The sequence below is a fragment of the Ambystoma mexicanum genome, chromosome 3p, assembly GCF_040938575.1.
Source record: "Ambystoma mexicanum isolate Mex_15411 chromosome 3p, UKY_AmexF1_1, whole genome shotgun sequence".
In the NCBI taxonomy this organism is placed as follows: Eukaryota; Metazoa; Chordata; class Amphibia; order Caudata; family Ambystomatidae; genus Ambystoma; species Ambystoma mexicanum.
The window spans coordinates 555,580,583-555,652,671 of NC_090925.1; positions in this window are offsets into that span (position 1 = coordinate 555,580,583).

The following is a 72,089-nucleotide window of genomic DNA, read 5'->3' on the forward strand; positions in this document are numbered from 1 at the left end:
CGCGTGTGGAACTTCTCACGCACCCCTGAAATACACGCACACGCTCCCCCAGGGCCGATCGCGTGTGGAACTTCCCGCGCACCCCTGAAATACACGCGCACAGGCCAATCGCGTGTGGAACTTCCCGCGCACCCCTGAAATACACGCGCCCAGGCCAATCGCGTGTGGAACTTCCCACGCACCCCTGAAATACACGCGCCCGGGCCAATCGTGTGTGGAACTTCCCGCGCACCCCTGAAATACACGTGCCCAGGCCAATCGCGTGTGGAACTTCTCACGCACCCCTGAAATACACGCACACGCTCCCCCAGGGCCGATCGCGTGTGGAACTTCCCGCGCACCCCTGAAATACACGCGCACCGGCCAATCGCGTGTGGAACTTTCCGCGCACCCCTGAAATACACGCGCCCAGGCCAATCGCGTGTGGAACTTCCCACGCACCCCTGAAATACACGCGCCCAGGCCAATCGCGTGTGGAACTTCCCGCGCACCCCTGAAATACACGCGCCCAGGCCAATCGCGTGTGGAACTTCTCACGCACCCCTGAAATACACGCACACGCTCCCCCAGGGCCAATCGCGTGTGAAACCACCCGCGAGCCCCTGAAATACACGCGCCCAGGCCAATCGCGTGTGGAACTTCCCGCGCACCCCTGAAATACACGCGCCCAGGCCAATCACGTGTGGAACTTCTCACGCACCCCTGAAATACACGCACACGCTCCCCCAGGGCCGATCGCGTGTGAAACCACCCGCGAGCCCCTGAAATACACGCGCCCAGGCCAATCGCGTGTGGAACTTCCCGCGCACCCCTGAAATACACGCGCCCATGCCAATCGCGTGTGGAACTTCTCACGCACCCCTGAAATACACGCACACGCTCCCCCAGGGCCGATCGCGTGTGAAACCACCCGCGAGCCCCTGAAATACACGCGCCCATGCCAATCGCGTGTGGAACTTCCCGCGCACCCCTGGAATACACGCGCACAGGCCAATCGCGTGTGGAACTTCCCGCGCACCCCTGTAATACGCGTACCCTGCTCGCACGGGGCCAATCGCGTGAGGTACTTCCCGCGCACCCCAGTGATACACGTAGCCCGCTTGCTGTGCTGGTACAGGGTTAGCGCAGCCCTTTGCGCTGGATTGGGGATTTTGATGGCTTTTCCCTGCGCGGAATGCGTTCTCGGGGGCGTAACTGGCGCTGCTGCAAGGTCGCTGCGCCACTGTGCGCCACGGCTGGTTTTGGTGGCTGGAATCCATGAATACGCTGTGCGCAGAAATGGGTTTTGGCGCACGCGGCTGGCGCAGGGATTCGCACGCGCACACTGTGCGCCAGCCGCGTGCGCCACTTGTGCGCTGAATTCTATGAATTACCCCCTAAATATGTTCAAAAATGCTTAAATTATTATACCTTTCTATGGGAGCCGCTTTGAACAGATGCAAGCAAGCAAAGGCGATGATTTAATCAAAAGAAAACAATTGGAATCTCAATGGCAAATTGGGAAATAATTTATAGGCAAAGTGTAAAACTTTAGCAAAATTGAAATTCGTGGCAAACTTTTACTATGCGAAAAATGGGTCAACTACACTGTTTCGCAACACGGTTTTGGCTTGTGGAAATAACTAAGGATGTTAGGTATCAGTGGGAATTGAAATTTCATTTCTACCTTTAAAACTGAGGGGGTTATGGAGGTTTTAGTGAGATGTGTTTTTCGGAAATATAGACACGAATTTGGACAAGAACTTCAGTTTAAAATCAGAAAGTATGGCTATGCTTTTACTAAAGACTAGAGCATGCAGGCTAGACAACCAGGTTGGGACGAAGTAAGCTCTGAGACTGATTCATGACTTCAGTAACAGATCCCCAGCGCCTTCCGTGGTGGAACCAGTCCAAACACTCGAAGTGGGATTTTTGGATCAGAGTTACACAAATAAAAATGACTATGGAATTGACGCTTTAGCAAATAGACAGAATAAGATAGCACTAAGATTTGTACACTGTTACTGCTTATGGAATTAAGGATAGTTCAGAGATTTAAGGTGGGACAAGATAAGGCAAACTATACAATAGTTCTCTACCGTCCTGTTAATACTCACAATACACTGGGATTTAAGATTTTCGGCCCTTCAAGATTCTGGTCAATGGATCGGGTCTATCAGGGAAGGACAGCACATCAGGAGTGGATCAGCTAGGCCGGTCGCCGGAACTGCACAGGATCTGCCCTTCTTGTTTCTGGATATTTCAGATCAGCGGGATGGCGAGTTCATCAGGCAAGCATTATGGTAGCAAGCCAGATAGTTTCAGGATGCTTCCCCACACCACAGCGTTCCACTGGGTTGTAAGGATTAGTTGAGGATTCATTGAGGATTGAGGCCTAGCTGAAATTGGTTCAGCTACTGCTTGGCCTGGTGATTGGCATCTGAACGGATGTTAAAGCTGGATGTTGAATGCTGGATCTGAGTGCTTCGCTGGAATCAGAAGAAAGAGTGTGTCCTATGTGTTGTCAGATGCCTCTATTTATCCTTTCAAATGACATCACAAAATGGGTATATGGGCCAGCTTAACTAAACTGCCCCTGTGAACTGGGATTGGATTAGAGCCTCATCTCCGCCTTGCATCCAAGTGATTGGATCAAAGACAGATGATGTCAAGTTTATGGTTTGGTTTTTACAATCCTTAGAAACCTCCCCTAGCCACTAGTATCAAAATCGAATTTTGTCCTAAATACATATTTATACAATTGTAGCCTCTATGAACATCACATACAAGGATCACATATTTCATGGAGTATCTGTTCATCAAAATCCCACAGCTGTGAGACCCTTTTTCACCTTTCTGTCAATTTCGCCATGAACACATTTTCCAAACTTTCTCCAAATGTCCACAAATATGCGTGTTCACCATAGAAATGTTTGTGCAAAGTTTAACAATTGTAGCATAAATGCAGTTCCCATAAAACCACATATATTGCTATTCCTGTTCAGAATATGCTACACAGTTCCACCACCTTTTTGAAATCTAGGGCCAAAAATTAGATCAACAAATCTGCCCTTTTTATATTTTTGCACCCCTTTTGATAGCAAGTTATAAGTCTCTAAACATTGTCATTACATATTCTTTGCAGCAAATGATCAGCCTTTTGTCTGTCTCTGGAGGCAAGGAGCAGCCCCCACTTTTGGGATTTCCTTCCGCAAGCCTAGTTTACAACCTTTTCACACGTCCATTTCCTGGCCTGGAGAATCTGCCATTGTTCAGTCCCTGGCTGCAGACAAAAGTCTGGCCTACCCCACAATTATCTTGTGTCAGTGAGCATCTGCTGAGAGGAATGCCCTCCCCTTGGGTGGAAACCTGTTTTTCAACCTCTTGCATGCCCGGCCAGCCTAAATTAATTCTTAATTTCTTGACTTGAATCCAGCATAAAACAAACTTGTTGCATCAGATGACATAGATTCATTACATTCTTAGATTTAAACCTGTGGGATCAAACCAAATGAGATCCATCTTCCTTTCAGCAACAATCCTTTTATATTTGCTAATCTGGCAGATCTTTAGTTTTAGACAACTTTAAAGTTTAATCAGGAGAGCCCATTGGACAGGGCTGTCATTCACAGGTAGCCCAGTGTGGCTGCACACAGATTTTTGACAGGAATTGTCATTCACAGGCAATCCAGTTTTGCTGAGAACAGGTTTTGCTCTTAACATTTCAGGACCTTGTAAATTCACAGTGCTTCATTAGTTTAAATGAATTTTAGTGCCAAGCAAGATTTTGAGTGTTGGAAAGTGGTATGTAAAGGCATTTTGAAGTTTCAGCAGCAAAGTAAATGTCATTTACAGGCAAATTTTGGAGTTTCATTTGCAAAGTGCTGCTGCTCCCTCTGCACTCTATGTTTACTTGTCATGGAGCCCACTGGCACTTTTTCTGCAGCGTGTGCTCTGTTCCACCACACATGCACCATGGGTGGCAGGTTGTGCAGCCATCTTTTTGTGTGTTGAAAAACGCGATTTTGGGGGTTTTGGCACGCACCAGGGTTTAGCCACCATTTTGCTGTTTCTCGCACCATAGATAGCAGAGTGAGGCAACATAGTATAGCAGAGTGGGTCAATACATCCCACAGGTTGTGGTTCTACATCTGTAGACAACTCTGAGATCACTGACTCGGGTGCCAGACGTAAGGCATCTAATTGGCCACCAAGCCAACAAGCCACCAAGCCTTCTCTGGCAGTAGCAGGCACCTCTTAGGGCAATGGATCTAGACTGGGCAGCACTGGTGGTGCCAGTCTCTCATCACCTCCAGCTGGAAGAGCTCCTGAGCCCATGGTCTCTCTTTCTATGCCGCTTCCTTGTCCCTAGATCTAGTGCATGAGGAAATGATTTCTTCATTGGGGAAAGTCACTCACTAGCAGACAGTACACCAGCATTGCGTCCTTCACAGCACCGGGGTGGTCAGAGGTTTCCCCGCTCCAACTTAACTCCATGATAGACAGTGCATCAGGTAAGGCCATCAAACCCTCTGACTAGTTTTTCTGGACCAGCAATGATCTGAACCTTGTGCACCTGTCATCGTCAGACAACAGAGGTACTTGCTACAGTATCACAGAGTGCTGGGGCTTTGTTCCCATTTATAAGCCATGCTAAAATAAAATCTCAGTATTAGCTTGAACTGGGGTCACAGTTCTATACCCAGTACTTTTCCAACAGCAATATAAGGGAACATTCCCCAAGCCCCTGGCCTAGTGGGAATTCATCATCTATGATGCCCACAATTACTACGGCTTTCATAATAAGTTTCCCATGAGTTATCCTGCTGGTAATTCTGGATACCGGGAAACAGACCTACCGTTTCCAGCGCCTGACATCCCAGTATTTCTGGGATATTCCTGGTGGCGGCAATGGCATTCATTCTCCACTCCATGGGGGGAATTGCATGTAATCCTGGCTCCAGTAATACCTGCTGTTTTTTGCCGGCGGGAGATTGATTTCCCTCCAGCTCTTGGATGGAGGTAAGTCAGTAAACCCCCACCGGCAAACTTGTAATTTTGCACTGCAGGGAAAGTGGCAGTTATGGAATTACTGATACTTTTACCATCACTTTTACCACACTGCAAAACCTATAATGAGGGCTTTGTCTTCCTCCTCCATTAGGGCAGCACTAACTACACCCAGATTTGTTCTACCCATGCAGGACGAATCTCCCTTTCTATTTGTTTTGTCTTCACATACAAAGCAGCCTTTGGCGGTTGAGAATGTGGGTGCCCCAGTGCTAGGAGTACACTCATTTCTTCTTTCTGTCGGAGCAAATTAATTAATTTAATTCATTTTAATGAGTTTAGTTCTTATGAATTATTCACATATTAACCAACTCATACATTACAATTGATCATACACAAATACATAATAAATAACATATTTCAATTTTCATAATTATTAAACACAGTTTAGTACAAATACATTTAAATTAATACATCAACCATGTCCAAATCAATTTTCCCTAAGAACTATAACCAAGTTCAAATTAAACATGTTGCTTGGATTTTTCCACTCATTTTTGGGGGTCTTTCTTAGCGGAAGGGTACAGACCTTTGCCCTTACCCTTCTTTGGTTTATTTTTTATCAGTAACGTTGTCATCTAGTTTACATGTTGCCTGAGCCTCTTTCTGGACTTGAGTGCTCACATACCTCTGAACCCCTCTGCAAGCTCCCTGCGGTCTGTCATGCCCTTGTCCACTAGATGCTGGTTTAAATCCATCTCACAATGTTTAAGGATATTTTTACATTCAACAAATTTATACATGACCTCAAAAGTATCCACTTTGTTACCTGTAACCTATCCACTCACATACTTCAAGGACTGATGTGCAAATATCTCAAAGGATTGATTCCCATTCATGCTGAGCTCTGTAAAGCTTCTGAGGTACGTTGTACTGTTGTGGGGTTTTTCAGAACTTCCTGAAGACAGGGACCTTCATGTTGGTATACATGGGCATCTCCTCAACTGAATAATAACATTAGTACTAGCTGTCAGTGGCCAGCTCATAAGGGATGCTTTCCAAAACCCCTCTTCCACCTCCTGGAGGCGGAAAGCTAGATCTAGTATTTTGAACCAGAAATGTCATTCCCCACCTCATACGGTTGGATGAAGTCCTTGGGGATGGTGCACTCAAGCTTTCCTTGGAGCCATCACTCAACATACTTCCCTCGACATTGGACGTTTTTCTGACCTTCCTCTGGGCCCCATGTTCCATCTTGTGCATCATCACAAAATCCCTCTGCTTCTGCCTTGCTAGAGATTTTGCAGCCTTGTGCTTCTGCTGCGTTAGTGGACATCTTTCCTCTGCTTTCTCTCATCTAGGGCCACCCGTCTTTCCTCTAGTAAGTACTTTTTCTCAGCTAGGTCATCCCCAGTAAGAACTCAACCAGGTCTTAATTGAGGTTTGAGGACTGACTGAAGTGCAGAATGTAACAGATGCTTCTGATTTGCGGGTTGCTTGCGACATTTGGGCCAGCACACTGACCTCCGTCTGGAAGGAATGTTGGGAAAGGCTATCGCTGTTGCTCTATCCATTTAGTTCCATGCCCCCTCATGCCCCCCAGAGAAATGGGCAGCTGGAATGGGATGGGGGCTCCAGCTTGCTGCTGATGCCTGGGTGTGAAGGTGTTCCAGTGGCCACTCAAACAGCAAAGTAGAACAGTATAAAATAAAAGGAATGTCCAATCAAGGTTCTATAAAATACATACACTTTAATTAAACATGCCAATGTACAAACACAAGCAAAAATACAACACCATAAAAACCCACACTTGTAAAGAAAAGACAGGAACATGCAGAGTTTAATGGTGCAGCAGTCTGGGTTTTCTGGAAAAATAGGCAAGAAATGGAACACAGAATTAAAAAAAGATATGTTCATCCTGGAAAATGGTGCAAACGTGAATTAGCTGGTTTCTACAGCCTCAAAAGGTACACTAGTCAGATAGGGATACCTTAATCCTTAATCCAATGTTCGGAAGTTTGAACTATGCTTCAAGCTGTGCTGCAGTGTATCTCAAACCATGTTCAGGTACGTGATGACATGCTGGGTCAAGCAACTTGGTGGCATATTGTCAGTTTAAGTGGAAGCTTGATGCAGTTGGGTGTGTCTGTCGGTTGGTAGTGCAGGTCGGATGGCTTACAAGGATCAGTTCAAAGGTCAAGCCAGTTAGAATTGTTAGTGTTGTTCTGTGTGCAAGGGAAGGGGAGGACTCTTAAAAGGACGTCACCATAACAGAGCTTTTGACACCCTCAGCAGAGGGGTCTGCAGCTATGATGCTGGGGGGGCAGTTGTGGGCCTGGCTAACTGACCAGAAGAGGATGTAGAGGAGCTAGTAACCAATGGTATAACGACAGAGGTGGAATTTAGGGATTCATCCAGTATTACACATTCTATCAGACACATTGTGAATATGAAAAGAAGTCACACATCAGCTCTAAAGATAGTCCTCTAGAATACCTGGTCACTGTTAAAACATGCACTAGAAGTAGCTATTTACATCACTGTGATATTGACATATGTGCTCTTACTGAAACCTGGTGCTACGAAGCAGCAGGTCCTACATTGTGGCTAGCCATTCCAGCTGGGTATAATATGTTGCGGCAGGACAGACAAGAAGGGAGAGTAGGTGGGATTGCCTTGATCTTCAAATCAAGTTTGGAAATATGGGAAATATGCATCGTTGTCGCAGATACAGCCAGTATAGGGATAATACACAGAGACTGTCCATGGCTTGATCATGTTATAATGTTGACACACGTACGATACACATTCAGGTGTGGCTATAATAAATATTATTTAAACATTCCATCTACCAAACCCCAAATTCAGGTATGGCTTATTAAAGATTAAACTGTCACCAGGATAGTCATTCCTTACATTAATGTGGTTTTCGAACAGATGTGCAGACTTTAAATGCAGCCTCTGTGCTGAAGTGACTTGGCTGTCACTGCAGCTGTCAAAAGGGCACCTGTGACCTTGGAACCTGCTCTTTGTCACTGAAGAGTAGGGCCTGCAGTTCAGGAAACTGATACAGCAGGTCAAAAGTGTGTACTATGGCTTTGGCATGGAGTTTTATGAAAGTGGTTTCTGGTTAGCAGACCACCCTTTCTGAGATGGAATTAATAAAAATGTAAAGACCAGGCATTCCATAGCCTAGCCAGATGGCAATTTTACACAGTGGGACTTTGAGTAAAGTGGGGGTTGATATCTGGGTTGGGAACCACTGTAGTATTGGGGTGGTTCTGGAGTAAAAGGCGCAATTTCATTTTTTTGTGTGCAGCACTTTTTTTGTCTTTGATGTCTAAGAGTTACTAGCTGTTAAGGTCAATCTGTGGTCAATCCCTGCTTAATCTGGGTGCTTTTAAGGTCATGCTGTATACATCTTTTATTATTCCGTATGCCCTATTTCAATCACATCGTCTAAATTCTAAAGTCAATCAAGGCGTTGATATATTTTGTCTCCAGCAGACATGCTTGTAGTACATAAGCCATACATTATTGCAGGGACCGAGCATGCAGTACAGTTTTGAAACCTCTCAAACATAAGTGTTGCATGAGGATGCAATATTGAAGCAACAATCCTAGAGGTGGCAGGCATTACTGCTATGTAAAGGGCCCAAGTTACAAGCCAAAGCGCATCAAAGGCCTCAATGCAAGCCCCAGCATCATTCGCAAGTTGTAATGCGACCCCACCAAGGGAGTTAAATCTAATAGCACCCCAGCTTGATTTCATGAGTGGTAGTAACTTTTCATTTAAATTTGTGGAATGGTACAGTGTCTGTTGCACAAGTTCTAAAGAAATACAAATGCGACTGGGCGACTGCTGACCCCCCTGGGCCTTTGTTTTTCACCATTTTGGTCCTTGGTTTGGGCCCCCTGGCCCTGCCTGCAGCCCCATTCCCCACTGCCTCTCTACTTGCCTTCCTCCCTCCTCCCGCCTCCCAGCCCGCCCCCGCCCTGATAAGCTGCAAAGATCTGCCTTTGCCATGCTACCATTGAGGCAGCTCCCCGCTCGCTGCACTTAATCAGACGGCGCAGGTGAGTTTGAGCCTACTGCTGACCCCCCTGGGCCATTGTTTTTCACCAATTTGGTCCGTGGTTTGGAACCCCTGGCCCTGCCTGCAGCCCCATTCCCCATTGCCTCTCTGCTTGCCTTCCTCCCTCCTCACACCTCCCAGCCCGCCCCCCTACCCCAATAGGCTGCAAAGATCTGCCTTTACCATGCTACCATTGAGGCAGCTCCCAGCTCGCTGCACTTAATCAGGGGGTGCAGGTGAGTTTGGGCCTACTGCTGACCCTCCTGGGCCTTTGCTTTGTTTTTCACGAATTTGGTCTGTGGTTTGTCCCCCCTGTCCCTGCCTGCAGCCCCGTTCCCCACTGCCTCTCTGCTTGCCTTCCTCCCTCCTCCCAGCCCGCCCCCGCATTGTGATTGGTCTGACCACTTCTCTTAGCTGGACTTCCCAGGGCAGCTCTCTACCCAGCAAAGGTTCCCAAGGCAAAGGGCGGCTCCAACAGAGGCGGCTCCAGAGAGTGTCTGCGGGTGTCTGCAGGGGAAGCCAATGAAGCCATCAGCCAACAGACACCAACAAAAACTGTAAGTGTGGCATGGGTGGGGAGTAGAGCAATTACTCTACTCCAGAAAGCCCCCGCCACTCTACCTTACCTTTCCATAACGTAGCCTGCCATAGACTTACACCATGCACACTTAGAGAGATTTATGACCACCATCCTATATCTATTCATGGCTGAATTGTAAATGTTGCCTTGCATTACATATAATATACTTATCAATGTTACCAAGTGCCACACCTAGAGAGAACTGTGAAGATTAGCATGCGCCAAATTTAGGCAGATGTACCAATGTTCGCTTCTGCCTCACTTAGACAGAATTCTTAACTTTGGCCTGCGTTGCATCTAGATAGGATTATGAATGTTAGCATGCGCCACACTTAGAAGGAATTCTTTATCATGTGTCACATCTAGATAGGATTATGAAAGTTAGCATGTGCCACACTTAGAAGGAATTCTTTATCATGTGTCACATCTAGATAGGATTATGAATGTTAGCATGTGCCACACTTAGACAGAATTCTTTAGCCTGTGTCATTTCTAGATAGGATTATGAATGTTAGCATTTGCTACACAGACGGAATTCTTTAGCCTGCATCGCATCTAGATTGGATTATGAATGTTAGCATGTGCCACACTTCGACAGAATTCTTAACTTTGGCCTGCATCGCATCTAGATAGGATTATGAATGTTAGCATGTGCCACACTTAGACAGAATTCTTTAGCCTGTGTCACTTCTAGATAGGATTATGAATGTTAGCATGTGCCACACTTACACGGAATTCTTTAGCCTGTATCACATCTAGATAGAATTATGAAGGTTAGCATATGCCACACTTAGACGGAATTCTTCTTGCCTGCGTCACATCTAGATAGGATTATGAATGTTAGCATGTGCCACACTTAGACGGAATTCTTTAGCCTGCATCGCATCTAGATAGGATTATGAATGTTAGCATGTGCCACACTTCGACTGAATTCTTAACTTTGGCCTGTGTCGCATCTATATAGATAGAAATGTGAATGTTAGCATGTACCACACTTAAATAAAATTGTGCATATTAGTATGTGCCAGACATAGATAGAATTATTCAGCCTTCATCACATCTAAATAGGATTATGAATGTGAGCATGTTCCAAACTTAGACAGAATTCTTTAGCCTGCGTCACATCTAGATAGGATTATGAATGTTAGCATGTGCAACACTTAGACGGAATTGTGTAGCGTGCGTCACATCTAGATAGCCTGCATCACATCTAGATAGGATTATGAATGTTAGCATGTGCCACACTTAGACAGAATTCTTTAGCCTGTGTCACATCTAGATAGGAGTATGAATGTTAGCATGTGCCACACTTAGACGGAATTCTGTATCATGCGTCACATCTAGATTGGATTATGAATGCTAGCATGTGCCACACTTAGACAGAATTCTTAACTTTAGCCTGCATCGCATCTAGATAGGATTATGAATGTTAGCATGTGCCACACTTAGACGGAATTCTTTAGCCTGCGTCACACTAGATAGGATTATGAATGTTAGCATTTGCCACAATTAGACGGAATTCTTTAGCCTGCGTCACATCTAGATAGGATTATGAATGTTAGCATGTGCCACATTTAGACAGAATTCTTTAGCCTGCATAACATCTAGATAGGATTATGAATGTTAGGATGCGCCACACTTATACGGGATTCTTAACTTTGGCATGTGTCGTATCTAGATAGAAATGTGAATGTTAGCATGCACCACACTAAAATTAAATTGTGAATATTAGCATGTGCCACACTTAGATGGTACTCTGAACTTTAGCCTGCGTCGCATCTAGATAGGATTATGAATGTTAGCATGTGCCACATTTATACGGTATTCTTAACTTTGGCCTGTGTCACATCTAGATAGAAATGTGAATCTTAGCATGCACCAAACTTAAATAAAATTGTGAATATTTGCATGTGCCACACTTAGATGGAATTCTTAAGTTTACCCTATGTCGAATCTGGATAGGATTATGAATGTTAGCATGCACCACACTTAGACAGAATTCTTAACTTTAGCCTGCTTCGCATCTAGATGGAAATGTGAATGTTAGCATGCGCCACACTTAAATGAAACTGTGAATGTTAGCATGCACCACACTTAGATGAAACTGTGAATGTTACCAAGTGCCACACTTAGGTGGAAAGGTGATCACTAGCCTACCTCGCATCTAGATAGGATATTGAAGATTAGAAAGTGCCACACTCAGATGGAATAGTGAATAATTGCAACAACAGCAATGCCAATTAACCAATCCACTAACAATTTCAAGCCTCTGCATACACCTCTCAAACTCTAACCAAACACAACCACAAGCCTACAACACAACAATCCGCACAAACTTCACTACACTGCAACAACAAAACAAACCACACATAGACTCGCACAACAGCACACAACGACTACCGACCATAAAACACCCCAAGCCCAGCCAATGGACCCACCGGGCTGAGGCTGCCAACCGCACATCACTGCTCTCTTGCACATTTCCAGTTTATTCCCATTAACTCACCCCTCTTCCCTTTTTCAGAGCCGGCAGAGTGCGAGGGGACTACTCCGGTGGTGCTAGTGCACGGTCCAAATATCCTTTAACATTAACATAACAAAGGAAGATCGCTGGGTTGGGAAAAGGAAGAAGGGAACTGCTCTGAGTCTGTTGTTCCTTTCCATGTCAGCCAATCATGGAGGGGATGGACGTAGAGATATTGGAGGCTAAGGTGGCATCTGAAGAGGTAAAGAAGGAAGGGAGAGGGTGTGTGGCACTGGTCCGTGCAAGGTAAACGGAGAAGGAGGGGCGCAGGGGTGAGGATAGAGCGAACAGAGATTTGGGGCACGAGGGAGTGGTGAGCGTGGGTAGGAAAATGGAATCTACATGGTTAGGATGATTGGGGATCTTGAAAAGCGGCCTATACCATGATGTATGGCTTGCCTTTACAGACCCCTGATTGGTTGCGACCCCAAGTGACATCAGAGTCCAGATGATAGTTAATCCACCTATTGAGGTGGAAAGTACAAAGGTTAGTCATGCAAGAGAGGATGGTAATCCGCTAGCGTTTGATTAATACATATACATTCATGCTTACCTCTATATATTCTCTTAATGTTGATGATTCTGCAGTGATGTAGTCTCTCGGTCAGGAGTTGTATGCATGGTGTATCCATACCATTTGTTGTAGAGATTTTAACATCACATGCAATAATGTTCATTATCATGATACATTTGCCAGTACTTGGACTGCAGAGATAAAAGCCACTCAGTGAGTGCTCTTAATTTTGACTCATGTACAACAACAACAACTACCAAACCATTAATCCTTACTACACCTGGATAGGCAAGAACATTCATTCATCTTCAATCCATTCCACCATTACTCGAGGATGCATCTAGCTCTTGTTTAAAAGGAATGGATGAACAGTGGTGAGGTTGGGTACCTAGGTATGTTCCGTTATGGACCATTCTCCTTTGTGACTCTCATAACATTTGCAGCCTGTAGTTGAATGGCTGCAAACGCTTATCAGATTAAACATTTTCAATTGAGATGGAAAAAACCTTTATATGTTAATGCACCTAAATGTTTGCCAAGTTTGTGGGGCAGGGTATGGGCTGGTGGCAATTCCATGCTGAATTATACCGGTGCTCTGAGTATCCTCCATTTTGGGATACCCAGGCCCTGCCATTGGAATCAGTTATTTCCTGATAGAAGACAAGATGGCCCCTGTTGCCTCTTGCTTTCTATTGACTGTTACCTTGTTTTTCCCAAAGTCCTGGGAAGCCCTGACTCTGTTCCTTCCCCCTGACTGGCTGTTGGGTGGAAGTTCCATATATGGTATTGTGGGGCAGTCCAGGCCAGACTGCTGGAGCTTTCCCAGTGACTGTATGTTGTGGGTACACCCTTGGGGTGGGACCTGGGTGAATGGAGTGTGTGACCAATATGCACTTCTTGTTATGGGTGTCTCGTTTCTGGTATGTGACACAATGACTGAGACAGCTCTGCCCGAAACTGGTATGATTGCAGTGTGGAGTGCTGAATGGCTGGGTACTTGTCCCAATACACATTCATTTTTGTGAGTATCTGGAGGAAGGAGAATGGCCTGAATGCACTGTGAGCCCGATTGGCTGCCTGCTTGAATGAATGCCCTTCTGAATGATTGGTTGCCTGAGTGTGACCCAGCAGAGTGAATGAGAGACCAAACAGTACATCTGGGGACCTCTCACTGATTGAATTCATTCAGAAGCTGAAGTCGAAACTTGATGCTTACTCTTGATGCCGAGCCGGAAGAAGAAGGTGAACCGGTGTTCCCTTCGACACAATCTGAAAGCTTCTCTGCCTTCAAGAACTTATCCAAGAGAGGACCTGGCTAGGAGACCTATTCCCGAGTTACGAGGGACCATTGTGCACCACTAACCTTAGCCGAAGCACCCTGGAAGTCAGCCTTCAAAAGACTGTCAACTGGAGACGGGGACCGCTAAGGAGAATGAAGAGAAGCACTGAACAGCCGTCCAACGTGGTCAGGCAGGGTTCGCAGATTTGCTATAACCGCTGGAGGCCCGTCAAAGCTGTGTTGCCCAGAAGCGGGAACCACTTCACACAGAGCTGCTAATGACCGGAGCAGCAATGCTCAAGTGATTAAGACACTTTAAATTCAAGAAGGCTCTCGCCAGCACTGCCGACCGCTTTGTCCCGCCAGAGAAAGTCAAGGCTGCTGATGTGCTGAGTAGCATCTGCTGGTGGGTTTCCCACCACCCGAAGACCAAAGAGACGCTGACGACTCAACACCCTTGCTGGGCCAAATTTCTTCATAAACTCTTTGCTCTTTGCGGCAACAAACTATCGTTGGTGCCCTGCATGCCTCATCTTCACAGGATGTCCACGACTAATCGACGATGAGCACCACTACCGAAGCTGCTGCCTTGATGTCTTTGTTCATCATTTCTTTGAGGGATCTCGACAATCCGTGGCTCCTGCCTTAAAGGGAGCCGCTCAAGAAGGATCTGTCGACGACCCAACGTCGAGCTATGCTTAACCAGGTACATTGGGGTGGTAGAACCTTTTTAGACGGAAATAAGACCCATATAACCAATATATGGACTATTACTATTTACAGGTTACCCAGGTGGAGGGATCCTCACACAGGACTGTGTCTCGGTAACAGGGCCAGTATTCTGCCTATTGTTTAAACAATTGCGATTCCTCCTAACTCTATTGTTGGTTCACATTATTTACTGATTTGTATCAAATTTGAACTGAGTACCGTGATTGCATTTTAACGGAATCAAAGAGTACTTTTTGTACCACATAGAAACTGTATATATTTACCATTTTAGATTATCTTGAGCACAAAGTGCATTATTGTGATTGTGTCATAACTTGAACCTAGTTATATAAAGAACTGTGTTTTCACTAACATAGTGTGTGGACATTCCTTTGTGGTTGCTTGGGGACTACACTGTACTTAATAACCAGTCCACATCACCTCCTGAGAGCGTCAGCCTTGATTGCTTGTCCATAGCTACCCTATAGGGAATCTTGGCTGGGGTGCTCTGTGCTGCCACCCAGTCATATAGAAAGCAGGCTTTACATCTATGACCTATGTTGAATCATGTCCAACAGCCCCAGTCTTTATTTTTCAACTTGCCTCTTCTTGCTTTCTTTGATGTGAGTGCTGGCCTCGTTTTAGCGCCAGTGTTTATTCAGTGGTTACAGAGGCAATTGTTACATTTAATCAGTGCAGTTTGCAACCATATAGTAGTCTGCTATCACCCTCATTGGCCCTGTGGTTACCCACGACCCCCAACCTCTTGACCCTTCCGACACACCTGACACTCCTATTGTCCTTCACTATTTGTTTAACAATGATACGCAGAGTCTTATCAGATCTGTCTTTTCAGTCCCGTACAGTCTAATGTTCAGAGGTAAAGCCAAGATGCACTTGGGCGTGGGGAAGAGCGGGGTAGAAGGGTTCAAAATATGGGGGCATGGGAGGGCACAGGATTCTAGAGCAGTTTGGACTAAATTGTTTTCAATTTTCAAGGGTGTTGCACCCTACTTTACACATATGGCTTATATACCTGTTTGCTCTTGCATTCACAACTCTACCAATGTTAGCCCTTCTGCACATGTACAATTTTATTGTATTTATATTGCACTTATATCCTTCTTTATTTCCACTTCAAAACTCTTGCTGTTACCAAAGATATTCTCCTTGTAAAAACTAAGAATGAAAAGAAAGGGCTAACAATGCAAAAAAAAGGCCACTTCAAATATCCGTTCACAACGCAGAAGATTACATGGAGGAAGATTTCATAGCTTTATAACAATGAATTTCTCTGCAAATATATGGGGGTTTTGTGTTAGGGTAATGATGAATGTACATGGATATAAGAGAGCCTGTAGGGGCTCTGCCCCGGCATATATTTGCAGTGAAATGTAGCTAAAATAAAAAAAGTGATGTAAACAACTATGTGAAATCAAATAAATTCCAAATATCATGTATGAAGGTAACATCAATCTACAAAAAGAAACATGGAAGAAACGGTCCCGGATTGGTGATCGGTCCCTCCTGAGTTTTATACTGATGAGAAGTGTGTCACATCCTAATCAGTTCACAGGAAGCAACGATGCAAAGGGGGTGGAAGTTTCCTCAAACTCAGATAACCTCTCAGATTCAGTGGCTGTAACACCTGAAGCTGAAGATTAATTAGTAGATGGCTGATCAATATTCGATCTGAAAGACCATTCAGAAAATGGCAGGCTGAGAACTGAGCCACATTTCTTTGGGAAGGAACTGGTCCTGACTCTTGAGAGAAATATGCTAAATCTGATTGCAAATCTCCAAAAAACATTTACCTTAATGAGACCCACCACAATACCAGATTATACATTGGTGGATGGTTCAGTGATAATCAATCATTCAAAAGTGGAATCTACTTGTAAAGATCTGGATGATGCAAATGTTTGATAGCAGAATTGATTAAAAAGAAGGCAAAACCCTGACCACGTGTGTCATAAATTGCTGACCTAGAATTCAGCTTGAGGACAATTTTTTGGTTCCAATCAGTAAATCCGTTATTTAAGTAAGACTCTTAGGACAGGTTCAGAGTGAGAAAAAATAACAAGGGGAGTTTCCAATTCCAATGATTTCCAATTGAACAAAACATAAAACACTTGAATATGGGCCAAAGCAGGAAGAACCAGAAAATAGAAAATCAGTCCTTCCTGACCAAGGACTAATCCCAGTGGACAAACAGACCACAACTCACAGGACTGCACTATTGCTAAAATATGTTAGCACATATGGGGGGTACCCACACCATGCTTTAAATAATAAAATATAATTACAATAAAAAATGCTACTGAACTTGATTGGAGGTTGTGCTAATTAAATTGAGATGTCATATATCTTGGGGAAACAAGATAGAAGGTTAAATCCTGTTGGAAAAAATATTTGAATCAATGACAGGTGTGTTGCTTGAGAGGGGAAGAAAAGTGAATAGGTTTGGTGCTAGAGAAGACCCAGATATGAATGGAAAAGACAATTCTGACCCTCATTACAAGTTTCCCAGTCTGGGAACATTTCCAGTAAAATTGACTGTGATTCTGTGACCAGCAATTTTTCAATCCAGCAAACTACAAGTTTGCTTGTGGGGGTTCACTGATTTACCTCCAGCCAAGAGCTGGAGTTAAATCAGGCCCCCAGTTGCAAAAAACAGCCAGTATTTTCGGCACTGGTATTACCAGTTGCCGGTACCTGGAATATCCTAGTAATATTGGGAAATCAGGTGCCGGTAACAGTAGGGTCAGTTTCCTGGTATCCCAACACAATTACGGGTGGGATACTGGGAAATTCGTAATGACCCCCAATGGCTACAGATATAAATGAAAAATGTCACTTGCACACTTTTTGCTGAAGGATGCCACCTCCCAAAAACAGTTAAATGTCTCAAGAGGCTGTGTAGAAGCTGCCCACAATTGGATGAGAGTTGAAGGATGTTGCAGACACACCAATGATTCTGGCTGATAATGCAGTAGTGTAGCCAGTAGCACGACAGACCATACCAAAGGGAATTACTTCAACACAGAAAAATGTGCTGAATAAGTCAATGTCTGATGGGGTAGCATCGATAGACTGGAAAGAAAAAGTTTGACTTCTACTTTGAAAAGCTGATTCTGCAGAAATAAACACTGTTACCGAATTGTTGTAACAGAACATTTTGCTGAGATTCTAGGTGTAAAAGGGGCACTTGTGATGCCTTTTCAGCATTAATGCTCTTACTTCACTGCATGTGCTTTGTGGGGTGCAGCATTGTAATTTTCTTTGCAGATCCATATAATCGTGTGTCTGAGAAAAGAGATCAATATGACATAGGTGGAGCACACATGTAGCCCAATAATGTAGGTCGCTATAGCTTGTCATCTTCACAGGCCTTGAATACATCGAGAATGGTGCAGTACTTGAAACATGGCAGAGAGCCAGTGCCTGAGGTCACACTTAAAATTGGAGAGTGAGCTGATTCTATGCATGAAGCAACTATTCTGGGTTTACATCTAAGAGTTTTGGCAGTGCTCCTGGATCCCCCTGTGGGTTAGGGAATGGAACTCCCAAATCACGCAAAGGTCTACAATGCATTCACTGTATAAGGTCTTAGCAGGTTTATTTAAGCCTCAGTGCTGCCAAGACCGTTGCAATGCTGAAAATAATATCTTTAAATAGTGCCGATTTGGCAGGGAAAATTGGTACAAAGAACAGGAAGAGCTTATATTGGCCTCATTTGTGTATTGCCCATTAAATAGCACGTAGCAGACTGTTTATGAATACATCTATATGTAATGTTTTCAAACTTTTTTGGAACATTTCACTTTATTACAAGTATTTTTTTTTTATTAATCTTTTTATTAATTTTCAAAACCATAACAACATAAAATAACGGCCATGGGCCCAATCGACCCAAGCAAGAAGAATTAGAATACAGAGCCATTCTAGAACAAAAAAGCCTGATTAAAATGATAAGGCCAAACTACCCCCACCCCAGCCCGAACTCCCTAAGATCCACCTTCCCTTCCACCGCATATCAACATCAGTCAGTGAACAAAATAGAGCAAACAGACCCGAGAGAGAAAGAAAATATGGACAAAGTGGTCACTGAGGTTACTAGGGGTACTGCGCAGCCTCCATCAGCTATATAGGTTAAACTATATAGGGTCCCATTCCTGCCTTCAAGCGTCTCCAGGAAATGTGATGGATTAAGTCATCATTACAAGTCGATGGCCGGGTCTTGAAGAACTAATACCTCGCAAGGAGAGACCTGGCTTATCGTTGCGGCGCCCAGACAGGGTGGGCATACATAAGTGCAGGGGAAGACAGGAGAGGAGTGAGATTGAGGCAAACCTAAATCGATAGTGGTGGCCCTCCTGTTCAGATCCCCCAATGAACTGAAACATACAACAAACACGTCATGCCCACCATTATCCCGTCACTCTACAACCACCCTGGAAGTACTCGCACTGGGAGTGATTATACATAGAAGTCAGTGATTTGCCAGAACCTACCGGCCTGTGCAGATCCTGATAGGTGTCTGAAAGTGTCATGCTCCAATGAGCATAGTTTGGCCAATAGGGAGCTCCCAGCAGATTTGGTAGGAACAATGACTGCCAATTAAGGAGCTTGCAGGCTGAAAATAGCATGACATGCATACGTTTGCAAACCATGGGCTCTTTGTGCCATGCCTCCCGCCCAACCCCGAATAGCAGAGTCCCAGGGGCCATCTCAAGCCACCACCATGCGTGCGTGCATCTGTCTATGCACTGTGAGCCAATACGCATTGATCGCTGGGCAGGACCGTATAATATGCCCCATGGTGCCCAACCCCCACAATGCCGCCAGCAAGCGACTCTGCTAATAAGACCCATTTTATAGAGTTTTCTAGGTGTGTAATAAAGTCTCTGGATCATTTTATATTGAATCTCTCTGTTTTAACATTAAAAGAGACCGCAGGGATAGCATCATTAGACCATTTTGCCGCCAATATGTGGTTGTGTCTAACATTATTGGGGGTGCAGATAGTGTAAAATGTAAGCATGTGCGGGAAGTCTGTCATATTCTGCTCCATTTTGAGCTTGTCTGCTGTCGGCACAGCTTGCCAGATCACCGCTCAGAGGGTCCTGTACAGGAGCCATTCAGTTTCTGCTAAGTGCAGCACCTACCTGACTTCATTACAAGTTTTAAACACCAGAAATTACAAAGCAATCCTGTAAAGCAACACCATAATAATATACCCCCACCAACCCCGAATTCAGCTGAACCAATAACCTCACAATGTGGTTTGAAGTCTCAGTACCTATAACTGTACATAGAGTGGTCACAGTTTCAGCTCATCCATAGATTCCCTAGCCAAGTCTCTGGGGGAGGTCTGGGGGAGTCCTGTTCGATACCACACTTAATGTATAGAGAGCCAAAGCCAACACAGTAGCTTAGGACAACAGAAGAGCTTCTGAGTGGATACCTTCAGGATGCAGCAGCACAGGACTAGGTCCCTGGATTCTTGGTCTGTAGACTGAATAAATGGGCACTGGATGGGAACTTGCAGCAGCAGTCACCACAGAAGGCTTCCAGCAAATGATTATTCCTGGTTTCTCGTGGCTCTGTGTATTTGGCACCTTTTACAGGAGCCAGATAAAGAAGGAATATTGCTGGTCATATTCTCTTGACTCTCTAGGTCCTGCACTCTGGTGAGGGAACTTCAGGGATTCAAATAATTTCTTTAGAGGTCCAGCAGGAGTTCAACAAAGTTTCAGTGGGATTCTGACTTTGGAAGACCATGTAATGCACTCAGACTTGAAGTTAGCTTGTATTGGCGGTTTGCAGCCCAAGAAGGTCACAGCATGTCAATGGATGACTCATTATGCAGGTCTTCTTGAGGCTAATGGGTCTCACCAGTCTCTGGGAAGGAGTCATTATTTTCGGGACCTCCAGGTCACTGGAAATCATTGCAGCCATCTTTTCTTCATCTTCCTTCAGATTTGGTTCCAGTGGTTGACTTGTCCACATCTTCCAGGTTCGTTATATTTATCGGGAAATACAGCACAACTTCTGAAATCTCTCCCTGCAGTTCACAGAAAGGGGAGGTCTGGCTGTCCAATCAGAACAGCCAGCCCCCCGGTGGGAACTGGTTCCTTTCAGGCGAGGTCAAAGACAAAGGGCTTTAGAGTTTTGGACCCCTTCCTCGCTTCCTGCCTTCTAAGGCACTCTGGAGCCACTGCAGGGAGAACAAAGGATTCCCACCAAAGACAAAACTTCAACCAAAGTCTTTTCCACCTAAAATGGCAGATGAAGACCTAGGAACCAAAAAGCAAACGAGAAATGGTGAAAAAAGGAGCCAACCATTCTAGTAGAATTGTCACCCTCCTGTGCATTACCAAGGCTGATTTGACAGCCTCTAGTGATAATAACTAAAAGTCATAAAAGTAGTTTCACTGCCACAAGCCCATTCAGTAAAATTGCAATTGTAACACATACTTTAGCAGGTAAGAAAGAAAGGGGATACATTGTATATGCCTAGCACTGAACATAAGTTTGGGTGTGCTGCTCAATAAAATATATGTAAAGGAGATGGGAATCCCACTTTACTACTTGGGAACAGTAGTTCACTCAAGCAGTAATAAGAGAAATTAAAAGGAAGCCACTGGATTTCAAATGCTGTGTGCTGCCATAGTACATTACAGTCCATCCAAAGTTATAGGAAACTATAACTCCGATAACAAACTATGGAAGGACATGAAAAGGTCACCCATAAAATGAAAGACTAGGTGAGAAGGGAAAAATATTCCCACTCAAATAGGGATAAGGGAAAAAGTATCACAAAATCCAGGAAAAAATCCTGGGGTTGACACAGGTAAGGAAGATGTATCACTGAAATGAAAATCTTACCTAACAGAAGGTACCACCAACAAGCAATTGCAGACCCAGCAAGACAAAGGGTTGTCCATAGACAATGATGCTGGACCCGGCTCGCAAGCACTGACCATAATGTCTAGGATGTAGTGCTAGGACCAAATTAACTGAGTTGGATGCAGCGGTACGCCAATAAGCAATGGCAGACCCAACAAGACACAGAAATGACCTTAGCTCGAACTCCAAAGGTAGATACTGTCCCCTCGACAGGCGTTGGAAGATCATTAGGAACAGTGTCTCCCTCCAGTCCAAACACACACACACACACTCACAACACACACAAACACACACACACTGAAACACACAATATGCTAACTCTCGCCTCTGAACCTGCAAACAATAGAATGCAGCAATATACACCTTGATTAATTCGGCCTAGCAACACACATACTGATACAGCTCCATGATCCCCTCAACAATCTTCAGAACGCAGCTATACCCCACGAAAATCAGCCTAGCTGCACACATAATCCCATTCACAAACCCCACCGACACCAGAATGAAGCTAACCAAGTCTAATTGGCCTTGCTGCACACATTCTACTGATCCCACACAACCACTGCACCACGCCTATTACTACAATACAGCTACACACCACTTAATCTGCCTTGGCTGCATGCATACCGAGTGCACCCATGCACTGTTTACTACACTACTCCCTCCACTGACCTGGACTACGGTCCCAGAGGGCGTTCAACCCAAAGTGCTTTGGAATCATACCAAAATGGTAAAAGGCGCTATACAAATGCCCAATAACATAACATAGCAATTCCTATTAAAGCCTTGTTCCCACCTGTTTTTCAAACCTGCAGCCTCTCTTACCTTAGCCACTATCAGTGACCGGTGAAGACAGGAAATCAGCCCCCTCAATGAATGGGACATATTTAGCATGTTCTCCAAAGGAGTCAACTCTCTTCCACTAATTTGCCATAAGCACTCCCTTGAGATGTAAATACATAAAAACGGATGGGCTGTTAAGTTATTTCTTCAACTCCTGAATGGACATAAAAACTCCACCCACCCACAATTGCCCCAACCTCTCCAAACCCACCTCAAACTATGGTCGGAATCAGAGAGCATCCGGTATGGTGTCTTGTATAGGATGAGGGGGGGGGCATATGTGACTCAGGGGAGATGGCCAAATAGTCACCCCCAGCATTAACCTATGATTCTTCCAAATGTCCCAGTATATAATAGAGTGTTTGACAATCCGACTCAGTATAATTATAAGTATATATTCCTTGAGGGCCCAAAACCATTTCCCAATGTTCGCTGGCCTCAATAAAGAATCCTCAAGACCCACCCATTTCTTTTCCACAAGCACTCTTAAATGTGGTAAAATCTCTCTAATTTGCAACACGTTGTAATAACATTCTAGGTCAAGCAGACCCACAGTCCCATGTTCCTTTGGCAAAATCAGTGTACTCACTGGAGGGAAGGAAATGCAGAATCTTGAACATCATTTCCTGGAACACCCTCTACGACCCTGACCGGGAGCTTCTGAAACAAATATATATTTTCAGGAGGAAAGTCATCTTTACATCGTTCACTCTCCACCATCCACGAAAGACTGAGATTAGCCCAGGAACCTAAACCATCATAAAGGCTAGTCAATAGGGCAATGTAAGTGGCCTCATATAATTCCTCCATTGTCCTTGTAATCTCCACACCCAAATACCAGAGGCTTTAACCATGGATCTCAACCCTCAGCGAAGTTTCCCATCCTCTCCTGCACCCCAATCATAGGGAAAAGGAATAGATTTTCTGGTATTTACCTTAAACCCGGATAGGATCCCATACTACCAAATAATCCTAAATACCCCTGGAACTAATTTAACGGGTTACATGAATGCAATAAAACTGCATCCACATGTAAGATCAACTTGAAGTCCCTGTCCCCGACTTTAATTCCCTCAATAATCGTGTTGTCTCTTATCTTCACAACTAAAGGCTCCAACGATAAAGCAAACAAAAGCAGCAACAGGGGACAATCCTGTCTCGCACCTCTCCTCAAATTGAAAGAGTACAAACACTTACCTTTCACTAGCACCTGTGCCATAGGTTCCAAATACAATCCCCGGATCCCATTCAAAATCCTACCCCAAAATCAAACCTTTGCAAGACTTCAAAAAGAAACATCAAATCCACCCATCAAAAGCCTTCTCGGCATCAAGGACAGAAGTACCCGATCTTCTTCCTCGCATGCTCAACTAAATTCAATGTTTTCCTTAACATATCTCCCCCCGGGTGACACTGAATAAGCCCCACTTGATCTTTATGCACCAAGATCATCAACAATCCCTTCATCATTGAAGCCAGTGTTTGTGTGAACATTTTCTCATCCACATTCAGAAGGGAAATTGGGCGATGCAAAGTTTACCTGCTGGTATTCTGCCAATTGCTAACCTAACCTCCTCAATGGAAATCATGGGAATCAAGCTGCAATATGTTCTCCCTCTTCACAACTGGGAGAAAAAGCCCATCCACGTATTCTCTGCACCACTTCCAATCTCCCCCGTACTACACTATCACACAACTCTTTATAAAACTTAGCACAATTTCCCACATTCCTCTACGGGAGGGGTCTGGAAACTTTGTCTCTTCAGATGTTTTGGACTACAACTTAATGAGCACTAGCCAGCATAGTCAACGTGGAGGAATAAGGGGAGTTGTAGTCCAAAACATCTGGAGAGCCACAGGTTGCAGACCACTATCCTATGGAGTAACAAACACTGAACCCTTCCGCTCATGTACCCTTACCACCCATTTCTCAAACCGTTGAATCTGCAGTATGGAAACAAGCATCTCATCCACATTGTCCCCTTTCTCATACGTTTCTGCCTAAGAAACTTCTGTTTCCTAACTGTGTCAACTACATACAATAATTTAAGTTCCAAACTTTTTTGCTTAAATTCCAATGGCATATCATCCCCGCCACTTTGGATCCTTTCCTCCAGCTCACATATCTCCCTATGCAGAGAGTCTTCCAACCCATCCAAGTCTTGTCTTTTTGTTCTAGCTCCTTCCCTAAAGAGCAAACCCCTCCATGTCGATTTAGCTGCCTCCCACACCAAAAGAGTCTCAATTTCCCCTGTGTCGTTCATGACAAAATATTCTCTAATCCCCTTGTCCAATGGCTCCCGACAGACCTGCTCACTCCAGAGGGACTCATTCCACCTCCACCTACTATCACGACAATTAAGGCCAGAAATTCAGATAGCCATAACTACCATGTTGTGGTCTGACTGCCCAACCTGTCTAATCTCACTGCCCAGTATTTTACCTCAATTCCCTCCCCAACAACAGATATTCAGTCCTTGTATATAGACGATGAGGGTTAGAGAAAAATGAGAAGCCTCTTTGCTGGTGGAGCACATTCCTCCACACATCTGTAAGACCCTTAGCATCTAAGACCGTCTAGAAACATTCCCTGAACCGTGAAGCTCCCTAGCCACTTGGCTCACTCAGCGCAGGCCTATCCATACTTGGAACCACCCATGAGTTAAAATCTCCACTAATTGTTGTCATTTCTCTGTTTACACCCAAGTTCTGATCCAAAGCATGCCTACAAAAGATGATCTGCCCCTGTTTTGGGCCATGCGCCGATGGCACCAACACACCGATCCACCCAAGTTAACCTTGCACAATGAGCAATCTCCCCTCCATGGATTAGATCACCTTTCGGTTCATGAACTTCAATGTCTTATGTAGTAATACACCAACTCCTACCTTATTAGTGACCCCAGAAGCCTAGAGGGACTCCACCACCCATCCACCAATTACCCTATGCTCCTTACTCACCTTCATTTGAGTTTCTTGTAATAATAGAATATCCACACCCCTCCTCGAGAACTCAGGTGAAACCAATGATTGTGGGAGAATTCATACCTTAAAATTCGGAAAGCCCATCTGTAGACTCGCCTCTTTAGATCCACCTAAGAAATACATCTATCCTTTCCCAAGCGAGGGAGTACCCAGTGCAAAGATGCAGTCCCCCAAGGTAATCCAGAAAAATAACACAAAAGTAATCAAAAATGGAGTGCACAGCTTGCAAGAAAAAAACTGCTTTCCTTTTCAAATAGGTCCTGGAGAATGTCAGACAGACAGTGGAATTGAACTGAAATAACTCAATACACCCATTCCGGGATACAACCATGAATTAAGATATTCTCTAAAGGCAACATTAATTCTTATTCCAACATTTCGATTGGCTTTTGTCATCAAGCCTCTAAAGAACACTATACATTTTACACTGTGATTCGATGTTTGCTTTCACATGACCATTGAAAATCCCACCCCTCAAACATGACATCATTTAATAGTCAGCTGAAAATGTTGTGCCCTCATTGGTTGGCACTGTTCACGGTACAATTGATAAAAAAGCTCTGCCCTAATTGGACAGTGACATCTGATACAGCTCGGGCTGTAGCATCCAACCGAGATGGACCAATGATGTTGTGAGTGGAAGTCAGTGAGGTCAAAACTTTGTTGAATCCCATGAAACACCAAACTCCCTTCCCCATGATTGGTCATTTAACCTTCCTCCCCTTGCACCTCCAATCCCCATCTCGAGACATGTTGACAAATATGGATGTGACCTTGTAGTTATCTTCTGACAAAGAATAGCTGTATGAATAAACGTGTGTGCGGCCATGCTCCAGGAAATTAATTTCTTTTATATATCTGTTTTACCAAGGCACTTTTACCTTTGGACCAAATGCCCTGCTCTCAATGGGGGCACTGTTTTTCCAATTCTAGTTCTTCATTTTGGCCATGCTGCTGTCTGCCTGTATCTCACTGTGTCATTCACAACCATTATGTATTCATTTGTTCAGCATCGGGGAAGGCACCTGCTGTATCGAGCCCCATTTCAGGCCCTGAGAAGTTTCTCCCTTGCAACAATTAGCTGACCACTGTTTGGCAGCTCTTTCCATACAGACCTTGGCTGCTTGGAGCTTTCTGTCCATCAGCAAAACAAAATTCAACTAAATGTCTGTAGCTCAGAAATGCGGCCTAGCACACCAGAATGGCAAAATTGATAGCCCTTAGCTGTGGTGTGTTTTAACATGGTAGACATCTTGTTCAATACAACAACTAACAAATACACCATTCTAATGCTCCATCTACACAATCAAAATAAATCCATACTATTTACGTGTATCTAATACTATAAGTGTGGTGAAAAGAATACAGAGAAAGGCTTTGCTGCACATATGTTTTTCTATGCAGCACATAGCCTGAAAGCTCCCTGAAGTGTGGCAAAACTCAATATACTCTATCTACAAGAGCTGGCACTGGACTGGCTGACCTCCTTCCGCACCGGCCTTCCCTCCCAGGTTATCCTCTGCCACATCCGCCTCTACCTGTGGTGTCTTCCAGGACTCCAACCTAGCCCCATGGCTCTTTAACATCTATCTTGCTCCACCAGCTCACCTTATTTCCACTTTCTCTCCCCACTTACAGTGTTATGCAGATGACAGCCAACTCTTCTTCAGAATTCCCTCTGACCCTCTTGCTACTTTCTCTACCATTCCTGACTGCCTTTCTGCTATCTGGTCCTGGTGTGTATCTAACAATCTCTGCCTCAATGCCAGCAAGATTGAGATCCTTCCTATCGGGATTCCTGCTCCTTCATCCTCCCTTCTCTCTGGCGACCATCTATGGGCTCCTTGCCCCTCCCTCATCTGAAGCCAGAAACCTCAGAATCATCTTCAACTCCTCTCTTTCTTTCCTCCCTCAAATCACGGACCTTGCCAAGAAGTCCCACTTCCAACTCCCCCTCCTCAGAGGCATGCTTTCTCTACCTTTCCCCAGAAGATCAATGTATCTAGAGCCCTGGTACTCACTTGGCAGGACTATTACAATAGCCTCTTCTGTAATCTATCCTCTTTCTCTCTCCGCCCCTTCCAGCATATCCAGAATAGGGCTGCAAGACTTATCCTTGGTCTCAAGCACTAGGACTTTATCGCTACAGCCCTAAATTCGCTCCACTGGCTCCTGGTTGCTGCAAGGATCAAATTCAATTCCCTCTGCATCATCCATGAGGCTATCTGGGCGAGGGACAAGGCTATCTACAACTTTCTCTCAGCAAATACTCTCCCTGCAGGTTTTTACTTTCCTCTGCTTCCAACTCTCTGTGTGTCAAGCGCTTTTCTAAGCTGCAAGCTGGAAGCTAATCACTTTCCTTGACTGGCTCCCTCCCTCTCCATCTTGAGCCGGATCACCTCAAATTCCGGAAGTGCCTTAAGACTTTCCTCTTCAACCTCCTCCTTCCACCATTCCCTCCCGTGCTAAACACCTCAGTCGCTGAGATTGGCGACCTTGGCCCTTATGTGTCCTTCTGTGTCCTAGCCTTCCTCCCAATCACCTTCTGCCACCCCGACCATCCCCCCACTCCCAGCACTTGGACCTGGGCACCCACTGGCCTGTGTTCCCTAACAGGACTGCACTTATTGTATTGGAAGATGACTCCTAACAATGGACCTCTGCCAAGCACTTACCGCTTCCCAGGAACGTAATCCCTGGCACTTCCTGCTCTGGGGAATTTCTTAGCACTTAACCCCCTTCCCCTTTCCCTTCTCTGTCTCTGCACTTGTGCAATCCAAATGCTCAAAAGGCCTAGTAGGACCACTTCTATCCTGTTGATTGTTGCATTATATTGCCTTTGTCCCATGTTCCCTCCCCTGCCCTGTGGGTGCTTTGAAACAAAATTTCTTGCTGTGTGAGCAGCTTACAAATGACAATAAAATAAAATAAACTAAATACATATATTATTATATATATAATATAAATACATATGTCACATCATGGAAAGCACATGATCTCTACATCGTTACCAGGAGGTTGAAGCCTGTCTAGAGGAGTTTTTTCATGATGTACTTGCACAAACATTTAGGACGTTGGACTTGTGTGTTTACACTCCACTTTGGGTGATTTATTAACTAACTAGCAGGTATACCCATGCTTTGCATGGTAATTCCTACTTCAGTCCTAGTTTTAAGTTTAGTTGATTAACTAAACCAATGCTTCTTTGTATACAATATTGCTAGTCTTTCTGTTTCCAACTCTGGAGCCAGCTACATAAAGAGGACCATGAGAAAAGTATGAACCCCATAAATCGGTTACAGCTACTTTGAAAGAGAGCATTGAGATTGCACAGCAACATTATGGGCGATCTGCAGACGAAGCAGCAGCACACTCAACATAAGTGCTGTGGTGTAGGGATGGGGCTTGTAAGTTTGAAGTGGCATACCTGTACGTGTATGACTGAAGCATGTAAGCTTTGTACTGTTGAGATGGCATACATTCAGCAACTCTGTGGAAAATTATGTTTCTGTAATTATCATGAGAGAATTGCCATGATGTAACAGACACCGTAAATGAAGAGACATGCACAGATTCCTGTCACCCCCATTACTACAAAATCATTGTTTTGTGTCACCCGCATGACTTCAATACTGTGTGCCGCTAATGTCAGCTAGAATGCTGATATTGTGGAAAGTTTAGTAACAATGTACTGCTGAAGCTTTCATGACCTGCTGAACTTTAGGAACAATGAACGTAGAACTACAGCACAACTACGACACAAAAAGCCATATGACCGGGGTACGCCTTGCAGACCGCTTAAAAAATAAATACATCCTTAAAATATATATTGTATACTTTTTACATTGTTCACACCATTGCACATACCCACATGCCAAATTTCAGGTTTATGGCATGTGGGGAAGTATGCTGAACATTTGCCACAGACACACACACACACACACACAAACACACATAGCCAAGAATTGCAGACCGCTTAAAAAAGGAAAATATGTTATACTTTTTACATTGTCTACACCATCAAACCTACCGATATGCCAAATTTCAGGTTTGGAGCATGTATGCTGAACATTTTGAAAAGACACACACACACATATCCAAGCATTGCAGACCGCAAAAATTAGACAAATGTATATGTTATACTTTTTACATTGTCTGCACCATGAATCCTACCCACATGCCAAATTACAGGTTTGTAGCATATTGGGAAGTATGCTGAACTTTTCAAACAGACACACACACATATCCAAGCATTGCAGACTGCTTAAAAATAAATCACTTTAAAGAAATAATTTAAAAAATATATATTTTATACTTTTTATATTTCTACACCATGGAACCTACCCACATGTCATATTTCTGGTTTGTAGCATGTTGGGAAGTATGCTGAACATTTCAAATGGGCACAAACACATATCCACACATTTCCCTTGTTTATCTATAGAGATAACGCCTCCTTCTTCTTTCTATCCCAATTGTCCTTTGTAATCCATATCTTGCAAACACTACATAAGCTTTCTCCTTGTGCTGCATACTCCTCAGGGCATAAAAAAACAATCACCATTGCCATTACAATATATCGAATGGTCAGTATAATTCTCAGGTTCTGGAGGTGGATCAGAGAGCATCTCTGGGGGACGAATTGGATTAGTTACCTGAACCATCTGGTATTTAACCTCACCATTCCATTGATTGTCTGTGTATGAGCATGGTTCAAGTGGGTGAGGCAGCTTCATAGGGATTCTTCAGTGTAACTGTTATCCTAGATGTCCCCTTAGCTCCACCCCCAACCAGCAACCCAAAACAATTTTAAATGAACAAAGAGCAACTAGCACCACTACGAGGATAGGGACTAACACTCTCATGCCACTACTCAACTACATGGGCACACAAGAAAAAATGTTTCAATACCTGTAAATACCTGCTGCTTTCCTTTTCCATATTAGCATGGAGAGTGTGCAGTACACTGATAGCTTCAGTCAAGCTTCCATTCTCAGCACCAAAAGTGCAGCAGGAGCAGCTGATTTTGGCACATACTCCTCCTTCCATATATGTTATGAGTTCGAGGACATACCAGTTCTGCAGGGTGGTCAACTAAACAACCCTTAATTCTTCCCTTTTTGCATCTAAACCCAGCTCAGTACCATTTTCCAGTTGCAACAGATCCCAGCGGGCGAGCTGCAACCATTTGGCATTAGCTGCAGTCTGTATACCTGTTGCAAGAAGTGACGTAAAAGACACAGCAGATTTGGAAAAAAGGTGACAATCAGCGGGTATTTCAGCCAGTCTGTCAGAGGATTCCTACGAGAAGTAATTACTGTTGGGACATATTTTTTGTAAGTTCAAGGACCTTTTAGTCTGTTTATGATACACATTTTGAAGAACAGGATGGTGTGAAATGACACAAGAACAGAATGTGTTGCTACCAGTGCTAATGAGTGCAAGGTAACAAGGAAGCAAATACGGGCCCAACGTGGTGGAAGTTGGGTGTTGGCCAGGGTGCTGCATGCCCAATAGGTGTCCATTAGTTCAGCCGTTCTTCCTCGTAGGCTCGAGAGCTCCATGGTTCTTGTGCATTTCCTGTTAACTCACATTTTAACGCTGCCCTTGGATCTGAAACACAAAGATTATTATGTAAGTTCCTGTATTTTAACAGTGTCTGTGCATTATATTCCCAAATACTAAGAAAAGACTTGTTCATATGCATTGCCACTTCTTCTGAAAATCCCTCCAATCCTTCTGCACTACACCCAATGAGCCCTTCCACCCACTTGTCCCGGTAGAAAACAGCACCCTCTATATCTAATCAGTGTCTCGTCCTACACCATGGCAACGTATGTCCTGCTACATATTGAAAGGAAAGTGTATGTTGTGTTGAAAATGATAGCTTGTCTTCCTTGGTTCCTTTGTTTCATAATGTAATACTTGATCTTTAGTGTCTTTCTTTTCTGCCATTTTCCTTAGCCTGATATAATTGTCTTTATAAACAACACTTCCCTCATTCACCCACTCTACCCACACTCTGTGTCCCTGGAACAATGCCCTAACCCTGCATAAAGCCAGGTGAACCAAACATTGTGCTCTCTGCACTGATACTTTCTGTGGATAAAGGGCTTTTTTGTGCCTGTCACATGTGAAATCAGGGAGCATAAGTAACATGTCATTTGACCTCTCTCTTCTGACTGTGCACATGTGGTAATACCACATATTGTCGGTGTCTGTTAGATGCTCATCCCTAATGCTGCCCAAAATCAATTCTAAATTGAAAACATTCATTTTATTTCTGGTCAACAACACATTTCTGTTCCTATTATCTCTTCATCAATAACACTAACAGCCTCATAACAATCTTGGCAGTATCCCAGTGTTAGATCCGCCAGAATACCGCCATCCCAAATTGTGGTAAGGCTGTTACTCACCATTTTTTGAAGAGTCCATAGGACTCTAATGGGTAGTAATTGCGCTATTAGCTCCGGCAGTATTAGCGCAGCTGTAATTGCACTGCAAATCGGCAGAAAGTGGAGGTAAACCTCCTCCTTTCTGCCCAAACTTCTGATTGGGGGAGCAGTAATGAGGCGGTAATAGCATTACTGCTGGATTTTGTCTGCTCCGCCCAACCCCTGATTAATCAACCCCTTATTAATCAAAGTACTACAGTCTTCTTTAACCCAGACTTCAGAGGCGGTATATTCAAAATCACACCCACCAAAGGCAGTGCTTCAGGAGGCAGCTGAAAAAAGTTCTGGCTCTTGGTCTCTTTCCATGATACCGGTGCCTTTCTGGGTGGTAGCTGAGCCATATTTGAAAATAACAAGAGCCTCATTGGTGCAGGTAGCGGAGAGAGCTGGCCGGCCAATGAGGATGGGAGGCATTAGCGCAATTGTTAATCAGATGAGACATGTATATCAGCTACAATGTTAGAAGTCTGTGTCATAACCCCATCATTTACAGGCACCCAATCTCCCTTATTTAGGCTTATGAGACGACTAAGAACGCTATGGGTCCCTAAACCAGTTGGAATACCAGAAGGAACACAATTCGGCAGGACCTATCCGAAGCACTTAAAAGTTTAAAATCCTTTTTTAGTGATCTCAATAAATAATTCAAAATTAGCAGTGTATAAAACACTCACGATTTAAAGATCTTCATAAAATTCATAAATTGAGACAGGGGGTCTTCAATTCGACCTTCCCAGGGTAATAGAAACAAGGGGCTTGTTAGAGCCAAGTAGCAGCGAGGAAGAAAGAGACAACAGCCCACATGGGCTACGGACAGAATTATCCACAGCTAGGTCCACAGCCAGTAAGACAAAGGACTCAAGACCCTTAAGCTTGTGTGCCATGTCCCCAATAATGGGCTGGACAACGGCCTCACAGGTTGGGACACCAGCTGTCATATTTGCAGCACCTGAGCCCACACAGACTCTCATAATATCTTGATTAGTGGACAAAGGCACAGCTAAGGAGGAAGGGGCAGGACCCTGAGCTCCTTGGCTTGATAAGGCAGCCAATGTGGGTATAGCAGTGTTAACACTAGTACTAAGTGCTAATGGGGCCGGGAGCCCCAGCAGTGATGAAGTAGGTGAATTTGCATTCCTTATAGTGGATGAAATAGCCAATTCTGTCATTCTAATCTGCTCCTCAATCTCCCTGACCACCTTTTGCATGTAGATGTTCAATGACCCCCTCCCTGTCGGATCTTTATTACTCCAGTTGGTCTTCTCATTGGTTAGAGGATTCTAAGGGGCAGAGATGTTTGCCTTCTCCCTAGCCTTTTTGTGTTTCTTCAGGCCCTGGGTGACAGTGGGTCTAGAGGTAGCCTTACTTTTATTCATACTGGGCCTTGATCCTGATTTAATAAAGCAGAACAAGACCTACTTGACCACAGGAAATACACTTAACCACAGAAAAGTAACAAAGCCACCCACCACTGCCCAGCATAGGTCAATAACAGCCCTGATGCAATGGGTTTACTCCTCTGAGCTACAATTCAGTTATTAGTAGAAAGCAAAATAATACAATGGGCCTCATTACAACCCAGGCGGTAAGTTCCCTACTTTACCACCATGGTGTAAACTCTGTTTACACCATGGTGGATGGCGGATTTACCGCCCCATTCCAAGGTGAGTGGGGCGGTAAATCCCCATTCCCCATTTACCCTTCCCCATTCCCATTTTTGCCCCATAGGGCATAATGGGAGTGGGGAAGGCGCTAATTACGGCACCGTAAATTACGGTGCCGTAATTAGAACCAAGGCGGGTTAGCGCCTTGCATTTTAACGCCTGCTAAAAGCAGGCGTTAAAATGGTAATCAGGCGTTAAACCCTTAACGCCTGGGTTGTAATGAGGCCCAATATGACAAAATATAAAATGAGAGGTAGAACTCCTAAAAACCATTAAAAATATCTTACGAAAATCTAAAAATAATCCAAATGCTATGCGCAAGCAAGCGAATTGTCCATTAAAATACCAAGAACGTCTGGACTATTAAAGTATCTGAGTTCCGATGGCCTGTTTCATATATCCAGTGTGGAAAATCCAAACGATGCGCCTGTTCTGAAGTAGCAGCCAAAGGGACTCACAAGGCTGGCATAGTCCGGTTCCCCATCTGCTAAGACTTTTGGAGACCAACTCTATTCTACTTATGACATAATCTTCAAAAGTTCCCTTCAATATCTCGTTAAAACCGCATGCAATTCTACATGGTGTCGTCTTTGCCCCCAAACGGAGGAGTTCCCTTTCACTTATTCTACTAATCAATATAATAACAAATTTGGACAACAAAACATCCACAATACTGCGTTTTTATTCAAGAGTACACTCACATAATATGGACTGCCTGCACCACATTGGTGAGTGGCTCGTCTAAGGGTTCAGGCACACCTTCACGTAAATCGATGTCTGCTCGCCTCCTCGCTTGTGCACACAGAAACTGGTATCCACAGGATGGTGCCATGCCGCCAAGTTATTCCAGCCCTTCATGGGCATTGGAGATCTTGCTGGGGCCTCCAAATGTAAAGGTGTAGTCCCCCTCCAGAATAAAGACAACCCGCCAGGAGATAGCTTTGCAGGGATAACAAGGTTTAATTGTACAGAATACAAATATCAGCCAAGGACTCTGCTGAGCGCTCAAACTCTTACAGTCACAAACATGGGCTTGAAAATCCCAAACGCGTCATACATATGGTACATAATGGGTGCCACTGATTGGAGGCACCCTACACATGAGCCTATCCATAGGGGATGCCAGGCAGTAATTGGTTGGTTCTTCCCCGTCGATCTGGTTCCACGTATATCAGCGGGGCTCATACTCAGGGTGAAGGTCGGGTTGCACATTAATACAATGTTTCTATCTAAAATAAACATGCTAATCCTGAATATTAACTCATTGTGGCAGGCACCTGGGCGGCACGGAAAATGGTGCCTGAGAGAAGGGAGGATAAAACACAGTCATGCTGACCCACACATTCAGGATCTCAGTGATACTGCAGTTCCCGCACTCAAGATCTCCACCCTGGGGTTTGATCTTTAATTTATCCTTCTTGGTACCTTGTATTACAAGGGATGTGTTGCTGCTAGGAAGAAATACAGCCGCGCCTGCTTAGATCTGATGTGGACACTTGATGGGTCTTAGGACCTGAAGGTTGCATGCTTATCAAGGAATGCAAAGGTGTAGGGGTCAAGCCACTGGTGTGAGGCTGGTTTCGGCCTGGCTGGGTGTGGGTTAGATGCCAAATGGCAGTTTAGTGGAGATGAATGAACACAGCACGGAGCCTGGTGTTGTCTCATGCTCTTGCAGGGAGCATTCCCTTGGAAGATACTAAATATTCACAACACAACACTGGAAGGACGAGGGGGAAGTGGACATCCGTGGGAACAGAGCTCTTGTGAAGCTGGTGTGTTGTACAAAAATTGGGCCTTGTGAACCAAGATCCCTTGTGGGCCTAATACAAAATGCAGTTGAGGGCTATGAGCTTTTCTAGTGTCATGCATCTACTTCAAAGTGCTGTAGGGCTCTTACACGTTGTGTGATAATACGTATTGCTCCCCCTTGTATTTTATATCACCTCATATGGTGTTCGCCTTATTTGGAAGTGTCTAGGGGGTGGGATAGGCTAATTTCCACCCCAGCAGCCTGAACTACAAAAAACTCAACAGACCCATTCTGGGCTACAATATTTAAGGTGGAAAACTGCAAATCATATTCCTTAAAGTCAACTTTAATTCTAATTCCAACATTTCAATTGTCTGTTCATCATCAAGCCCCTAAAGAACATTACACATATATATTTGAGGTTTGCCTTCTCGTGACCATTGACAATACCACCCCTCAAACATGACATAAATTAATAGTTAGCTGAAAATGTCACTTGGCACTCTTCATGGTACAATTGATATAAAAGCTCTGCTCTAATTTGACAGCAACACCTGAGAAAAGCTTGTACTGTAGCATTCCACCGAGATGGACCAATGGTGTAGTGAGTGTAAATCAGTGAGGTCAACACTTTGTGGCATCTGTAGGGAAGGCATGTTATCACAAGTATGACACTGACACAATGGGTACAATTTGAAAAACATTTATTATAGTTTCTAGGGTTGCAAAAACTCCTATTCTGCCCATTAACTAAGATGGGAGTAGTCCTAGTAGAGTTTGTCAAATCAAAATGGCCTATGCTAATAAAACCTAATGCCTCCCGTATCTCTTGTACGAACAAGTGTATAAAGGGGAAATGTATGCAAAGGAAAAATCAGTGTTCAAATGAATATAGGTAGCTTAATCAGCTCTGCTCCCACGTTAAACCACACAGAGTAAGGTGGTCCTTGTATACAGGATGACACACTCTGGCTCAGATTCTCAGTACAGCAAACAGTTGGAAAAAGTGGATGGAGGCGCGCCCTGACCTCCAAATAATGTTTCAACACAAAGTTCACGTAGGTCTCCCTCTGTCGGGCTCAGACCTCTTCACACACAGTTCATATGGGTCCCCCTCTGTCGGGCTCAGACATCTTCAAACACAAAGTTCACGTATGTCCCCCTCTGTCAGGCTCAGACCTCTTCAGCACACAGTTCAACAAAACTTGCAAAGGGACTCCCTTCCCCAAGCGTATTACACTTTTGGTCTCCATCAGGCGGGCTCAGAGCTCTTTCAGGTGTCGAAGACATTCAAACGTGCGTGACTTTCCTTACAGACCTCCGCAGGACCACTTCGACTTATAGTTCAAGCTTAAACTTCCACTCTCCCCTCCTGTAGGAGATAATTCTGCTTATTTTGCTTTTTAACTTCATTCGCTTTATCGTCTCAAACAATCCACCTTTCACAGAGACGTTCCAGCGGGCTACTTCCTTTCGCCGGACCACTCCATTACTCAGTATTGCTGATTCCACAGCAGTTTTTACCTCAAATTTGATCCACAGGTCTGCCTTTCTTCTCGTCTCATCTACATACGTGCAGCCTTCACTTGCAATATAATGTTGACACTTCAAACTTTCTTTAACACACACCAGTCTCTCAGGTCACATGCCAACTCACTGGCTGTGTGCATTTCTTTCTTGGTTTTACGATTTCCAATTCATGAGTCAAGGTTAGTACCACAGGCTTAGCCTCGCCTCTCCAAATCTGCTGCTCCCCGGGGAGGGTTGCTGGTGTCCTTGAAATACAAGGCAGTCTTCACTGGCGGGTTCCGGCCTTCTCCACGTGTGTTTTGCAGCCTGTCAGTGGCAACAACCTCCAGTAGGGAACTCTTGGGGTTTTCAACATGCTGCTCTCGTCCATTGGTCCACTCTGCTCCAGTAGGTATGCCTATGCCTAGGAAGTCCTGCTCGTACTCATGTTCTGCCTTGCTCAGGGTGTGTCTTTAGGTGTTGCCTTTTATCCATGTGAGGAGAGCTAATTGGTATCAGGTGTATGCACTTTAAGTCAAGTGCCTGACTTCGCCATACCCGATTAAGGGGACATGTCCAGTACGATGTATGAGATTTAGTCTTGTAACTCTCAGTCACCCTCTTCCTCGGCCCAGTGTTTGTGTAAAAAGGAGGGGTTTGGTACCTCGGAGAATCCTACAAAATAGGCTGGTGTAGATTAACTAAAAAGGGGGGAGTACCGCACCTCGAAATCGGCTGCCATGCCCCTACTCGCCGAAGACCCCTCAGCCAGGTGATCCTCCTTCACTGGCCCACCCTCAGGAACTGGATCCAAAAACGATGGCCTTGTCCTTGCCACCTGGACGACAAGTCCCTGAGGACTAGCGAGTGATACATCCTTCGGTTTCTCACATATCCGATGGAACCCCACAATCCGTTCCCCATGATTGGCCCTTTGGCCTTCCTCCCCTTGCACCTGCAACTCCTGTCTTAAGATATTCTGCCAATACTGGATGTTACCCTCTACTTAACTTCTTATAATGAATAGCGGTATGACAAAACATGTGTGTGGTCCCGGCTCCTGGAAATTAATTTCTTCTATTTATCCATTTTTCCAAGGCACTTTTACCTCCAGACCAAATGCCCTGCTCTCAGTGGGGGCACTGTATTCACATTCAAGTTCTTCATTTTGGCCATGCTGCTGCCTGGCCCTGTTCATGTATCTCACTGTGTCCTTCACAGCCATTATGTATGTATTTGATTATCGCCTGGGAAGGCACCTGTTGTCTCGAGCCCCATTTCAGACCCCTTAGAATTTTCTCCCTTGCAACAATTAGCTCAACACTCTTTGGCATCTCTTGGCATCCTGACCTTGGCTGCTTGGAGCTTTTTGTCCGTCAGCAAAACAAAATTCAACTAAATGTCCATAGCTCAGAAATGTATCTAGCACACTAGAACGGCAAAAGCTGCAGCCTTTAGCAATGGGGTATTTTAACATGGAAGACCTCTTGTTCAGTACAACAACTAATGACTACACCTACTAAAGCTCACTCTACATGATCCAAATAAATCCAAACTATTTACCTTGATCTAATAATATAAATGTTGTTAAAAGTATACAGAGAAATGCTTTGCTGCACATTTGATTTTCTATGTAGCACATAGCCTGAAAGGGGCCTGAAGTGTGGCAAAACTACATATAGTCTAACCACAATGTCACACTATGAAAGCAGGTGACCCCTACATCAATACCTGGGCTCTGATGCCTGTCAAAAGGAGCTGTGCTATCCTGTACTTGCACACATCATTAGAACATTGTACTTGCATGTTTACACTAGCCTCATTCATTTTCTTCCCTTCACCCTCTTTTTCCTTTTCACTAGAATTCTGGGCAGATCACATTTGCCAGCAAAGCCAGAGTGGCTGGACGCCAGAGAATCTAGAATTCTGAAGATGCTCCAACACCTGGGCAGCCTACGCCACTGTCATGATACGATATGCCCATTTACACCAATCTCTTTTGAGGAAAGCAAAGTCTGAGCTGGTAACAGTCCCTCCAAGCAAATGTTAGGCCTGGTTAATCTTGAAACACCTTTAATGCATGGCCCTCATACAAAACCTTACGGTGAGATTTAGCTATGGTCAAGACTGCAGCTTTATCCACATAACGATGGAACCACACCACTACTGACATCAGACCTCTATTGGAGAACTCAGCCCTCTGTTAGTCCTGATTATCTGCACATATTGTCCACCTTCTTCTTTGAAGAGAATGTTGACAATATCCTTAATCCTATCCACATCTGTCAGTGTTTCTCCATCAAGTTCCCTCAGACCTAGGACCCTTGAATTATTCCTTCTCTCTCGGTTCTCCAAATCATCCTTCTTCCATAAAATCACCTCTTCTCTGGCCTCCACATCTGTGAGTCCCACATAAACCTTTATTTCCACCAGATCCCTGCTGAGATGATTATTCTCCATGCCTTCCATTCACAACTCTATATTGTCTACCCTTCCTCTCAAATCTGCAATGGATCCCTGTATATCAGCATGTAATGCCTTAATCTCCTGTAATATACAACCAATATCCTCTTTTGTGGCTAGAGTAGCATGTACATTCTGTTTCAGACCATGCAGTGGGACCTGGGCACCATTGGATTCTATCTCTGTGGTCCTCCTGAAAATCTGATCAGCCACTCTGTGACTCTGGTGTCCCGAGGTTCCAGTGTCTCTCCCTGTTGTACGGGGGCAGTTGCCAGAGGGGCCCCCATTTTGAGAGCTTAACAAAACTGCCAAACTCACCCCACAATACCTCGACATGCAAGACACTGATCCACTCGACGCCGGCCTTACAGGCCCAGCAGCTGACCAACGTACCCCACCAGTGAAGCTTGCCCTCACTCCACTCAGCAGGATTCCAGGTCAGGCCATCGGATTCGCTGAAATATCCATGGGAAGCGCGAGGAAGACACACAACACTTTCTCCAAAGACACTGCATAGCTAGGGCCTCTAACTTCGAGTGCCACCTCAGCCTCCTCTCACCCGCACTGAACTTTGACAGGTGCGGCACACCCAAAACTCTCGAAACCACATCATCCAAGCACCATGCTCTCCAGTCTCCTCCAGACACCAACCAGTAAGTCTGTTGCCCTCAATCTTGGGCAAGTCAGGCACACAACCCCTGCATCAGGTGCATACTCCAACGGCTGAGCACCGGCACTCCTTTGCTCCTCCTCAATGCACATCCACTGCGCCTTGCTGCCTTCATGAAAGGTAGTGCCATTCACTTCTCGGAGTTCAAGCACCGTCCACAGAAGGACTTTATTGCCATCATCAAGAAATCCTATGTCACAGAGGACCACAAGCGCTCTTCCACCTTGTACAGTTGATAAACAGAAAGTTAATCAAAGCACCATCTCAATATTCAGCGAGGGGGTTCAGGATCTATGGATTACAAAGTCATTGCAGTTCCGCCCCACCCATGGCAGTCTCTTTCCAACTTTTTAACACAGATAACTATGTGGACCCAGGTTTCTGTGGTAGAACTGCACCTGTGTCACATACATTCATATTTTGTATTTGTATTTTATTGTATTTTATAGAGCGCCTTAAGCCAAAGCGCTGAACATTTAAACAGGATATGTTACAATGAAAATGGATAAGCAATCAAACAATCAAATCCAGATAACAATCAGTCAGGGATGTTGAAGTAGGTATTTTTTTAAAGAGGCACGAAAAAGAGAGTAGACAGTGATACAACAAAGTGAAAGTGGGACAGCGTTCCAGTTCAAATGAGCAAGAAGCTCAAAGTATCGGAAACAAGACTGGGCACATGGGGGACGAGGAACCAAAAGTCTAAAGAGAGAGGAACATCCGAGAGAACGAGATGGGGTATACAAGGATAAGAGCACAGCAAGGTAGCTTGGAGCAAGTCCATAGAGGGATTTCAAAACGAGACAAAGGCAGTGAAATTTAATTTGAGAGTGGAAAGGCAGCCAACCAAGTTTAGCAAGAGAAGAGGAAATAGAATCTCGATAGGGAAGAAGACAGTAGGGAGTAGACGGATGTAAGAGTTAAAGACTGATCTTAAAGGGGCAAGACGGGAACTTGGAAGACCAAACAGAGTAGTGGAACAGTAGAAGAGTCAGGAAAAGATCAGTGAGGAAATTAAGAGTTTAGATGCTTGGAAGTGAGGAAGGGACAAGCCTTGCGGATATTGTGAAGATGGAAATTACAGGAACGAGAGGTGAGAGAAATATGATGAGAAAAAGAAAGATTTGAGTCAAAGCAGTGACCAAGATTAAGAGCTGTAGTAGAAATTGGAAGGTTAGAGGGTGGGAAGGAAATGACGGGGGTGGAAGAGGAGGAGGAAGAAGGACCCCCGTCTTCCCTGCATTAAGGGTGAGAAAATTAGAAGACATCCCAGATTTGATGGCGGTGAGATAAGCTGTGAGGGTATGATGACTATATGGAGTGAAAGAAGAAAAGGATAGAAATAGTTGAGTATCATTTGCATAGAAATAATGTGAAAGACCAGAAGAGGAGATAGTAGCAGCAAGCTGTGATGTGTATAATGAGAAAAGTAAGGGGCCTAGGACTGACCCCCTGAGGTACCCTTTGATCAAGGGGGAAAGACTTAAAGGTCTTGCTGGCCCACGAAACAGAGAAAGTTTGATTAGTCAAATAGGAGTTAAACCAAGATAGAACAGAACCCTTAAGACCAAAAGTAGAAATTGACTACAGGAGCAAAGAGTGATCCACAGTGTCGAATGCAGCAGATAAATCAAGAAGAATAAGAAAAGAAGAGTGTTTGGAGTAACAAGCTGAGAGAAGCGAATTGAGCACCGAGAACAAGGCAGTTTCAGTAGAGTGGAGTGGACGAAAACCAAACTGAATTCGAGGAAGAAGAGAAATATCACAGATAAATGACGAGATCTGAGAATAAACAAGTTGCTCTAAGAATTTACAGGGTAATTCATGGAAATTCGCACACAAGTGTCGCCCGCTGCTGGCACACAGCGTGCCCGGGCGAATGTCTGCGCCAGCCGCGTGCGATAAAATCAATTAACGTGCACAGCGTATTCATGGATTCTCGCCTCCAAAAGCAGACGTGGCACAGAGTGGCACAGCAACCCTGCAGCAGCGCCAGTTACGCGCCCAAGAACGCCCTCGCACAAGGAAAAGCCATCAAGATCGCAAAACCATCGCAAAGGGCTGCGCCAACCCTGTACCAGTTTACCGGACTGGCAAACAGCAAACGCAAAGCGGGGAACGTGTATTACGAGTTTCGGGAACACGCGTGCGCGAGAAGTTTCACACGCGATCTGGCCTGCGGGAGCGTGTGCGTGTATTTCAGAGGTGCGCGAGAAGTTTCACACGCGAACGGGCTGGGTGCGTGTATTTCAGGGGTGCGCGAGAAGTACCACACGCGATTGGCCTGGGCGCGTGTATTTCAGAGGTGCGCGAGAAGTTCCACACGCGATCGTGCCTGGGGGAGCGTGTGCGTGTATTTCAGGGGTGCGCAAGAAGTATTACACGCGAATGGCCTGGGTGCGTGTATTTCAGGGGTGCGCGAGAAGTTCCACACGCGATTGGCCTGGGTGTGTGTATTTCAGGGGTGCGTGAGAAGTTCCACATGCGATTGGCCTGGGCGCGTGTATTCCAGAGGTGCGCGAGAAGTTCCACACGCGATCGGGCCTGGGGGAGCATGTGCGTGTATTTCAGGGGTGCGCGAGAAGTTCCACACGTGATTGGCCTGGGCGCGTGTATTTCAGAGGTGCGTGAGAAGTTCCACACGTGATCGGGCCTGGGGGAGCGTGTGCGTGTATTTCAGGGGTGCGCAAGAAGTTCCACATGCGATCGGGCCTGGGGGAGCGTGTATTCCAGAGGTGTGCGAGAAGTTTCACACGCGATTGGCCTGTGCGCGTGTATTTCAGGGGTGCGCGAGAAGTCCCACACGCGATTGGCCTGGGCGCGTGTATTCCAGAGGTGCGCGAGAAGTTTCACACGCGATTGGCCTGTGCGCGTGTATTTTAGGGGTGCGCGAGAAGTTCCACATGCGATCGGGCCTGGGGGAGCGTGTGCGTGTATTTCAGAGGTGCGCGAGAAGTTCCACACACGATTGTCCTGGGCGCGTGTATTCCAGAGGTGCGCGAGAAGTTTCACACGCTATTGGTCTGTGCGCGTGTAATTCAGGGGTGCGCGAGAAATTCCACACGCGATTGGCCTGGGCGTGTGTATTCCAGAGGTGCGCGAGAAGTTTCACACGCGATTGGCCTGTGCGCGTGTATTTCAAGGGTGCGCGAGAAGTTCCACACGCGATCGGGCTTGGGGGAGCGTGTGCATGTATTTCAGAGGTGCGCGAGAAGTTCCACACGCGATGGGCCTGGGCGCGTGTATTCCAGAGGTGCACGAGAAGTTTCACACGCGATTGGCCTGTGCGCGTGTATTTCAGGGGTGCGCGAGAAGTTCCACACGCGATCGGGCCTGGGGGAGCGTGTGCGTGTATTCCAGAGGTGCGCGAGAACTTTCACACGCGATTTCAGCAGGGTACGTGTATTTCAGGGGTGCGCGAGAATTTTCACATGCGATTTCAGCAGGGTACGTGTATTTCAGGGGTGCGCGAGAATTTTCACACGCGATTTCAGCAGGGTACGTTTATTTCAGGGGTGCCGGGGAGTCCTACATGTGATTTGGCAGTGTGGGTCCTCCCAGGTGTTCCCTGTACACCCTCCACGGCCCCTGCAGGCAGCCCACACCACAGGGGACTACGCTGCATCCCTGGTCATGTCCCGCAGGCAGCCCACCCAACATGGGCATGCCCCCCAGCAAAGGCACATGTCTCCTTGCACTACTGATCACCAGCTCATGTCCCCGTGCACCCCCACCCCCAGCATTGCGGGGCACCTGCCAGCAGGCCCCCACTCATGTCCCACTCATGTCTCCCTGCACCCCCACCCCCCAGCATTGCGGGGCACCTGCCAGCAGGCCCCCACTCATGTCCCACTCTTGTCCCCCTGCACCCCCACCCCCCAGCATTGCGGGGCATCTGCCAGCAGGCTCCCACTCATGTCCCACTCATGTCCCCCTGCACCCCCACCCCCCAGCATTGCGAGGCACCTGCCAGCAGGCCCCCACTCATGTCCCACTCATGTCCCCCTGCACCCCCACCCCCCAGCATTGCGGGGCACCTGCCAGCAGGCCCCCACTCATGTCCCACTCATGTCCCCCTGCACCCCCACCCCCAGCATTGCGGGGCACCTGCCAGCAGGCCCCCACTCATGCCCCACTCATGTCCCCCTGCACCCCCACCCCCCAGCATTGCGGGGCACCTGCCAGCAGGCCCCCACTCATGTCCCACTCATGTCCCCCTGCACCCCCACCCCCCAGCATTGCGGGGCACCTGCCAGCAGGCCCCCACACATGTCCCCCAGCCAACATGTCATCACAATCTAGATCCCTGGCCCTTATGGTCAGCCTCCAAATGCCAAACACCCACCCGAGTATTGCATCCCCCCACTTAGAAATGGCAATGAAATGATAGAACCCCAATTGCAAGTTTTTAAATGAACACATGGCCCTCACATACACCCAATGGGTGTCAGTGAATCTCAAAACCCATATCATGATATGCATGATACCAATGAGATGGTACTACACATTGAAGTTTGATGAAAAAAATGTATTATAAACAGCATAAATGGAATTAAAAATAAACAAATGACAATGAGAATCAAAAACCAAAAGCAGCATGTCCGTAAAATAATGAAAAACGACAAATCATAATCCAAAGGAAAGGTTCCAAAGTCACAGTTCAAGAAAGTAAATCCAAGGTAAAAACAAAACTGAAAACCATTGCTCCATGGGTAAATAAAAAAAATAAAAAAAATCCAACAGTCAACTATATACAGATAAACAAACCAGGGTCCATGATCCCAACTGAAGAAATGAAACCTACATAAAAATACTACCTAATAAAAAAAAACTATATACAAAAATGTGGCCCATTGTCCAAAAGGTCCAAAATAAATAAACAAGCAAAGGAAACCTAACATTAACTACATAACTATTTACAAAGGCAGCGGGCTAGTCCGACGGCTCACTGGTTGTTGTCATGGGCCAGGGCATCATTGAACTCCTGTTCAATGGCTTGTAGGCGGGCATGTTCCCTGGCCCCGAGTTCCCGCAGGGATAATGCAGTGTCCAGCTCCAACTCCCTGCGAAGACCCTCGAGGCACTCAGCCCGCCTCAGCGCCCTCCGCATGGAGTTCTCCGCCCTGACCATTGTGAGCCGTTCCTCCTCTGCCCGCTGCTGCTCCGCACCTATCTCCTGGCCCAACCGCTCCCACACGGAAGCCACTCCCATTCCAGGGTTCTCCTGCCCTCTGGCCGATGCCTGCACCCCTGATGTTGATGGCCCCGAGCCATGATGCCTCCCACGTCGAGCCTGCCGCTGCCTCTGACGCAACTGCCTGTGCCAGCACGACGGCATCCAGGCTGATGGAATCCACCGACGCTGTCGTGCCTGTGCCCTGCCCGATGATGCCGTCACATCCTCCATCTGCTGGGGTCCAGTTGCTGGTGTGTCCACCCCTGCTGGACCTCCGATTCCCGACTGTGGCAGGGATGGGATCCCCACCGAGGTGGCTGCATTGGTCGGGGCAGGTCCACAGGGGGCCCTGGTGGCATCTGGGCCGGAAGACGGCATGGAGTACGACTGGCGCATAGCCTCCACAGAGGAGGAGAGGGTCACCAGAGTGCCCGACACATGTACGAGACCCCCGACCATGACCGCTCCCAACTGGGCCACGTTGCCATGGTGCTCTTCGTGATGACGTGCGTGCTCCCCCCGGGAAGCACGCACCTCATCACGAATGACAGCCGTGCATAACGCGACACCAATCAGGACCTTCTCCATACGGCCAGGGGTCCCCTCGTCCGCAGGTGGAGGGGAGTCAGATGACATGGACATCCCCCCTACCTGCGGACGGGCTTGGGATGGGGCATCCCTGCTGGTGCATGGTGGTGCAGTCACAGTGTCAGGGACAGTGACATGCACAGGCACCTCCACGGCGACCTGTGCTGCCTCCTGCCCCTGCCCCTGGACTGCACCACTTGCACCAGCAGGGATGCCCCCACCAGGCCCCATGTGCGGCTCAGTAGCGGCCTCCTCCTCCTCTCTGGAAACCACCAACCTGGATGGCTCCACACCGTCTTCCGCCATTGCAAGCCCCTGTGGGGGCTCACCCACCCCTTCTGCTGCAGCCGTGGGGGCATCCCCGCCGCGTAGCTCCACAGCGCCGTCTCCACCCTCTTCTTCACTTTGCACTGTGTAGAGGGAGACATAGAGCACAAGCATCAGGGTACTGTACAATGGTCCCCTAGACAGGAAGCAACAGCAGATGAGTGGCACTGTCAAAGATCACTTCCATCATGTCCCTCCACAACACATGGGTCAGTGCAGGCAAAACACATGCAGTAACAGGCATGGCGCATGCTATGGACATAAGCAAACATGTCCAAGGGACTCTTGAAGCATACAATGTTGATTTTGGACTCACATGCATCATGGGTCATGCCTATCACATGCACACACTTCAACGTACTTTCATCCATCTGGACTCGTACACCCCAGACACAGTGGATGCAAGGATAACTAGGCTGCATCAGTGATTCTGAACATTGTCACAGACATGTGTCATGCATCCATGGCATTCACAAGTCACAGACACGCAGGTCAGAAATACAGACATGGACACCATACATGTACATGGCATCAGCACACATCCCTCACCCCCACCCATGTCCAGGAACAGAGACTGGCATGATCTCATGTGTCCATTCCGCATAGGGCTCCCCATGTTGCATTTAAACACAAACACCAACCGTGTGCTTCACACATTACTGGTCTCACATGCATGACCATGATGTCCCTGCACACACACGTGTACATGGCCTATGTCACACATACAGGCAAGTATCAGACAACCAGCACACTGCAACATGCCCTGTCTCACACAGCAATGCTTGGCCACTTACCGCTCGACTCCAGACAGGTCTGCCTCTCAAGGATCTGGGCATGGAGCGCTGGGCGTACGCATTCCAGGACCCTCAGCTGGATGGTACTCATGCTGCCCCGGCCCCCCGCCACGAGACGCCGGGCCTTTATGAGGGTCCTGGACCTGATGTCCTCCCAGTGCTTCTTGACTTGCTTGATGTTGCGGGTTGCCACCCCCTCCGCATTGATGGCAACCACAAAGTCGTCCCAGATCCTGTCCCGTCCTTCCTTGTCGGCACGTGGTGATCCAAAGAGGGCATCATAATGCCCCAGGACAAGCTCCACCAGGACACCAACTTCCTTCTCACTGAAGCTGGTGGCCCTCTGCCCCTCTGGCTGTGGGTCGCCAGTGGTCTCGGATGGTGTTTGCCCCGACATGGTGACCCCCGAGGCAGGCGTGGGTGGGCAACTGGGTCCTGGGGCTGGGCTGTGGAGCGATGGTATATCCCAGTCGGGAGTGTTCTGTTCCAGCAGGGGTGGACCCCTGCAGATGGCTGATGTGCAGGCACCAAATGGCAGGGCACGGTGGCAGCAGGCAGGCAGGCAGCAGCAGATGGTTCGTGGGAGGCTGCTCGGGACTCTGGGGGGCAGTAATTCGGCCTTTTGGGCAGGAGCGTGGTCTTCCGTGTGCTTACGCGTGGCCAGCTTGATACGGAGTGATTTGGCACGTGAAAATTCTGCATGTCAGCGTGTAAATCGAGCAAAGGCCCTTAGCGCGTAAGCGCGTCAGCACGCATACGCGATTCCATTGGACCAAAGGCCCTTAGCGCGTATGCGCGTCTGTGACGTATCGCGCACGGGCGTTGCTTTTCGTGGGGTGCGGTGAGTGTGTTTTGCAGGCGTTGGGGTTTACACGCTATTACTTCACAGCGGGTGGGTGTTGGCTACGCGTTCTTCTACACGAAGGCAGACGGTGAGTGGTACCCTGCTCCCCCAGGCCCGATCGTGTGTAAAACCACCCGCGAGCCTCTGAAATACATGTACCCCGCTCCCCCAGGCCCGATCGCCTGTAAAACCACCCGCGAGCCCCTGAAATACACATACCCCGCTCCCCCAGGCCCGATCGCATGTAAAACCACCCGCGAGCCCCTGAAATACACGTACCCCGCTCCCCCAGGCCCGATCGCGTGTAAAACCACCTGTGAGCCCCTGAAATACACGTACCCCGCTCCCCCAGGCCCGATCGCGTGTGAAACCACCCGCGAGCCCCTGAAATAGACGTACCCCGCTCCCCCAGGCCAGATCGCGTGTAAAACCACCCGCGAGCCGCTGAAATACACATACCCCGCTCCCCCAGCCCCGATCGCGTGTAAAACCACCCGCGAGCCCCTGAAATACACGTACCCCGCTCCCCCAGGCCCGATCGCGTGTGAAACCACCCGCGAGCCCCTGAAATACACGTACCCCGCTCCCCCAGGCCCGATCGCATGTGAAACACACACGCCCAGGCCAATCGCATGTGAAACTTCTCGTGCACCTCTGAGCTGCACGCACACGCTCCCCCAGGCCCGATCGCGTGTGTGACTTCTCGCGCACCTCTGAAATACACGCGCCCAGGCCAATCGCGTGTGAAACTTCTCGCGCACCTCTGAAATACATGCACACGCTCCCCCAGGCCCGATCGCGTGTGAAACTTCTGGCGCACTTCTGAGATACACGCGCCCAGGCCAATCGCGTGTGGAACTTCTCGCGCACCCCTGAAATACACGCGCACAGGCCAATCGCATGTGGAACTTCTCGCGCACCTCTGAAATACACGCACACGCTCCCCCAGGCCCGATCGCGTGTGGTACTTCTCGCGCACCCCTGAAATACACGCACACGCTCCCCCAGGCCCGATCGCGTGTGGAACTTCTTGCGCGTGTAGAACTTTGGCGCACATTTTTTGCCTGCACAGGGACGCTACCGCCTGCTTTCATGTGGCGGACATGTATGGGCCTGTGCGCATCTTTGACCGTGCGCTGTTTTTCCCTATTCCATTCCATGAATACGTGTTGTAGGCGAGTGTGTGTGCGTTCCGCGCACTTGCCTCCTGTACTTCCCCCGTGACGCCCACATTTTCACGAGTTGTTCCCCATTCTGCGTGTAACGCCCTGTGTTACGCCTTCTTTTGTTATGTGCGCCGCGCTATGTGCGAATTCGCTGTGGGCTTATCGCACGGCGTTCGGTGACTTGTGCGCCAGCGTGCGCTGCGCACTTTTTCAGCGCACATCCCACATTTTGCGCGTGCACGGACTTCCATGAATAGATGTGCGCTGTTTTCTGTGCGATAATCGCACTTGCACTGCGATTTTCGCTCTTTCACTGTGAATCGCACGTTTGAGCCGAAATTTTCGGCGCACATTAATTCCATGAATCGGCCTGTTAGAAAGACAGGGTAGGAGAGAAATAGGAAAAAATACATAACTTTGGAATCAGTCTGCATTTTGCAGGTGCAAAGGGCATGCAAATTCCATAGTAATCAACAACCTCTCTGCCAATATCAAAATCGAATGTACACAGAAATGCTGACAGTTTTGTTCGGTAGAGCAGATGGGGTTGGCAATTTTGGCAAATTTGGTGAAAATCCGTCCGGCGGTTTAGACTGTGAGCATGAGCAAAATATTTTTTCCATTGCGTCTATGGAAAAAAACATTGTTTGGCCCCCCCTATAACTTTGCCCTCCCTTGAAGAAACCCCACCAAACTTACCAAACAAATGCAGAGTGGGCCATATACTTTTTTGCAAAATGTATTAAGGATTCATTCCTGCAGGACATGCAGTGGCAATGTATGAGGCCTAATAACAGGCTTGTCCCCTCCTCAGAGAATGGCAGCTCTAGCAAATGCGCAACTTACAACTTGATTCTTGCCCATACAGAGAGAGAGAGAGAGAGAGAGAGAGAGAGGGAGAGAGAGAGAGAGAGAGAGAGAGAGAGAGAGAGAGAGAGACTTAGAGTTAAGCAAAGAGGGAATGTTAGAAATAGAGAGGAAGAGAGATTGGCGTATGATACAGCAGGTACACCAACTTCATAATTATTTTAGAAAAGCAATGCTTTAAGTGCATGCTCAAGTCACTTTTGGACTATTCTTTTTTCAAAAAACAGTGTTTCAGAAAATTGTTCGTTTCATCCTAAAATACGGAATTATGGCAATTTACTGCTCAGTGTTGTGAATCAGTTTAATGTAAGTGGATAATTTAGAGTTCATTGGAGGAGATGGAGTGCATTGTCTAGTTGATTCTTCAGCTTTATGATAGGGTGGGCCATCAAAGTCAACCGAAAAGGACAGGGCTTCGCGATCACTCAATCAGCACTGAAATAGGCCTACAAGGTTTTGTTTTTGCATTAATCTGGTCCACTATGGCCATCCAAAAATCATTATCAATTTATAAATGTATTTTTAGAATGGCAACAATTTGCACAATTTGTATTGAAATCGAAAGACACCACCTTTACGCTCTTGTGAGTTTGTGGTAGGCTGATCTCATTGAGGTTATAATCCTTGAAGTATGTGTAACGGCTGATATCCATTACAAGAACCACTTGGAGAAATATTGGGGATGGTTCTTTTTTTTTTAAATACATAATTTAATGCTATAACAAAATGTTGTAATTAGCAAACTTGTGTCATGAATAGCTCAGACTGTGATATATTGCCAGCTGAAATAATTATTTTATTGGGATCTCCATATGAGTTTATTCCAAGAAAATAAAAGGCTGACATCCTCATATTTTCTATGTGTTGAAAACAATATAGTCCTAGATGCCTCTGGTATGGCTGAAGCCTCGCAGGCTTTACAATCCACTAATTGAGCATAAACCTGCATATCGACTGTGTTCTCGGGGTTCCAAATGAGGCACAGGTACATTTTTAATGAGGATACCTATATATCAAAAAGCGAAGATGGTACAGACATGAACATTGGTATTTAGATTCTTCTTCAAAAATAGAGAAACACGTGTTTTTCCATTTTCTTAAAATCCAGTTAACGGGAGGTGGAAAATCGGGGTGTGTTTTTTAAGGATACCCATAGCTCACGGACCAACGATGTTAGAAAAGTCAAAATTCACATTTTAAATCTTCATTATAAAGTACATTTCTGACCTGCTTCTTAAAATTAATAATGGAGAGTATCCCGTATTTGACAGCAAAATTGTCATCCCTTCTGACCTAGGCACAGTCGTCAACTCGCTAGCAGACCTCACATCCAAAATGCACCCTGACATAAAAAGAATCGAGTGGAGAAATCTACAGAATTGTTATGTGAGCATACCGTTTTAACGCCAAAGAACAGCATGGCTGCCGTAATCAAAAAGATATTTATGCATTATTGTGGAGGAATCCAAATGGAGCACAAACCTGTAAACTCAGTGGTTCAAAGTGATGACCCAGTCCTCAACCCTGTTGAGTTCTTGAACATTTTAAATCCTCCTGGTCTTCCTGAACAGAAACATCTTCTCAAAGTATGAGCACCTATAATATTATTGCGGAACCTCAACGTTTCGAAGCTCTCTAATAGCACCAGATTGCGAGTGAAAGCTTGCTGCAGAAATGTAACTGAAGCTGCCGTGCTAACCGGTTCTGGCCATGGGGAGTCAGGGTTCATACCACAAATACCTCCAGAATATCTGTTTGAATTCAAAAGACTTCAGTTCGCCTTAAAAGTTTTTTTTCGACATGACCATCAACAAATCTCAAGGGAAGACTTAAAGGTAGCGGGGATTGACCAAAGGGAAGACTGCTTCTCACATGGGCAGTTTTACGGGCCTGTTCCAGAGTAAGCTCATCTAACTCTGGTAATCTTAGCACCTGAAGGGAGAATCACTAATGTAGTTTACAACAGTTTTACCAAATCCCAAAATCCACATGGGTGAAGCCACGGGCAACAGCTAGTCTATATATATTAAAGACAAAGGGCCTCATTACGAGTAGTCCGGCAAAAACGGGTTCATTACCGGCATGCGGGTCCGCCAATAGTGGGTGATTACGAGCGCGCAAGCACGCGCGACCCCTCATGCGGTAATGGCAATACCGACATGCCACTAAAGGCCCTCTAACCCCCCTATTACGTCATCGTGCAGGAACTGGAAATGGGCTGGCGGCCATCTTTAAAAACACAATCCATTGCCATCCTCCCTAGCCACCAGTCTTTTCGTGTCGTGCTGCATCAGAAAACCCTGAGGATGTACAAGGCCACCCGTAAGACGACCCCCCGGAAGCAGAAACAGCGTTTCTCTGACGCTGAGCTCATCATGCTGGCGGACACTCTGGCTGCACATGCAGACATAATCAAGTCAAATGACATGAAGCATGCTGCCCAGATGAAGAAAAAGCAAATCTGGCAGCAGGTTGCCCAGAGGGTGTCGGCCGTGGGGACCCCACGTACTGTGCGTGACTGCCGCAAGAGGTGTGGCGACCTCCGCTTGAGGGTGAGGAACATCCAGGCAGTCAACAGGAGGGTGGCCATGGCGACAGGCGGGGGCCACACTCACCAGCAGAGCTGATGCCCTGGGAAGAGACTGCCAGCTCATTCATTGATCCTGAGTCAATAGAGGGATTTGGAGAGATGGAGATGGGCGCTGCATCATCCCCAGAAGGAGGTGAGTGACCCTGCACATGCCTGTAGGGGAAACCATGACGTAGCACAAGTGATGTGGAAGTGAGACTAGGCAAGCCAATGCATGTCCCAGACCCACATCAACATATCCAGTCAAGAATGCGTGCCACACCCTGCCACACACAAATGCAACATGACACGACCGTGCCCATGTAACCCAACACACAGACCCCATATCAATGGCATGCCACCTGCCATGCATTAATAGCCTACATGCCCCCTCAGAACACCAATTGCCACACCCCTGTAATAAATGGATGCATGAATGTATGAATATATCATAGCGCAATAGTATGTCGCTGGCATGTGACACCATCACTGATGACCTGCATCTCTTCTAACCCCCAGGCACCGATGAGGAAGATGCCAGTCAGGAGAGGGGCGCAAGGGCATCAACATCACGCCATGGGAGAAGGGCCACCGCCACCAACAGCCCCCAGCCAGAGAAACAGGCCAGACCAACAGGCAGTGTGCCAGACCGGGTTGAAACCCAGCAAAAAACACCTGCTGCCAGTGTGGGCACACACATCAAGACCAGCAGCAGCCACCCACAACAGTGGGAGGGGTTTCCGTTCCTGCACCACCAACCACCGCGGACGTTGTGGATTCAAATGTGTACACTGAGGGTGTCACAGTCGTGTCCACTACACCCACCCAAGCCCCCTGACCACCCCCCCACCCCATATGGAGGCCGACAGCAGTGACGATCCGAGCCTCCACGACTCCGACCTCAGAGATTCCGAAATGTGCCTCTTCAAGGAGGACAGCACCCTGGATGTGGGCCCCATGCATGCACCATCCACCACTCCGGCTACCACCACTCCAGCTACCACCACTCCAGCCACCACCACTCCAGCCACCAGCACGCCAGCTACCACCAACACCTTTGAGGCTCGCCTGTCGGGGGTGGAGGCACGACAGGAGTCAATGCTTGATCTCATGAGGCATTATATTGCCGATGGTGAGGACACTAGGAGGGCCATTGCTACTGTCATTGGGGAGACCACAGCGGCCATCGCTGCGAACACTGCTGCCATTAACGCATCTGCAATCCTCATGAGGGACTGTCTGGGGGCAGTAACGCAAGTCCTAACGTCCATCCTGCTCCATATGCAGTGGCCACGCCTTGGAGCAGGCGTGGAACCTGCCTCTGACATGTCCTCCGCTACAACACCTGCAACCTCAGCCCCCACAAGCCATGTGTGGATGACCCGGAGGAGTGCAAGGCACTCTGAGATGCCACCCCTGGATAACAAAAAGGCCAAGAAGTAGAGTGGCCATACAATGGGAGTGGGACACATGGATGTTGGTGAAGGGAACAATCCTTTGAGTACATTTGGGGACATTTGGGGTTTGTAGGGTGGGTTAGGGAGTTCACTGGGGGTTATTGGGGTTTGTATGGTTGGTTAGGGAGTTCACTGGGGGTTGGGGGGGAGTGTTCACATTGTTGCCTGTTTGAAAAATACACCCGTTGTGTGCCAAAAATTCAATGGCTGGACATTCTTCATTTTGTGCATGTTCATTTAATGTGTGAAGGTGTTCAGTGGCCAACTCCCAACAATTCAAGTGTGCATGTCCACATGGAGCCAGTGTGTCACTGACACATGTCTATCATAGTCCCTGTGTTTCAGAAGTATTCGTGAATTAGTGTTTGGAGTACAGCATGGCCATCTCGTGCATCACGTACTGGCAGGGGGGCTATTTCACCTCCGTCTCCATCCTCATCATCCTCACCCGGGCCATGCATGTCAATGTCAGGTGGCAGTGGTACATTTCTCCGGAGGCACATGTTGTGCAGCATGACACAGGCCATGGTGATCTTTGCCACCTTCTCTGGCCTATATAGGAGTGCCCCACCAGACCTGCTGAGGCAGCAGAACCATGCCTTCAACAGGCCAAAGGTCTTCTCAATCACAACACGGGTACGGGTGTGCACACGATTGTACTCCTCTTCATGGCTGTTCTGCGGGTTCTGCACAGGGGTAAGTAGCCACGGCCTCAAGGGATATCCTCCATCACCTGCAAGCAGATACAAATAGGTCTGTGTCTCTCTGAACTGTCACCTTCAGGGAGCACAGTCATAGTGGCAGCTATTTTTTGTACCCATGCAAAAATGTCACGTAGATGCAATCTATACTGTCATGAGGTAGTCTGGATGGCGTTCAATAGATGATGCAGGGTGTAATCATGCATGCTGAGGCAGATGTGCTGTGGTAGTGCAACAATGTTTAGCCTCCAATTCATCCTGTTCATTCTTCATTATGCATGGTCACACTGACCATATTGCCACAGTTGCCATCCTGTTCATTCATGCATTGCTTGCCATCACCATGGTGGCCTGGTTGTGCTTCTTACTTGTTGTCATCGATATGCATCATTTGTGAAATGTGGCCCAGTGATGTGTCATGTTCCGTTTGGCCGGTTCAGGTCAGGAGTGTTTAGCTCTGCATGCATTCTCCAATCACCGGCAATTCCCACCCAGGTGGAGTATGCCCCCCCTTTCCCACCCTTTCCCACCCAGGTGGAGTATGCCCCCCCCCTTTGCCACCCAGGTGGAGTATGCCCCCCCTGTGCAACTCACCAAGCAGCCAGGCACGTGGTCCAGCATGCCGCTCCATGTGACGGGGTAGTGTGGAGTTGCGCAGTACCATGGTATCATGTGGTGATCCGGGAATTCGGGCGCAGCAATGTGTGATGATCTTGCTGGAGTCACATACCATTTGGACGTTGATGAAGTGGTATTGCTTGCGATTGCAGTACACCGCCTCTATGGCATGGGGGACTACCAATTCCACATGGGTGCAGTCAAGGGCACCAACAAAATTGTGCATGCCTGCCAGTGCATGGAAGCCTACTTTGGTGTCGGCTATCTCCTGGGCAGTCCGTGGTAGGGATATGTGGCTGCTTGCGTGCTTCAGGAGGGCATCCAGCACTTGGTTCAACATGCGTGAAAATAGTGGCTGTGAAATGCCATGCAGCTGGCCCACTGTGTGTTGGTAGGTGCCTGTGGCCAGTAAGTGGAGCACAGACACCACCTTTAGTAGCGGGGGGATGGCAGTGCGTATTTCTATGAGGCTGGCAATGTCGTTCTGTATCATGTCCACTATGGTGGTGATGGTGTCACGGTCCAACCGGTACAGGGTGTCAATCTGCTCAGGGGTTAGGTTAAAAGGGCTGGGTCTGGTGCGAGGGATTGGTGGTTGCCTACGAGGCACTGCTGGCTGCGCTGTTGGTAATTGCTGGGCCTGTCTCACCCTCTTTCTCCTCCTCCGTCTCCTCTGTGCTGCCTGTTGTTGCTGCTGTTGTTGTTGTTGCTGTTGTTGCTGTAGTTGTAGCAGTATGGGCATGTCCTCCAGCTCCATGATTGCAACAGCTAGTGGTAGCATTTTGGTGTTGGAAGGGGTGTGGTGTGTGGGTGTGCTCATTTTATACTAGCCCAGCCTCCATTGACTCCACATGTGGGGATTGTGTGCACCTGTGGCAGTTGCCTTGTATCCTGATCGCTGTTTGCGGGTGGTCGGCAATGCCTGTATGGGCGGCATCGTGCAGCCCGTGGATACCGGCTTCGTGATGCCGGTATTTGCATGTCCGCGTGGGTTGGGATTACCTCCTATTATCGGCATGCCGGTATTTGCTCCTCAGAGGGGCGCGTGTACGTGGCCATGCCGCTATTAGTGGAACCGTTATTTAGGGTGCTGCTTATAGTGGGTTGACGGGTCGTGATACACCGGAGTGGTAAGCGATGCCGGTAATCCATTACTGGATCGTTTTTCGCTTACTGGCAACCTCGTAATGAGGCCCAAAATGTGCTTGTTTGTTTTTGGCGGGATTTGTGGTGAAGCGTTTTTCCTCATACATTTCCACTAATCTGCACCGAATTTTGCATAGTTTCCTGTCAGGACACTCTGGACATTACTGGCAACATGACATTTGGATACCCCAACCCTTTATCTAGATTTCAGCAAAAGTCCAAATTTGTTTGAGGGTTTGTGGTGTTTGTGGCAAAGCATTTTTCCTTATGCAATTCCACACTGTTTCACCAATCTGCACCAAATTATGCACAGTTATCTGTTAGGACCCTCCAGATATTATTGGCTACATGACATTTGTACACCCCATTCTGTTCCCTGGATTTCAGCACAATTCAACATTTGTTTTTCGGTTTGTGGCTTGGCAAAGCGTTGTTCCTCATACAATTCCACACCGTTTCACCAATCTGCACCAAATTTTCCATTGTTGCTGGTTAGAGCCCTCTGGATATTACTGGCTACATAACATTTGGACACCTCACACCGTTCAACGGATTTCAGCACAAGTCAAAATTTGTGTGCGGGTTTGTGGCTTGGCGAAGCGTAGTTCCTTATACAATTCCATATTGTTTCACCAATCTGCACCACATTTTACACAGTTACCTCTTAGGACCCTCTGGACATTACTAGCTACACCACATTTGGACACCTCACCCCCTTCCCTGGATTTTGGCACCTTCACACGGCACCTTCACACATGAGACGTTTGCCTTAAATCTGCAAAAAATCAATGTGGTCACAGAAGGATCGGTCCCGACAGAAGGAACAAAAATCGGGGTCTAGGTCCTAGGATGCACAGCTGCCAAAATATTTGCACTGCAATGCACTGCAATGAGCTTCACCACACCAGGGTGAGGTGACAGGTGGCGAGAGAGCACAGACCGTCCCAGTATGCAGCAGCACACCAACTCTCGTCTCCCCCCAACGTCTGTTCTGGGGTATGTCAGCTAGCCACACGCACCCATTCTCAGTGCTGCTTACTTCAAGATGCAAAGCACATCAAGTGATAAACAAATCGGAACAGTGACCTACAGGATCAGTGTGAACATGTCTGCATACTGAATCCGTTCAGAGAACGGGTACTTCTGCTAGTCAGTACATAAGGAAGGGCAGGAAACGCCCAGATAAGAGCATTATCGTCCATAGTTAGTTGTATCAGCCATATAAAGCACTTCCTTCTTAAGATGTAAGTAATTTGTGATCATTGTAGCGTCCTATTTTGGCACTCCCTGCCAGGCTGGTGTATTCTTATGGTCTAAGATTCAGCAGAGCAGAATTGAATTTCAGTCCAAATAAAGGTTCTATCGAATTGTCGAATTGTATTCGGGCAACTGTGAACAACAGGGAATTATTTCACAGAGAAGTTGCGAGAGAAAAGCTAGAAAACAAGAGTGGAGTGGAGAGTGAAACACAATTCTGTTGTTTAAGGAGCCCAAAAAATGCTCAATAAGAAAATAAAAAAGAGCTTGGTTAGAAATGCACCCACTGTTTCCCATTTATAATTGTGTGTTACATATGATATCCCTGTGTTTCTTTCCCACTCCCTACACTGATCCCATTGACCAGCAGTATATGCATTTTATTTTATTTATTTGTTTGTAAGGCACAGAAAGCCCGCAGGCATCGGGGCGCCACATGAAGACGATCACAAACATAGAGTGGACAGACTGGGCAAAACAGAGCACGAGACGCTTCACATGTCAAGAACAGGTAGAAACAGGTACTACTCATGGTTGTTTAGTTCATTTAAATAAAAAGGTTTTCAATTACTTTCGGAATCTGAGGAGGTTAGATTCAACGCTCAGGCTCGGCGGCAGTTTGTTCCAATGGAGAGCGGCCCAGTTTGGAAACAGGGATGGATAGGAATGATAGCCAAGAGTGATTGGGAAAAATAACATCTTGCCCTACTACCCTCTTTTCCCCCCAACTCCCTCAATAAAATGAAAGATTACCTTACCTCTTATCATCGTCCAAGCGTGTTCTTAGTAGGCATACCCCCACAAAATGGAAATACATCCATGGCATGTTGCTACCCTTCCTCATCTCCTACATGTGACTCCACCACCATAAACACATAATGAACAAGTACTGGCAAATACAACAGGGCTGGCTTTGTAAACATAGATGGTAGGAAGGACTTTACTGGAAAGCCCCCACAGAACATAAAAGGTTTACCTTCTACATTTGCAAAGTCACATCTGACAATGCTTATTGTTGCTTAGTTGCCCTTGAATGGAATTCACAATGCTAACATGTCATAATGCCTGCAAGACTGCCGACAGTATGCAGTGGTATTTGGATTAGACACTCCTACTGTCTTCCTCCAACTTATGGCATATTTTCAAATAGGACCAATCACAAAGGTTTCAGTGGGTGTATACTGTAGTGCGACTATTTTTCATAAATAATGATCTCTCTATATACACCAGTGTATTTTACTTTAAAGATTGTTTGGGAAGTGGCCAGACATGCAGGGGACAAGGCTATCCCCATGCAGCAAAGTGTGCCAAAGGAACAGGATAGTTGGCATTTTTAGATTGCAGTGACTACTTTACTGCAGCCCAAATCTAGGTTTTACACATGCCCTGGGGGAAGGGCAAATTGCTGGCCAATTAGAGAGGGAGTAGTTGCTGATCTATAGGGAATATGCCTCTGGAAAATCTCTGATCCTTTCAGCAATGCAAAGAGGACGGACGGATTGATAAATAATATTAGCATACCTCCAAATTAGGCATTTGGTCCATCAACATGAGATGAGCATGGGGCATATAAATAACTCACATCATTTGAGAAGCTACTCTGCTTGCATGGTGGAGCCAAACTCATAATCTCAACTGTATACAAGATTGTTAAAATGGTTGACAGAGAGCGATGATTAATGATTAGGGCTAAATGGGTAAACAAATTGAAGAGTTCTTGTGGCAGAAAGCGTGCAAATATGGTTATAAATGTAATACCAACATGCAGTGTAGAGTATCACGGCATAAAACCCATTATGAAGGATTTCTGGTGCCTGTTAAACTGCACAAGGTGTTACCTGATCACTCAGATGTGCTCTGGAGATACTCTGGCCACAAAGAGGATGTACTATCTTGTTTGAGGATCGAGGCATGATGGCATACGTTACCGAATTGGAGCATGTCTCTCCTTGACCTCATATAAAGCTGTAAAGATGTATGTTAATGATTGTTTGGGAGCTGTTGTGAGGCTGGTAAGTTGGGCAAAGAAGTGAGCTGCAGAGATTCTTTTTTCCAGACATAGACCTACAGAGAGAAACTGCTAATTTGTGAAAAGGGGGGAATCAGAGCACCTGTTCAATTGAGCATTTGAGATATTTCTTGGGGGGGAAAAAGGTTTTCAAATAGAATAGATAATACTCCTTGGATTTTGATTCCCCCCCTCCACCCCTTTCCCGTGTAGTTGGAAGATAAGAATGACTGCAAGTTTGGTCAGAAAATTGCAGTTGTTTGTTTCCCTTGGAATATGTGTCAGACAGACTTGATTGGAGTCTAATTTGTTTCATTGTTCCTGGCTTCGTCAAGGAAAGACGATGCTGAATTGAGTCTGTAGCATGAGGTTTTCTAATAATGAGGCATCCAACAAGTGGTACCTTGCGACAGGCATATTGGTTAGAAATTATACATTCCCTACTATGTCCTCCACTATCCTTCCAATGCAAGCATATTCCAACATTTTTTTTTGAGTAATGCAATTTATTTAATTTTGTAGAGCATTTACAACAGACATTTTGCCACATCACATAATCCACTAGCCGTAAATGATTACACATGGCATAACAAGGCCCATTCAAGGGCTACACATTCCCACATTTTCCAAATTCAGTTTCAGAGCCTTGTAATATCCCCCCTTTCCACCACTGAGCAATCAATAACATTGCAGCCAATACCAGGATTATACAGACTTTCTGCTGCACCTTGCTAATTAGCAAATGGGACCTACCTGCAATTGTTCGATCCATCCCCACCCAAGGCTTCTCTGCATTTTCTGAAAAAACACTCTTTTATTATTCAAATCTGGGCAGCTTCACTATAAAGCTGAAAGGTAGGTAGTTCCATGCGTCCTGTGCTTCTGGGAGATGATAAAAGGGTACGACCAGTGCTCCAGATAATATTTTGAAGTGGGAGTATTTTACACATGATTTTTCAAATTAGAGAGTAAATGCAATTTCAAGAGTGAAAATGAGTTTTCTCCTCTGCAAGAGAGTAAAACTTATCCAACACATACACCCAATGAATACGTAAAATCAGACCCATAGACCAAAAGCGTTGTAGATCAAAGTTGTCTGGCTTGTGCAGAGTCCTTCACTCCCCTTGCAAATGGCACATCCCGTCTGGGCACATAGTAACAGCACATCACTCCACTTGATAATGGCATATATCCTCCCTGAACATGCTAGCTACGCATCTCCTCTTGACACATACTAACAGGTACGCCACGTACTCTGTGCACATGGTAAAGGCACATCTACTTTCAGCATTTTCAGAGATGTGCTGTTAGCATTTGAAGAGCAAATTTGTGCCATTTGCATGTGTAAATTGCACCTTTACACTGTGCGCATGCTAACAGCACATCTCTATGCATATGCTAATGGCAGACATTGTTTTCACATATTAATAGAACATGTTCTGTTTAGCAAGCCTGATATTTGTGCACATTAACAGGACATATCTCTACCCCTAGTGACCTCCAATCTCTTCTCTGCGCATGCTATTGGCACATCTCTTCTCGTCAGCTAATGGTGCATCTTCTCTGCGCACATACTAGTGGGACAACTTTCTGTGCATGTGTGATAACTGCACCCATGTGCACAGAGGAGATGTGCATGCTAACGACATGCCTTCTACGCAAATGCTAATGGGACGTATCCTCTCTGCACATGCTAACTGCACATCCCATGCCTGCACGTACTAACTGCACATCCTGTGCAGCGACGGGATGTGCAGTTAGCATGTGCAAACTCCACATCCTGTCTATGCAGATGCTAACAGCACATCTCGGCTCTGCATGCTAACAGCACATCTCGGCTCTGAATGCTAATTGCTCTTCTGTTCCATGGCACGTGCAAATGACACATCTTTAATAAGTACGTACTATGGGGACATTTCTTCTCTGTGAGTGCTAACGTAGCATCTCCTCTACCCATGCTATAACAGCACATCTCCTCTCTGCCAGTCTTAACGGCAGGGCTCCCTTCTGCACAGGCTAAAACGTTGCATCTAAAGAAAGGATGGAAAGCTACTGGGCAGGAGGGCGACCTGCACTTCCCAAGTTCCAATTACCTGATGCACCCTTGATGGGTGTGGCGCAGAGGGAAGACCGCAGAGGAGTCGCTTCTTTCTTACAAGAAATGCAATCAGTGCTGGAAATTGACAAAATGTACTGGGGCCAAATGTACCCGATTTTCCCCCTTCCATTTCCTTATTCAGCCTGACTTGAACATGTTCTCGCCAGCCCCCACCACAATGCTCAACAGTGCTCCCCTGGCATTCTGCTGTGTTTTGCTATAATAAATTAAGTAACATTCTAAATGAGATAATAACCGTTACCACAGTGCTTAAAAGCAGAAGGAATTTGGCTTAAAGCACTATGTAAGAACACATATTCCCTTTCGACCTGTTATTGGCATAGCTTCTTTACACATGCAGCAGCACATCTCCTCTCTGTACATGCTAACTGAGCATCTATTTTCTGCATGTTCCAGTGGCACATGGCCTCCCTGCATGTGCTATTGGCAAATATATTCAGTTCAGGCTAATGGAACTGTTCATCCCTGCATGGGGTAATGGTCCATCCCTCGTGGTATAGCCCAACAGCAAGCGCACGTCTTACTACAGCCAGCATAACTTTATAAATGATGCATTACAGAGCAGGTTTACAACAGGCAGCAAGTAAAGGAATAATTGCAGATGTGTTGGCTCTCGCCCCTTTATTTCAGCACTTTGAGGGGAGAGGTGGGGGTGGCTGCTGGCTTGAGAGAGTAAGCCGACCTACCTGACCTCTCTCCCATGCAGGGGAACAACAAAACCTACATTTTGAGGAGCAGGAGGGGGGAATTAAGTCGTGATGGGAGGGGCCACTTCAGAAAATAGGCAGGCCAAACTTGGAGGCTCTGTCACCACTGTTCTACCCAACTCCTCCCATGGTCTGGTGTGAGGAAGAACTATTGAATAGTATATTTTAAAGCACAATATGCAGAGGTGATGGAAGACTTTCTTGAAAGTAACAGCTTTAAAGTTTTACTGCGTTTGTTCAAGTACATTTTTCTGAGCACACACAGTAAAACTTTAACACTGTCAGTTTGGGGGAAAGACTTCCCTCACCTCCCTGCCTATCAAAATGCAAGTGTGCACATCCAGGGGTGTACCTACGCTAAAATGTAGGCTGGGGCTAACCCTTCAAATGTTGGGAGAGGCACTAACTTCAGAGACTGTGGAGGAATGGCAAACTTACTTGTGTAGGGGCATCTAACTTCATTACTCATTGTAATAAGAATATTCTAGTGCAGCTTCAATGTTACAATCAGTTAACTGCTCTCTCCTTTGAGTTTGAAACACCCACTTATTGCAGAACCTGAAGGTCCTAGAAAGTGTGAAAATGCAGATGGTGTGCAATGAAAGACTCAATATCCTAGCATAACGGGGCATTACAGAGTGTGGGGCAGTACTCTGGACGGCCCAAGCATCTTCAGTGGCTGGGAGCAACAGGGGAGAACACTTAATGTTGGTTCTACTACAGTCTGCTATACTAGAATCTCTGGTGCACTGACTGGCTGGTGACACTATGTCTGCTTGTCAAATCCAGTGTTACAAGAATGGGGGAGGGCCAGTGCAGCAATAATGCAATTCTATGCAGCAGTATTGGAGCCACTAGCAGAGGGTAAGGGTGTAAATTTATATGCACTCCAATTTTTGCAATTGAAGTCAGGGTGAGATTACCATATTTCCCCAGCATCACACACTTATGCTAAACAGCGAAGCTGGGATTTTAACCCGCTCTTTCTTCCGCGCTTTACTTGGAACAAAACATTTAGTTTTGGGTGTCAAGACCTACAATAATAATGTCCTATAGAGTTTACTTACATAGTAAAGCATCATAACATGTAAATCCTTATAGCAGCATTTTGTGCCAAAATAATATCACTGTACCTTTATTTTCCACATCCTGCATGGGAAACTAGAAGATGCAAAAGGCAAAACATACTGGATTTACCCACTTCATTTTCAGCGGTTTAAAAATGCCCCGAAAAATAAGTTGTGCCATAAACTCACTTAGGTTTGGAGATTCGTAACAAACTTCCAGCGTGTTATGTATGGTTATTAAAGAATATTCAACTTAGGACATCAAAGCAAACTTGACTTTTTAGCATATCAAGCTATTAGATGTTATGGGTATGAACACATTTTAAAAGGGTGCATGCTTTATAGTGTTGCTCGCTTTGCTGTCACAGATTTAGTCTTTCAGTTGGAAATTCACCATCATGTGTAAGAAAGGCTATGCTGCTGACAAAAGAAATGCTACAGTTGTTGAAAGTATGTTTTTTTTATGAATAAATCAAAGCGTACACGGTACGCAGTAGAAAATGAAATCATGTGTATTTGTCATAATTTAATGCGTAAAAAGGCTCAATACGCACGTTATCTGCAGGGCTGGGTATGACTAACTCAGGGTCTTCTACCATTTCATACAAAGTTACTTTTGCGTTTTTGCATGTCATTGAAAAAACAACTTGGTAAGTTCACTGGGAGAGCCTGAAAAGTAGAGAAGTCTATGTAGGGTAACCATTTGTATGGCTGCCATTTGACCTATCCAAGATATATTAAGAGCAGCTCACTTACGGAGGTACACCTTGATCAATGGTAAAATCGGAGGAATGTTAGGGCTAAACCAGCCGTCCATTGTAGGCGAGATGGGGAATCCTAGATAACAGATCCCCTTGGGACTCCAAAGGAAGGATATCTGATTAAGCAGGCTAGATTCTTCCTGTTCCCGGACTGTAATATTAATCAGCTCAGATTTGCCTAAACTCATTTTCAGGCTGGATACTCTACCAAACTACTCGAGAGCCCTCGGAACCCCCTTGAGTGACTTCTCTAGTTTAGTCTGCACTAAAAGCATATCATACGGAAAAGTGTCCACTTAGTGCTGGGATCCCCAAAAGTAATCCTGTGAATGTCCCTGAGTGCCTTAAGGCCTGCAGCATTTACATAGCATACAGGGGGTGAGAGAGGACAACCTTGTTTGGTGTCACTGCACAATCTAAACTGAGTAGACAGTGAACCATTTATGAAGAGCCTTGCCGATGGAGTTATATAATTCGCCCATACCATATTAATAAAACCTTCTCCTAAACCCATCTTCTCCTTGACTTTAAATAAAAAGGAAAATTCCATTTGGTTGAACACTGTTTCAGCATCGAGGGAGAGGATGATTGCCGGGTTTGAGCTCTTCTGGGCCTTTTCTATGAGGTGGGCTATCCTTTGTATATTGTCAAATGTCTGGCGGCCCTATATAAAACCATGACGGATCAGGAAGAATTAAGATAGGGATCCAGGTTTCCAAACTGTTGGCTAATATCTTAATGTACATTTTTTTGGCGACATTAATTAAGGCTATGGGAAGCTATGAGCCACACTTGATGGAATTCTTATTCGGCTTGGGGAGGAGAACCATTTTCGATTTTTTCTTTGAGTTAGTGATTTGCCCTGTTCTCCAGAAGAGATTACATAGACTACTGAGCTGTGGGACAAGGACCCTTCTGAAAGCTATGTAAAAACCTGTTCTGAAACCATCTGGGCCCGGGTAACTGTTGAGGGGCAGAGTTTTAATTACAAGATAAACCTCATCCTCTGTAATTCCCCTCCCCCCGCAGTTCCTAAGTGATTTCAGTCTCTAATCTCACTAGAGTCAATTTGTCAGAGTAATTAACTTTTCACTGGTTTTAGGGGTCTGGGAGGAGTATGGATCTGCCTAAAATCAAGCAAAGCATTATTTTATCTCTGCTGTTTGCGATTTTCTATTGCCAGACTCATCATCTACTGAAGAAATAATCCTGGAGCTAGCCGCCACGCTCAACAGCCTCGCAAGAAGCTTATCCGCCTTGTTGGCTTTTGCATAATATCGTTGCCTGACAAACAATAGAGCCCTTTCACCTCTTTTGGTGTGAAGGAGGTTAAGTTGGCCCTAAGCTTGCCTGTTCTCCCTATATGATTTCCTCGATGGGCTTGCAACGTTCTTCTTCCTACACTCTTCTACTTTCACTGCTAGTTGGAGTTCCAGTGCCTTCAACTTTTTCTCTCTCATTGCTTTATTAGCAATGAGTTCACACCTAATGGTTGATTAGGTGTGTAGGTGTGAAATTAGGTGTTTTTGCAATCCATTTTCCCCTTCCCAACCATTATATGGGATCACTTCATTTTGACGGGCTCTTCCTGCTGGATTTCACCCTTGTCCTCAGACATAGGGCCTCTGGGCCGGGGTCTCTTCCTCCTACAATTTGCGGCAGACGACCATTCCCAGGGTCTATTTCTGCTCTTCTCCCCAACAGGGGGGCATTGATCTCCCCATCCTCTGGAGTCTGGATCAACCCCCAGCAGGGTACAGCCCACATGAAGTGATGTTATGTGTCACTGCGGGCCCTCCAAGGAAATACCAGCCCAAATGGAATGTCATCTTTTACCAAATGCTCCTTCTTGTTAGTTCTCAGACCACTGGACCCATGAGCCTTTTCTTCACTAGCGTACTCCATGCCAAGTCTTGGTAGAGGTGGCCCAGGGCGCCATCAACCGATGGTGGGTCTCTGGGTCTTGCTACTCGCAATATTGCCTCTTTTTGGCAATAAGACGTAAGAGCTGCCAGACGGTCCATCAGTCTGGTGTTAGAGCCCCTCTCCAGTTTTCCTATCCTGTGGACTCCTCTGCGACTCCTCTGGTTGCTTTAAAAACCTCCCACCTTGTACTCATAGTGGTGTCTGCTGTTGTGCTTTTATCGAAGAAATTGAGGATCTTCTTATTACCGGGTCCCTCAGTAATCCTCCCCCACATATGATGAGTGTTTGTGGTAATACCTAGAATGAAGACCGCTGAATGGTCTGCTATACCAACTGGGCCCACTTCTATCTTCTCAATCCTTCGTATTAGCAGTGCTGAACCCCGTAGATAGGATATCCAGGACTGGGAATTATGGACACATGCAAAGAAGGTATATCCCTTACCCCTTCCTCTAGCTTCCCTCCAAGCATCTCAGAGACCCAGGGAATCAAATGTTTCCTGCAATGACTTGGAAGCTATCCCAACCCCTTGCAAAGGCCCTGTCTTACTCCTATCTATCTCGGGGGACCAGCCTAAATTAAAATCCCCAATCACAATCATGTTTCCTTTTGGGAACCACTCAAGTGTAATTAGGATGTTCTTCAAAAATGGTTCCTGACCTGTATTGGGATCATACATTGAATTGAGGCCACTGTATATTCCCTCCTCCATCAACCCCTGCACCATAATATAGCATTCCCATTTGTCAGCTTTGGAGTCCACTATTGTCATGTCACAAGTATCCCTGATGGCTAAGGCCACCCCTTCCGTCTTAGTGGAAGCCCATGCATGAAACACCTGTGAGAAATGCTTGAGTTTTAAACTCCCTTGATCCCTACACAACAGATGGCTTTCCTGAAGGACCAGCACATCTGGCTTGTTTATCTTGATGAACAGCTTCAGCTTTAGCCTCTTCAAATGGGAGTTTAGCCCCCTAACATTCTCAGTTACCCACGTGAATGTACATAATGCCCTTGCAACTACCAAATCTTGCGACCATCATCACTAGAGGTCCCATATTCCCAAATCACCTTCACAACCCACGTTGAAACCTGAATCTGTTGTCTAGCCACCCCCCTAAAAAAGCCATACACCTCAGCCATCCACCCCAACCCTCTCCTTCATAAACCTATTTCTGCTCTTCTCCCCAACAGGGGGGCATTGATCTCCCCATTCTCTGGAGTCTGGATCAACCCCCAGCAGGGTACAGCCCTCATGAAGTGATGTTATGTGTCACTGCGAGCCCTCCAGGGAAATACCAGCCCAAATGGAATGTCCTCTTTTACCAAATGATCCTTCTTGTTAGTTCTCGGACCACTGGACCCATGAGCCTTTTCTTCACTAGCGTACTTCATGACAAGACTTGGTAGAGGTGGCCCAGGGCGCCCTCAACCGATGGTGGGTCTCTGGGTCTTGCTACTCGCAATATTGCCTCTTTTTGGCAATAAGACATTAGAGCTGCCAGACGGTCCATTGTTCTGGTGTTAGGGCCCCTCTCCAGTTTTCCTATCCTGTGGATTCCTCTGCGGCGGTGTCCCCAAGGATTTCTGCAAACAGTGTCAGGACTTGGATTTTGAACTCTAGATCAGTGACCCCCTCTGGCATATTTTTGATTCTGATATTAGCCCTGCTTGATCTATTTTCAAGATAATCTACTTGCAGCTCCAGGTTCTGGGTGGCTGTGCTCAAATGATCAATCGCTTCACCCTGTTCTTTGGTGTCTGCCACCACATCCTGAAGACCTCTTTCCAGGAGGTCTGTTCATTTGCCCAACTGACCCATATCCGTTTTCATTTCAGCCATCGCTGCAGTAAGGTCTGACCTCTTCAGCTGGAATTGGTCTTGAACAGCTTTTGTGGGGGTGGCTTGTAGATTGCCTAGAAAGCGTTTCTGCTGGGGCCAGCATGGGTGTTTCTCTAGAGGAAGCTTTCTCTATGCTGTCTTACCAGCAACTTTAGTTTCACCGGAACCCCATATGTTGCGCAGAATACCTGGCGGGTCTTGGACCCGGAATAACTCTTCCAGGACTTAGGGTGGCCTTTCGGCACCCAGTTTTGTCTCCTTCAGGCCTGGGCTGTTGCAATAGCTAGATTTAGGAGACTGATACCCCGTTAGCCTCCTGGAGGGAGTGGGAGTCCTCACAGATAATTCTCTCCAACGAACAGTCAGCAACCCCTGCCCTAGTTATTGTGGATCTTCCCCTGCCTGTCCTTACAGCCTCCTCCTTCGCCCAAGGCATTGGTCTGCTAAGAACAAGTTACCTGTCACCCCAGCACCTAAAAAGAGCGTTTGCCGCCTTGGCCAACTTGTGGGCTGTGCTTGCTTGTCCCAAGTCCTGCTAGAGTGTTGTAAGCTTGTGATTAGCCAAAGGAACTCGCCAGCTTCAGCTGACCCTGGGATACAATCTGGAGCCCTGCATTAGATCCCCTCCGCTATGACTTGGTACATCCCCCTGAGATGTCTGTGTTTAAATGTACACCTGGAAAAATGATGAGCGGATGTGGAACCTAAAGCCTCAGGACTGTCTCTCACTGTAGTTTTTCAAAAAGGTGGGGTTGTTGAATATCAACTTAAAGAGCTCTGCACCCCCTTTTTTTAAAATATCCGTAAGTTTGAGTGTGTCCCATGTGCATGAAAGTAACAGAGACTCACTTCCCCCACTTCGTGGTAATCAAAGTAGAAACAGAACTTTCACACATGGGCTGCGCCACTGATATAAAAAACCCAAGATTTGCTGATTTAAATTTGTTTCCATTTATTTGATCATAGTTGACCCTTTGTGAGACACATGTTTCGGCATGTTGTGTGCCTTTTTCAATCAGGGCAATATGTTTCACTGCATTACATATTCTGAATGCACAAAATCACAGAAAAAGACCGAAAACAAATCAAAAAATTTAAACATCAATGAAATTGTCACATGTCACATACACATATGAATTGACATTTCAATTAAACAAAGTGTAACCAATATTGCCAAGAATCGAATAAAGATGATGCATGTTACAAATAGACACAAAGAACCACAGAAATGAGGGGTGGGGAAAAGGGTGGTATTGTAAGGATGGTTGAGAAAAAATAATAATAAAGGGAAAAAATCAAAAAATGATGAAGTGAGAAAAAGTTTCCAAAAACACATAAATGCAAATATGCCAATGTTAACTATACTTTAGTGCTTAATTTCAAACGTCTTATCAGTCCTTGGTCCTGCTCATGTTTACTAAAGTAGATAGATCTATAGTCGTTAGTCGGTCTTATATTCAGGGTTAAATCCCTCCTGTGAAGTGTATATGACAGATCTTAGTATGGGTAAGACACAGTTGAGGCACGGTCGTAACATATATTGTTACTGTGTTTCCTGCTAAAGTCTATTGAAATGATTTTTATGCCTGAGGGCTGACGTATAGTTACTTGTCAGACTGCTGCTTGTGGTCTAAAGAAAGGCGAGAGTGCACAGCTTTTTTTCTTTTCTTATGTTGTACTGTTTCTCTTTCAATATTGTTTCATTAATTAAGTGTTCTTTAGTGGGGTGCAGTCCACTGTCAAGCGCCACCGTGTGGGGCACTAAAAGTGAACTGGAGCAGAAGAAAGACCTAGGCTAATTAGCCTTCGGTGTGGGCCGCACACCCTTACTACCTACTGTGGGTTAAGCAATTTCCTGATTCTTCTGTATCAACTTAAACACGGTTATCCTTGTTTCAAAGTGATTTTATTTTCCAAAACGTGTATTTCTCAAATACCAAACTTTAGATTTGATTTCATCTTTTAGGCTAATGCTGAGACTGTGGCAAACAGTGACCCATCGGGCTAATGCATTTCAGAGGTTTCCTTCATCAGAGCCTGGGTTATTAGTACTAGTTTCATGAATTATTAAATCAATTTATGCATTATGACACCACCATTCATATTTCCAAAATGCATGTGACAAATGTTTCAAAATCTGTTTTCAATAGACAGGGCGCCCACAAGTACAAACAAACATTGAACAATGAGTAGAGAAAACAAGAGAGAAAACATTGACTTGATCAATCTCCAATTTCAATTAAAAGCATGTCCTGCTACCTTTTAACATTCGTGCCTCATGTTTAGTTAGCATGCGTGCAAATGCTATAGTGCATCTGGCATATGTTTAAATATGGCTCTGTTCTGGTCGCGTTCACTAAAGTCGTACTATTCATGCAATACTCCCCGTAATTGTGATTAATGACTAATACGGCTGGTGAACTTTCTACCTCTATATATCGAATGAAGAGCGCGACTGTGCATTTTCTTGCTGACATTCACAGGAGTCACTGACCTGTCTGCCGTGATTTCAATTCACACGGAGAATTCCGTGTAGTATGATCGTGATGCACTGTTGGGCGATCAGAAAGTCAAGTTGGAGTATATCAATCTCATACTGACATTATCTTTTACCATATGCTTCTGCATTAATGTCATCTTACCTTAGTGTGCAAAAGAGCCAGTTCGTGCTCCTGCTGCTATTGCCGGCGAAAAACTGTTTGCGGTTCGCAGCGTTGCTATAGTAACGTTTGAGTACCAATATGGCCGCGCGCATGTTGCTGCGTCAGCCATATTGGTGGAGGCAAAATAAGTTAAGTGGACTGCTTACTGTGGTCTATGTATTCAAGCCTATATGGTGCTGCAGTTGTGAACTCTTAACTATGTGTTGTTCGCGTTCACACGTTCATAATAGCATATGTATGTGTCTGTTTTTCGATATATTCATAATTCGATTGAACATTGTGTTCTTGTAAACATACGCTGGATTGATTCGTGCTACCCTAATCTTATCTATAAGTTACGGTATGTGTCACAGGGGGCTATAGTATGACATAACACTTATGGTTAATAGGTGCTAAGGACTAGCATTCATATTGTATTAATGAAGTTCCTTTGTACTTTGGGCAAAATAAAAACAGGTCAACAATGTTATTTACAATAAACAAAAGCAAATAGTCAAAGTTATTTACAAAAAGCAATTGAGATCGAACTCTTCATTAAGTCCTCGTGGGGATAGTGCTTCTAAGCGGTCTATCCAGTATGCTTCTTTTTGTTGCCTTCTCTTTTTAATGTCTGTATGTGAACCATGTGATTCAATTGTTTCCAACACTTGGAATTTGATCTGAGAGATGTTGTTCTTTTTTTCGTTGTAATGTCTTGCGACTGCAGAGTTCATGTTATTGTTGCGTATACACGACTTGAGTTCGTTTATTCGAATTCTCAGCTTACGTCCTGTTTCTCCTACGTAGTAGAGCCCACACGGGCAACGTATACAGTAGATAGAGTTCTCTGTGTTGCAAGTCGCATAGCATCTAACTGTTATTTTTTCTCCAGTATACGGGTGTGGTATTAATCCACCTTTCATGATGTTGTTGCAATTACTGCAATTGAGGCAGGGAAAAGTCCCTATTTTCTTTGGTTTACTCCTTTTCTTCTTAGTATCTCTAGTGTTTATTAGTAAGTCCCTCAAGTTACTGGATCTTTGATACGCGAATGTAGGAGTTTCAGAAAAAAGAGTCTTGGTTCTTTCATCACTCGTGAGTATTGTCCAGTGTTTATTGATACACCTTTTAATCTGCATACTTTGTGAGGAAAATTTTGATACATACACTAAAGCTGGAGATTGTTTCTTGTCTTTGTGTGTAAGTGTACTAGCTCTTGTTTTGGTCGACAACTTGTCCTTTGCTCTTTGTAGATCTTCATTGGGATAGCCTCTTTCTTTGAATTTCTTACTTAATTTCTCTAGCTCTTGTTCACATTCTCTCTCGTCACTGATGATCCGTTTCAAACGTAGCATTTGACCATAAGGCAAGTTCTTCAAAGTGTTCTGCGGGTGGAAACTCATACGGTGTAGTAAATTATTTCTGTCAGTTGTTTTTGTGAATAGGGAGGTTGTAATCTGATTGTTATGTACATTGACCTTAATGTCCAGGTAATGTATGCCTGGATTACCGATTTCCGAGGTAATTTGAATCTGTTGGTCAATGCTGTTGATGTAAATCATAAATTCATCAAGTGACT